The sequence below is a fragment of the Triticum dicoccoides genome, chromosome 5A (genome assembly GCF_002162155.2).
Source record: "Triticum dicoccoides isolate Atlit2015 ecotype Zavitan chromosome 5A, WEW_v2.0, whole genome shotgun sequence".
NCBI lineage: Eukaryota > Viridiplantae > Streptophyta > Magnoliopsida > Poales > Poaceae > Triticum > Triticum dicoccoides.
This window is the reverse complement of record NC_041388.1, coordinates 155,001,316-155,073,404: the sequence shown is the minus strand read 5'-3', so window position 1 is coordinate 155,073,404 and position 72,089 is coordinate 155,001,316.

Genomic DNA, 72,089 nt, shown 5'->3' with positions numbered 1-72,089 from the left:
GAAAGAGCGTATCATATCACGGGGTTTGGATGCACCGGTGAAGTTTGCACCAACTCTCAATGTGAGAAAGGGCAATGCATGGTACCGAAGAGGCTAGCAATGATGGAAGGGTGATAGTGCGTATAATCCATGGACTCAACATTAGTCATAAAGAACTCACATACTTATTGCAAAAATATACAAGTCATCAAAAACCAAGCACTACATGCATGCTCCTAGGGGGTAGAATGGTAGGAAAAGGCCATCTCTTGTCCCCGACCGCCACTCATAAGGAAGACAATCAAATAACACCTCATGTTTCAGATTTGTTGCATAACGTTTACCATACGTGCATGCTACGGGACTTGCCAATTTCAACACAAGCATTTCTCAAATTCACAACTACTCAACTAGCACGACTTTGATATTATTACCTCCATATCTCAAAACAATAATCAAGCATCAAACTTCTCTTAGTATTCAAAACACTCATAAGAAAAAAATTATTAATCTTGAATACCTAGCATATTAGGATTATTTAAGAAAATTACCATGCTATTTAAGACTCTCAAAATAATCTAAGTGAAGCATGAGAGATCAATAGTTTCTATAAAACAAATCCACCACCGTATGATATAAGGGAAGCACATAGAGTATTCTAACAAATTCCAAATCATGTATGGCTCTCTCAAAAGGTGTGTACAGCCAGGATGATTGTGGTAATTAAAAAGCAAAGACTCAAATCATACAAGACGCTCCAAGGAAAACACATATCATGTGGTGAATAAAAATATAGCTCCAAGTAAAGTTACAGATAGAAGTAGACGAAAAGAGGGGATGCCTTCCGGGGCATCCCCAAGCTTTGGCTTTTAGGTGTCCTTAGATTATCTTGGGGGTGCCATGGGCATTCCCAAGCTTAGGCTCTTGCCACTCCTTTTTCCATAATCCATCAAATCTTTACCCAAAACTTGAAAACTTCACAACACAAAACTTAAAGTAGAAAATCTTGTGAGCTCCGTTAGCGAAAGAAAACAAAAGACCACTTCAAGGTACTGTAATGAAATCATTCTTTATTTATATTGGTCTTAAACCTACTGTATTCCAACTTCTCTATGGTTTATAAACTATTTTACTAGCCATAGATTCATCAAAATAAGCAAACACCACACGAAAAACAGAATCTGTCAAAAACAGAACAGTCTGTAGTAATCTGTAGCTAGCGCAAGATCTGGAACCCTAAAAATTCTAAAATAAATTTCTGGATGTGATAAATTTATCTATTAATCATATGCAAAATTATTTAACTAAATATCACTTTCCAAATAAAAATGGCAGCAGTTCTTGTGAGCGCTAAAGTTTCTGTTTTTTACAGCAAGATATTAAGACATTCCCCAAGTCTTCCCAGCGGTTCTACTTGGCACAAACACTAATTAAACACAAAAAACACAACCTAAAAAGAGGCTGGATAAATTATTTATTACTAAACAGGAGCAAAAAGCAAGGAATAAAAATAAAATTGGGTTGCCTCCCAACAAGCGCTATCGTTTAACGCCCCTAGCTAGGCATAAAAAGCAAGGATAGATCTAGGTATTGCCATCTTTGGTAGGCAATCCATAAGTGGCTCTCATAATAGATTCATAAGGTAATTTAATTTTCTTTCTAGGAAAGTGTTCCATGCCTTTCTGTCGGTGTCAAAACCGGCGGATCTCGGGTAGGGGGCCCCGAACCATGCGTCTAAGGCGGATGGTAACAGGAGGCAGGGGACACGATGTTTTACCCAGGTTCGGGCCCTCTTGATGGAGGTAAAACCCTACGTCCTGCTTGATTTATTCTTGATGATATGAGTATTACAAGAGTTGATCTACCACGAGATCGGAGAGGCTAAACCCTAGAAGCTAGCCTATGGTATGATTGTATGTTGTCCTACGGACTAAAACCCTCCGGTTTATATAGACACCGGAGGGGGCTAGGGTTACACAAGGTCGGTTACAAAGAAGGACATATCCATATCCGTACTGCCTAGCTTGCCTTCCACGCCAAGTAGAGTCCTATCCGGACACGGGACGAAGTATTCAATCTTGTATCTTCATAGTCCAACAGTCCGGCCAAAGGATATAGTCTGGCTGTCCAGAGACCCCCTAATCCAGGACTCTCTCACTTTCCTTAATGGAAATTGGAATCTAATATTTCCTTCCTTCATATCAATAATTGCACCAATTGTTCTAAGGAAAGGTCTACCAAGAATAATAGGACATGAAGGATTGCAATCTATGTCAAGAACAATAAAATCTACGGGTACATAATTCCTATTTGCAACAATAAGAACATCATTAATTCTTCCCATAGGTTTCTTAATAGTGGAATCCGCAAGATGCAAGTTTAGAGAGCAATCATCAAAATCACGGAAACCTAACAAATCGCACAAAGTCTTTGGAATCGTGGAAACACTAGCACCCAAATCACATAAAGCATAGAACTCATGATCTTTAATTTTAATTTTAATAGCTGGTTCCCACTCATCATAAAGTTTTCTAGGGATAGACACTTCCAATTCAAGTTTTTCTTCATAAGATTGCATCAAGGCATCAATGATATGTTTAGTGAATGCTTTATTTTGACTATAAGCATGAGGAGAATTTAGCACGGATTGCAACAAGGAAATACAATCAATCAAAGAGCAATTTTCATAATTAAATTCCTTGAAATCCAAAATAGTGGGTTTAGCAACATCTAGGGTTTTAATTTCTTCAATCCCACTTTCATCAATTTTAGCATCAAGATCTAAAAACTCCGAATTCTTGGTACGCCTTCTAGGTAAAGGTGGATCATATTCAGTCCCATCATTATTAAGATTCATATTGCAAAACAAAGATTTAATAGGGGACACATCAATAACTTTTAGATCTTCATCTTTACTTTCATATGAACAAGAAGAACATGCTCTTATAAAGGCATCTTTCTTAGCACGCATCCTAGCGGTTCTTTCTTTGCCCTCATCAATGGAAATTCTCATGGCTTTGAGAGACTCATTGATATCATGCTTAGGTGGAATAGATCTAAGTTTCAAAGAATCAACATCAAGAGAAATTCTATCAACGATCCTAGCCAACTCATCAATCTTAAGGAATTTTTCTTCAATCAAAGCACTGAAATTCTTTTGCGAAGTAATAAATTCTTTAATATTAGATTCAAAATCAGAGGGCGTCTTATTATAATTTCCATAAGAATTTTTGTAGGAATTACCATAATTATTAGAGCGATTACTAGGATAAGGCCTAGGATTAAAATTTCCTCTATACGCGTTGTTATCAAAATTGTTCCTACCAACAAAATTCACATACATGGATTCATTATTATTCTCAATCGAAGTAGACAAGGGCATATCATTAGGATCAGAAGAAATACTTTTACTAGCAAATAATTTCATAAGTTCATCCATCTTTCCACTCAAAACATTAATTTCTTCTCGCACGCACCTTTTTATTAGTAGATCTTTTAGTATGCCATTGAGAATAATTAGCCATAATATTATCTAGGATTTTAGTAGCTTCTCCTAAAGTGATTTCCATAAAAGTGCCTCCCGCGGCCGAATCTAAAAGATTTCTAGAAGCAAAATTCAATCCGACATAAAAATTTTGTATAAGCGTCCACAAATTCAAACCATGAGTAGGGCAATTATGTATCATTAATTTCATCCTCTCCCAAGCTTGTGCAACATGTTCATGATCAATTTTATTAAAATTCATAATATCGTTTCTAAGGGAGATGATCTTAGCGGGAGGAAAATACTTAGAGATAAAAGCATCTTTGCACTTATACCATGAATCAATACTATTTTTAGGCAAAGACGAGAACCAAGCTTTAGCACGATCTCTAAGCGAAAAAGGAAATAGCTTCAATTTAACAATATCGTTATCCACATCTTTCTTCTTTTGCATATCACAGAAATCAATGAAGCTATTTAGATGGGTAGCGGCATCTTCACTAGGAAGGACGGAAAACAGATCTTTCATGTCAAGATTCAGCAAGGCAGCATTAATTTCACAAGATTCAGCATCGGTAAGAGGAGCAATCAGAGTGCTAATAAAATCATTGTTGTTGGTATTGGTAAAGTCACACAATTTAGTGTTATCTTGAGCCATCGTGACAAGCAAGCAATCCAACACACAAGCAAACAAAAAGCAAGCGGGCAAAAAAGAGGCAAAAAGAGAAAGAGAGGGAGGATAGAGAGAGGGCGAATAAAACGGCAAGGGTGAAGTGGGGGAGAGGAAAACAAGAGTCAAATGGTAAATAATGTAATGCGGGAGATAAGGATTGTGATGGGTACTTGGTATATTGACTTTTGCGTAGACTCTTCGGCAACGGCGCCAGAAATCCTTCTTGCTACCTCTTGAGCACTGTGTTGGTTTTTCCCCAAAGAGGAAGGGATGATGCAGCAAAGTAGCGTAAGTATTTCCCTCAGTTTTTTAGAACCAAGGTATCAATCCAGTAGGAGGCTATGCGCGAGTCCCTCGCACTTGCACAAAACAAATAAATCCTCGCAACCAACGCGATAAGGGGTTGTCAATCCCTACACGGCCACTTACGAGAGTGAGATCTAATAGATATGATAAGATAATATTTTTGGTATTTTTATGATAAAGATGCAAAGTAAAATAAAAGGAATGGAAATAACTATGTATTGGAAGATTAATATGATGAAGATAGACCCGGGGGCCATAGGTTTCACTAGTGGCTTCTCTCAAGAGCATAAGTATTTTACGGTGGGTGAACGAATTACTGTTGAGCAATTGACAGAATTGAGCATAGTTATGAGAATAGCTAGGTATGATCATGTATATAGGCATCACGTCCGATACAAGTAGACCGACTCCTGCCTGCATCTACTACTATTACTCCACTCATCGACCGCTATCCAGCATGCATCTAGAGTATTAAGTTCATGAAAATAGAGTAACGCCTTAAGCAAGATGACATGATGTAGAGGGATAAACTCATGCAATATGATGAAAACCCCATCTTGTTATCCTCGATGGCAATAATACAATACGTGCCTTGCTGCCCCTATTGTCACTGGGAAAGGACACCGCAAGATTGAACCCAAAGATAAGCACTTTTCCCATTGCAAGAAAGATCAATCTAGTAGGCCAAACCAAACTGAAAATTCAAAGAGACTTGCAAAGATAACCAATCATACATAAAAGAATTCAGAGAAGATTCAAATATTGTTCATAGATAGACTTGATCATAAACCCACAATTCATCGGTCTCAACAAACACACCGCAAAAAAAGATAACATCGAATAGATCTCCACAAGAGAGGGGGAGAACATTGTATTGAGATCCAAAAAGAGAGAAGAAGCCATCTAGCTAATAACTATGGACCCGTAGGTCTGAGGTGAACTACTCACACTTCATCGGAGGGGCTATGGTGATGATGTAGAAGCCCTCCGTGATGGATACCCCCTCCGATGGAGCTCCGGAACAGGCCCCAAGATGGGATCTCATGGATACAGAAAGTTGCGGCGGTGGAATTAGGATTTTGGCTCCGTCTCTGATCGTTTGGGGGTACGTAGGTATATATAGGAGGAAGGAGTACATCGGTGGAGCAACAGGGGGCTCACGAGGGTGGAGGGCGCGCCTGGGGGGGTAGGCACGCCCCCTACCTCGTGGCCTCCTCCTTTGTTTCTTGATGTAGGGTCCAAGTCTCCTGGATCATGTTAAGTGAGAAAATCACGTTCCCGAAGGTTTCATTCCATTTGGACTCCATTTGATATTCCTTTTCTCCGAAACCCTAAAATAGGCGAAAACAACAATTCTGGGCTGGGCCTCCGGTTAATAGGTTAGTCCCAAAAATGATATAGAAGTGGATAATAAAGCCCAATAATGTCCAAAACAGTAGATAATATAGCATGGAGCAATCAAAAATTATTGATATGTTGGAGACGTATCAGTGGAGAGCAATCCTCCCACTCGGGGGCTTAGCTGTAGTCCTGTACTCACCTTAGTTTCCAAAAACCTTCCGAGTGGAGAGCAATACTCCCACTCAGAGGCTTAGCTGCAGTCCCATACTCGCCTAAGTTTAAAAAATCCTATCGAGTGGAGAGAAATCCTCCCACTCGGAGGATTAGCTGCAGTCCTGTACTCGCCTAAGTTTAAAAAATTCTACTGAGTGGAGAGCAATCCTCCCACTCGGGGGCTTAGCTGCAGTACCGTACTCACCTAAGTTTCCAAAAACCTTTCGAGTGGAGAGCAATCCTCCCACTCAGAGGCTTAGCTGCAGTCCCGTACTCGCCTAAGTTTCCAAAAACCTACTGAGTGGAGAATGATCTTCCCACTCGGGGGCTTAGCTTCAGTCCCGTACTCGCCTAAGTTTCCTAAATCCTACCGAGTGGAGAGCAATCCTCCCACTCAGGGGCTTAGCTGCAATCTCGTACTCGCCTAAGTTAAAAATCATCCTGATCTGCAAGGACGACGAGGTGCAGGTCATGCATAGCACCAAGTGCTCTTGTCCATGACCCACTCGATGGAGCTGCGACACAAGTATAACGTCCTCTCCATCCCGATCCACAAGGACGACGAGGTGCAGGTCGTGCAGAGCACCAAGTGCTCTTGTCCATGACCCACTCGACGAAGTTGCGACACAAGTATAATGTCCGCTCCATCCCGATCCGCAAGGACGACGAGGTGTAGGTCATGCACAACACCTAGTGCTCTTGTCCATGACCCACTCGACGGAGCTGCGACACAAGTATAATGTCCGCTCCATCCCGATCCGCAAGGACGACAAGGTGCAGGTCATGGACGGCACGAAGTACCATTGTCCATGATCCACTCGATAGAGCTGCATCACAGAGTCAGTGACAATTCAGACTGAAGAATCAAGTTCCACTCAGAGTCCAGAGATTCAAAAACAACAAAGTTTAGATAAATCTCAAGGTTCAGAACCACAGATAAAAGTGCTCGGGAATTCGTCCCGAAGGAGTTTTAACGGTTACAAAATCACTAAGCATTTGGAAGCAAATTGAATTAAGACTTAAAGTTTGTTCACTCTTGTGGAGGAGGGCTGGCTGGCTCGACAAACTCGTCCAAGTCGATTCCGTCTGCAATGCGAGTGGCCACTTCAATGAAGGTTTCCATGAAGGACTGAAACTGGTGATGTTTGGTGTTGGAGACTTTGAGCACTGCCAGCTTCTCTTCCTTGGCCTCCTTACAGTGCACACGGACCAAGCATAGAGCCACATCAGCACCACATTAGGCAGAAGACTTCTTCCATTCTTGCACTCGGCCGGGAATCTCGTTGAGTTGAGTCATCAGAGACTCGAGGTCATTCTAGAAGCTCTCCTTCGGCTAGAGCACCGTGTCGACTCGGGAAACCGCCACCTTTAGTCGAGCCAGATAATCCACGATGTTGGCGAGACGAGATTCCAGTTGGAGCACATTCATGGCGGCTTCATCCTGAACGGGAGAGTTGATGGGATCCAAGTTCGTCTCGATATGTCCAGTCTCTTCTTCAAAGTTTTGACAAAACTCTACACAGCACAGCAAAATAATGGGTCGAAGAATTGTCTGGAGAACCAACAACTGTAAGGTGAAACCAGTCGACCAGGAGAAAATACCTTCCAGCATGAGGAACAACTTCTTGGCGAGTCCCCCCAGATAAGCCTCCAGCTCATTTCTCTTTCGAGAGAGATCCTCAATCTTGTCGTTCAGGGCTAGTTTTTCCTTGTTCAGACGGGTCACTTCTTTGTTAGCTTCGGCAAGAGAAGTCTTCAGATTGGCGTTGTCTTCCTCTAACTCCCCGACTGAAGCCAGCTTCTTGTCGGCAAGTGATGTTTTCTCCTGAGCCTCCTTCTGTGTTGCGGCAAGATCAAGGTCCTTTGTGCTAGGGCCTGCCTCATTTTCTCTAAAAAATAACAAACATCACTCGGTTCAAAAAGAAGGACGAGGAGACGACTCGAGAGACAGTCCAATCTCACAGTCGACAAGTTTTTACCTTCCATACCAGTTGTTTCATCCTTGGCCTTCTGCAAGTTCTGCTTGGCCAACTCCAAGTCAAGATTGAGCTGGATCTGCTTCCTCTCAAATTCAGAAAATTGGGATATGAGCTCACAGGATTTCTGAAGTGAGTAAGAAAGATATATCAGTTGACAGAGTCAAATATTATTTACTCCTGAGTGTTCACAAGAATTCTAAGACTACTGCAGAATCAAACATTCAACAGTAGTCTCGGCGACTACACCCAGTGGGTGCACTTGGCGTGCCCCCACTGGTACTCGACTTGGTCTGTCCAGTCGCTCAAAAAATAGGTCTTAGACCACGGCTGACTGCCCACAGTCGACCGTGGTCTCAGGGAATACACCCAGTGGGTGCACTTGGTGTGTCCCCACTAGTTTAAGAATTCACTCGATAGGATCCGTTCAAGACCAAGTGAAATTTTTATCAACAGAGATTTAAGACCCCTGCCAAATCAAACATTCGACAACGGTCTCGAGGGCTACACCTAGTGGGTGCACTCTGCATGCCCCCACTGATTCAAAAATTCACTCGACGTCGATTCAAGTGAAGAAGATTGTGAAATAAAAGAATGCACCTAGTGGGTGAACAGATGCGCATGAAGTTTCAAAAAGTGTGAAAACAATCATCCACGGACATCTTGCGAACAAGAAAGTAGCAGTTCTCAAGTATCAAGTTAGAAGGTCAGTCGGAAATCAATTAACCTGGACATTGGCTTGGAGAGCTGCACTGACGTCATAGGCAGCTTGGCTGGTCTCATGCACCATCTTCTTCCGCTCCATCATCAGAACTGCTTCGCATATAGCTTCCTTAGCAGCACTAGCCCGATCCTTCGGGACATGAGGGGTGACGAACAGCGGAGACAGTGGAACAGTCGCAACAACCTGAGGGTTTGAGGCATGAGGTTGAACAGATGGATCATGGTCTTGGGCAGTCGACATAGGATCGACAAAAATGACGGAGGCCTGACTGAGGTCTCCAGTCTGTTGGACCACTAGTTCAGGCACTGATGTTGTTTGAGTTGTCTTACCGGTCGGTGCTTTCCTGGCCAATCTCCTACCTCTCCTTCCCATAGGCCTCAGTGGCACTTCTTCATCATCGTATGGAAGTTCAATCACATGTTGTGGCGCTGCAAAAGTTTTGACCGCAATTTATCAGTCGACCTGCAAAGCAATTAACAAAGTGGAGGCAAGATAGCAGAGTCACACATGCTCTGGAGGTGGCCGCATCTGCCATTTCTGTGTCATCCTCATTCCTCTAAATGTCCACTGAGCTCCTAGAAGTAGCAGCATTGCAAGTTCCCGAATTCACTCGGTCAAGCAAGAAAGCGAGTCGGCATCTGCTTAAGAAATCCTTGTATCAAAGGAGAAAACAAAACACTTACCCGGAGGCGACAGGGACGTCGATCTTGATCCTGGGCAGAGTCTTCCGAGGCTTAGGAGCCGCAATCTTGGGCTGCTTCGACGCCTTCTCGGTCGGGACGGGAGAGGAAGTCCGAGTGCCCTTCGAGGTCTGCGTAACTGCCTTGCCGTGAATACTCGCAGGGTCATGGGTTTGCTTGGAGCGTCTTTCAGTACGAGGCGGAGAGTCGACCTCCTCACCGTCGCTTGAATCCTCACTCTCCTCCTCATCCTCATCATCGGATCTCCAATCACCACTTTCGCCCCCACTCGCCTCTCCCTCCAGGTCCTACTCTCCATTGGGAATTGAGTACATATTGATGTAGACCTACAAGGCACAGAAATCGAGGCACCCTTGCCTAATCCGTCCCAATTACTGCGGCGCACTCCGTCCCACGCGCTTCCCAAAATTTCCAATCCCGTGAGATCCGGAGACGACAGCACAGTCAACCACGCCAAAGATTTCATTCACTTCAACACTCGAGACATCTCAGAATGAGTTCACTCGACAAATTCTGAATGGATCAAGCCGACTGAAAATAAGGTTGAAGTTTCAAAGTGGTTCGCCTTTCCAAGAAAAGTGCTCCTGAAGCATAAAAATTGAGTCAGAAATATCTCCAACCTTTTCTTCCTTCAGACCTCAATCCATTCGGGGGCTAATAACGATGACATGTACCTATGGTAGAGTAATAGGCCTAACCTAGACACCCTCCCCAAGGACACTACTCAAAGATCAACAGCATCCAAGGCACAGTAATGCCCACCGACTAGAATCTCCTCAGAGTGCAATACACTCGACCAGCAACTCCACTCGGATAACCCAATTCCATTCGACCAATATATCACCATTCGACCATACAAGAAACCACTCGGAAGACAGAAGACCTAAAGTCACTCAGGATGGAAATGGGCAGGCGTTCACTCTATAGTGTTAATGATCATTTATATGACTCTATTGTTGGCGTTACAAGTAACGCCTCGCCTTTATGTACATTGAACCATGTATAACTGAGGGCGGGAGGGGTTTGGTGCACTCTATATAAGCCACCCCCTCCTCAGGTACAAGGGTTCGCACCCCTATAAATTCATGCATAATCCAGTCGACCGCCTCAGGGCACCGAGACGTAGGGTTGTTACTTCCTCCGTGAAGGGCCTGAACTCGTAAATCTTGCATGCACAACCTCATTTTAGCTAGGATCTTGCCTCCTCTTACGTACCCCCTCATCTACTATCAGACTTACAACCACGACACCCGGCCCAGAAATTCTACTGGTCCATGATGACAAGATGTTGTAAATAGAAGCCGAGCACGATCAGAATCTGTTAGGTCCACTTGAAACTTCTTTTTATGCTGCTCAACACTTGCAGCCGTAAGAAATTTGTTGTCAAAAAACTTAATCCTCATGGACAATAGTGCCCTCACATTCAACATGAAGAATGTGACAAAGCTAGTGTTTGCATTATTGGATGCATATCCTTCCAACGTTACTGTCTCCAAACGAATGTCATGAGAGCTGAGAAAATCCTGGTGCTTCTTGAACCATCGATTGGTTATACCTTCTCGTCCATGTGTTAGTGCCTAAATAGAGATGAAGATTGAAAACAGTTAATGTCTAAAAATGATTATGTTGAAAGAGTGATAGCTGAACGATTAATTATAGTACATTATATATGGGCTTTCAATCATCACCTTTATATACAAATTCTTCAGACATGGAAAGCATTGCAGCAAGCCAATTATCATGTTTAGATCAAAACACCACATACTGATATGTAAGGTCTTGACAGAATCCACCACCACTGATAAGATGGACAAGCTCTTCATTGAGCATAGAACATAATATTAGTACCAAAAGTGTACTCCAAGATGATACTTTAACTTATGCGCACAAATGAAAAAAGCAGATTACAAAAGTTTACATGAATAATATATAGTACCTCAATAAGTGTGGAGCCAATATCTCCAATTTAGGCGCAGAGACGACTGTTATTTGCAAAGGTACTGTAACAGAATCAAGGAGCAACCTTTGAAGTGAAGGGGCATCTTTGATGATGAGATCATGCCCAAAAAACAAATTCCCATGCTTAGAAGGTGGGGCGACTTTATTTTGAGACACCGGATACGAATTTCCATTCCAAAAACAAGCAGCAAGCGCTCCAGGGCAGAGCAGCTGGAGTGGATGATGATGTGTAGTGCGGCCTCCGACAGATCAACCACCACAAGCGCAAGTTTTTTTAGTAGTGGGAGTCGAAGCATTTGTACTAGATTTTCTGCTAGATGGCACCGAGCGAAGGTGGCGGTGTGGAGAGAGTAGGAAAACCACGAGATGGACATCGGTGGTGAGGGCACAGATACATCGGTTCGTGGTATGTTACATACATAGTCATGGTAGAACTCAAGCTGCTGGAGTTTATTGAATTAACGGGATGTCAGCCAGGCGGCCATCGTGTAGGGTATGTCCAGCAGGTAGCATGCTGGGATGAAGATGCGTTGAATGGAGCCCTCGTGGGAGGAGATGATGGCTCCGGGGAGTTCAGAATCATCATCAACAAATAGCTGACGGCATTCGAGATTAAGAGGCGCGGTGGGCCACAGAGTATGCCACCGAGATGCGAGGACTTGTGTGCGGCAGCCATCCTTGGTGGGGAGAAGGGAGATGATCTCCCCAAGGATGCCATCCGGGAGATCGTTCATGCGGTCCGCCATAGATTCTACTGGTTCCTCGGGTCCAGGGGGCGCTTCTGGCCGCACAGTCGGGTCCAAGATATACATCCGGCGGCGACGCTAGTTGGAGCCTCATTTGTGTCCATACCAATCTGAAAGAAAAAATGGCATAACATGTAGGACATTCAAAATCAATTCTCAAGATCAGGAAGAAAAAAGGCACAAACATATATGTAGGACATTCAAAATCAATTCCCAAGATCTGTCCATGAATTATTAGCACGCAAGCTAACCCTAGTCGGATTATTAGCAAAAATCATTTGTACAGAACAAACAATTAATCACTAACTCTATACGGATAGCATTCAAACAATCAATACACTACGTGCATCTAAAGGATCTTAATTACTCTGATTTCATGGACTGAGAGAACATAACCATAGGATTTGTATTCCAGAAAAATTATAGAGGGGCGGGGGATTAACCAGAGAAAACACATGATATGTTTGCCGCACAAATGGGTATATAGATGACTAACCGGTTTTCCGTCGGAGTCACAGTTGTTGCCGGAGTTGTTGTCGACCTCCGGCTATGGCTGGGGGGGCACGACGGCACCGATGAAGTCAAGGTCGTGCTGCTTCCCGCGCGAGACCTCAGTGAAGGCGACGGCAACCTCTGTGCCCAGCTTCACGCGTTGCGCGGGTGCTTCACCAACCCCAGCGTTGCCACTCCCTCTGATGGTGCACTTTGGAGGCATCCTCATACACTCCAGAGTCTAAACGTTGGCGACCGCTATGGACCGGGGGTGCGGCCGCCTATTATGGCCAGCGGCTTGGGCGCGCAATTAATACGGACCAGTGGGAGTGAGGCAGGTTGCGGTCAAAAGCTATCTCGCCTCCTAGTGAGCATGCGCGGCAGACTTCTGCCATTCCTACCATCATTTCACACAGCTACTTGCATGCCTCCCGTCAATATGCACATCTGCACGCACGCCTCCCGGTATGCCTGCACGGCGGACTGCTCACGTGTGATCAACTCAATAAAATGATCAACTCACGCCTGCTCGCACGCCTACTCGCACGGTACACGGGGCGTGTGGCAGTACATATATTTTTTGGTTTATTTTATGCCGCTTTACTGCTTAACTGAAGCATGGCACAGTCTAACGCACATGGTCCGAATAAATAATCCGTATGAGATATTGGTTGCCAGTTTTTAATAATCTCCCGTTTGTAAGAAGATTATATCAAAACGGGTCTCGTTGATGAAAAAAATACAATATCACATTCTACTGGTGTCCATATATGACACCACGATAAGTTTCATGAATTTCAACTAAGTTTTGGATTTACTGAGTTTTAAAATATATATTCTCAATATTTTGAAATCTCTTGCATAGGTATAAATGCACCCAGGAACACATATGATTTTGCAACCCAGTTTACTGCAAATGTAGCTCAAATTTGATTTTTGCACATTAAATCCCCAGGAAATCAACCAATGTATAAAAACGGTCGAATGATGTCTGTTTTTTTTAAATTAACACGACACTCTGCATTTCGTCACATGTTCACTACAGAAAAAGTTTGACATGCCTTAGAGTGGATGTGGTGGTGCGGGATGTGTGTGTCTGTCTGTGTGGGAGCTGGGTGGGTGGGGTCCGGCGGTACACTACGAGTCATGAATCTCCATCTGGGATTATTGATCATTTTTTGAGTCATATATGCCACATTAAAGTCATGAACTAGTTGTTTAAACCATTACACAACCCTTTCATACATAATGTTTGGGCCACCTGCATGCATTTGGTGGTTGCCGGTGTCAAAACCGGCGGATCTCAGGTAGGGGGTCCCGAACTGTGCGTCTAAGGCAGATGGTAACAGGAGGCAGGGGACACAATGTTTACCCAGGTTCGGGCCCTCTTGATGGAGGTAAAATCCTACGTCCTGCTTGATTTTTCTTGATGATATGAGTATTACAAGAGTTGATCTACCACGAGATCAGAGAGGCTAAACCCTGGAAGCTAGCCTACGGTATGATTGTATCTTGTCCTACGGACTAAAACCCTCCGGTTTATATAGACACCAGAGGGGACTAGGGTTACACAAGGTCGGTTACAAAGGAGGAGATATACATATCCGTATTGCCTAGCTTGCCTTCCATGCCAAGTAAAGTCCCATCTGGACACGAGACGAAGTCTTCAATCTTGTATCTTCATAGTCCAACTGTTCGGCCAAAGGATATAGTCTGGCTGTCTGGAGACCCCCTAATCCAGGACTCCCTCAGTAGCCCCCAAACCAGGCTTCAGTAACGTCAAGTCCGGCACGCAGTATTGTCTTCGGCATTGCAAGGCGGGTTCTTCTCAAATTTTGAATGTTTGTTAAGTAGTGTCCGGACCCATAAATGTTGGACTTATTGGCTTCTGCGCCCAATAAGGGCTATCTTACATGCATCGAATGAATACGAGGAGCCAGGGCATTTTTACATTCACCCCCTAGCCAGATAAATAAATTGTCTATTAAAGGGATGGGGATTCTTAGATCCAATCCATACCATCCTCCCATGGCGAGAATCCATCGGAGCGCGCTTCGGAAAAATCCATTCCAACATGGCCGACCACCACAGCTCCTCCTCTGGCCCCGTAGCCCTAAGCCTGGTGATTGGGAGAGATGTTCCGTCCTACATAGTCGATTAGTCGAACTGCAGACCCAGGGATTTCTCCCTCCAGCGTATATGGTTCCCGTCCGAGTCGGGCTTGCCACCTACAATGGTGGGGAGCAAGCGGAGAGCTTCCCCAGCCCCTCTATGGGGGAGCGGGTGTGCCTTGTTCCTTACTTATTAAGGGGACTCGGATTTCCAATTCATCCGTTTCTCCGCGGGCTCCTGGAGTTTTACGACCTCCAACTGCATAATTTCACCCCTGCTTCCATATTACACATCGCCGGCTATGTTGCCCTATGCAAGTTACTCCTGGGCTGCGAGGCTCATTTCAAGCTGTGGAAGAGGTTATTTTGCCTCGTCCCTTGCACACAGAAGGGGTCACTTTATCAAGTGGGTGGAGCCGAAATATGGCGCATCGCCGAAACCGGATACCTGCCCGGTACTCCGAAGAAGACGTCCGAAGACTGGCCTTCGGAATGGTTTTATATGGAGGATGTCCCCCTTTCGGACCCTGTTCGGCGGGGTCTTCCTGAGTTCAACAATGCTCCTATGAAGAAACACCAAAGCTGGCGCCCACAGAGCCCCCAGGAGGAAGTCAACGGAGAAGTCCTTTACCTAATGAACCGGATTAAAGCGCTGGCTCAACCAGGATTGACAGTAATCGAAGTTATGTCAATATGCATAATGCGGGGAGTGCAGCCACTTCAATATCGAGGGCACCCCCTATGGTGTTTTAATGGGGAAGATGATGCCACCCGTTGCGGGCGTAAGGGACCGGACTCCGCTGCTGTTTAGCAAAAAAAATCCGAGTTGTTCAAGGGAGAGGAAGAGGAGTTCATCCGCATCAAGCCACGGGATGGATTCTCCATGTACAACCCTCCAAGCTGGGTGAGTTATATCTCCTTACTCCCATTCTTCCCACATTTTTTGTCGTAGGTACTTACCTTGCCACTTTACGGCAGGAACTGCGAAAAGCTGTAAGGGAGGTCAACAGCCCATCTCCACAACCAGAGGACCCTGACCGGGTCCTCGGTCCCGGACTCGAAGAAGATCCGGACATATTCGTGGAGCTGATAGACAGGAAGTTCTATCAATTGAGCTGTGATGACGCCATGGTGGCCATTACGGCTGACTATCCTGGACTGCTCCCTGCGTCGCACATAAGAAAAACCAAAATCCCAACTCCAAAAACTAGGATCCCCTTTTAGAAACTTCACCTACCATATACCTATGGTGTTTTACAGGGAAGGCATTCAGGACGCCGTGCCGAACCCGCAGCAACTCGCCAACAAGAGGCACCGAGGCCGGGTAGGCCAAAAAGGAAGGCGGTCAGGATGGAGACGCCAGCGCAGAGGTATGACAAAAAAACCCGCTCCGTGGTTGTCGTCTTTCTCAAAATGTAATGACGTCCATGTTTCTTTAATAGAAAAAACGCTCACCGGAATATGCCCGGAGAGGCTGCCGATCACGCTTCCACCAGTCGGGCTCCAGGGCCGGACATAGAGGCGGAAGCCGACATGGGGCGGACGCCGGATACTCCTCCTACAGAGGATGCGGATAGACTGTCCGCTACAAATTCAGAAGTGGAGAGCGCCATGAATCATAGGCGTAGCCGGGCCGTACTCCGTGACACTTGCTTCTCAACAGAGGCATTTGATGCCTTCAATTCTGGAGACGCATTCCTCCGTGCTGCTCAAAATGGTCTAGCCAGAGCCACGGACCAGTATGTAAGGGATGTACGGGTAAGTAAATCTGACGATTATATTTATCAGTAGCCCCTGAGACTTGAAACAGTTGACGCAACTGATTTAAGGATCAATATTTGTGCAGGTTCTTACGGAGAAGAATTCCCAACTGGAAGCCGATGTTGCCGCATTGATGGAGTCCAAAAAGGGTCCCCCTGGTAACTCTTTTGTCTATTGCAAAGAATATCAGTACCAGGTAGTATGCGGCGTATATGCACACCTAACAATAGATGTTGCAGGTGGCCCCAGAGTTAATCCAGAGGCCGTGGAGGTGGATACGACACGTGATGATCGATAGCGAAATGCTAGTGAGCGCATGCTGACGCGAGTCAGGCAGGAGAAAAATGATCTCCAAGATGCCAATATCCGGCTGGGCGTGGAACTGAAGGATGTCCGAGCCCAGCTTGCGGACTTCATGAAGGAGAATAAACGGCTTCAGCGTGACATTTTTAGTAAGTGCTTGAATGAACTATTTTAAAGGAGTTCGGTGAAGAAGCCTGCTAACAGCGTTATATCTGCAGGTATGCTGACGGGTCGTCCCGCGGAGGAGATGCCCGGGTCCTCGGGTGATCTTCTGCCAGAGCTCTCACAACTGCACGAACAAGTTCGGCAGGTAATGCAGAGTATTGCCCAAGCCTTGTGGCCATCCGCATCCCCGCCAGGAGGCATGGGGGAGCTTATAGAGAAGCTGAAGGGAGAACGGCGGTGCTTCCGGTTATGGAAGATATCAGCCTGCCAACAAGGTGCACGGGAAGCCTGGGCTATGGTGAAGACACGATACACCAAGGCTGACCCAAACCACATGGCCGAGGTCGGACCTGTGGGCCCCGATTGGAAAGAGATCCCTGTCAGTTTAGTGTATGATCAAGTAGAGTTAGACGCAAAGTATTCCCAACAGGATTGTAGGCTAGACAGCCTGTTGGATGGTATAGAAGAAGAATTTAATCAGTCTTAGTGACTGTGTACTTCAAGTGACATATGTAATGTCCCTAGCCGGATTGTAAATCATTTGTCATGGCGGACCTTTTCGCTTTGACCTCTGGACCCGATAGTCTGGAGTGTATCCGAATACCCACTCGGTTATGTAAAAACCGGGGTATGCATGGAAACCAGGCGTAGGGGTCATAAGTTCTTGAACAGACAAGTATCCAACTAGCTATGTTATATTACATGGGTAGTAAGAAACATCTTCCAGGGAGAATAGTTCCGTTAAGGGTTCCTTTCCCTGGGTACGCATGCCCTAATATGCATGTCCGAACTGCGAGACATAGGCTAAAAACATTTGGGGGCGTGTAGAGATTTAAATGAAAGTCATCTTTTATTCACCGACCGAATATTCCCTTAAGAACGCTAGCTTTCGGCTTCACCCAGTCTGAGGTACACATCCGGCTGACCCGGCAGTAACAATCGCAGAGGTGCTCCCCTTATGCCCTAGCCGAATTAACGGGAACGTAGGGCATAAACACAAGAGCCGGGCAACCCAGCTTTGCCAAAACTTAAGTCATATCAATGCATATAAGGGCGAAAAAAGGGTACATGCGGAAGAATAACACATGTGTGGGGCATGAAGCCCGAAAAAATAATTAGATTAAGCTTCTGTATAGGAAGCCCACGGGTATATTGAGCATGGTTAGCGCGTCGAGATTGTGTAACCAAGACACAGGTTTAGCCCTTTAGGGCTTTGAAGAGAAAAGAGAGAAAGAAAGAGGAAAATAACAGATGTGCAAAAATTCATGGAGGTATGGAGACGAACATAGAGTTTGGCGCTATGCGTAGAATCTTCGGAGTCTGGCTGCGTTCCATGGGTTTGGCTCAAGTCGATTATTCGATGCATCCCGCAGACGGTATGCTCCACCTTCCCATTTGGGATTGATCTTGTTCTTTTTCTTCTCCAGCAGGCGTAGAACTAGTTCACCAACATTATAGGTTTTGGCCCGCACTTCTCTGCTTTGATACCTTCGAGCCTGTTGTTGATAGAATGCGGAACGGGCTTTTGCCACGTCGCGCTCCTCCTCCAGGGCATCCAAACTGTCCTGCCGATCGAGCTCGGCCTCTCTTTCTTCGTACATGCGCACTCGAGGTGAGTCATGAAATATGTCGCAAGGCAGCACCGCCTCAGCGCCGTACACCATAAAAACGATGTGTATCCGGTAGTGCGATTCGGCGTGGTCCGCAACCCCCATAGTACGGAGTCGAGCTCCTCTACCCAATGGGTATCTCATTCCTTTAAGGACCGGACTAATATGGGTTTAATACCACTCATGATAAGACCATTCGCTCATTCGACTTGACTATTAGTTTGCGGATGATAGACAGAAGCATAATCGAGCTTGACGCCAATGTTGTTGCACTAAAGTTTCACCTCGTCGGCTGTAAAGTTCGTGCCGTTGTCAGTGATGATGCTGTGGGGAACGCCATAACAGTGTACAACCCCGGATATGAAGTCTATCACCGGTCCAGATTCAGCCGTTTTGACAGGTTTGGCTTCTATCCATTTGGTGAATTTGTCCACCATGACCAGTAAGTATTTTCTCTTATGGGTTCCCCCTTTGAGGGGTCCAACCATATTGAGCCCCCAGACCGCAAAGGGCCAAGTAATGGGGATGGTTTGGAGGGTGGTAGGTGGCATGTGGCTTTGGTTTGCAAAAAGTTGGCAACCAACACAATGTTGAACCAGATGTTGTGCATCTGCCCGGGCCGTCGGCCAACAAAACCTGTACGGAAGGCCTTACTTACAAGGGCCCGGGCTGCTACGTGGTGGCCGCTGAGTCTGGCATGGATTTCTGCCAACAGCTTCCGCCCTTCCTCTTCGGAGATGCACCTTTGAAGGACTTTGGTTCTGCTTTTCTTATAAAGCTCTCCCTCATGGACCTTGTAGGCTTTAGATCGCCGCACTATGCAGCGAGCCTCATTTTGGTCCTCAGGTAATTCCTGTCTAGTTAGGTAGGCCAGGAATGGTTCTGTCCATGGGCCGATGACGGCCATTATCACGTGGGCTGAAGGTGTTATCTCGGTGGCAGAGCCTCTTATTGTGTCAGAGTATTCGGTATCTGGGGTTGTGGCCGGGTCTGGACTAATTTTGCTGGTGTCCCCTTCCCATACCACGGATGGTTTAAACAGTCTTTCCAGGAAGATGTTTGGTGGGGCAGGGTTGCGTTTAGCACCGATACGAGCTAGGATGTCCGCTGCCTAGTTGTTTTCCCGAGCCACGTGGTGGAATTCCAGCCCCTCGAACCGGGCTGACATTTTGAGGACGGTGTTGCGATATGCCGCCAATTTTGGATCCTCGGCATCAAAGTCTCCATTTATTTGGGATATTGCAAGGTTCGAGTCCCCACGCACCTCTAGGCGTTGGATGCCCATGGAGACTACCATCCGGAGGCCGTGTAGGAGGGCCTCATATTCGGCTGCGTTATTGGAGTCCGTATATAGTATTTGGAGCACGTATTGCACCGTGTCTCCGGTGGGGGACGCCAGGACGACGCCAGCCCCTAGACTAGCCAACATTTTAGAGCCATTGAAGTGCATGATCCAATTGGAGTATGCGCCGTACTCTTTAGGGAGTTCGGCTTCTGTCCATTCGGCTACGAAATCGGCCAGTAATTGCGACTTAATGGCTCGTCATGGCTTATATGTTATGTAGAATGGGAGGAGCTCAATGGCCCATTTGGCAATCCGGCTCATGGCATCACGATTGTTTATTATGTCATTGAGTGGTACTTCGGATGCCACCGTGATCGAACACTCTTGAAAGTAGTGTCGTAATTTCTGGGATGCCATAAATATTGCGTATGCTATCTTTTGGTAATGTGGGTACCGTGATTTGCATGGAGTGAGGACGATGGATACATAATATACCGGCTTTTGAAGCGGGAATTTATGTCCGTCCGTCTCTTGTTCGACGACGAGCACTGCGCTTACAACTTGGTGAGTTGCTGCTATATATAATAGCATTGGTTCGCCAACAGTTGGCGTGGCCAGGATTGGGTTGGCGGCCAGGATGGCTTTGATTTCTTCCAGCCCGGTCGTGGCTGCGTCCGTCCACTCGAAGTGTTCGGTGCGCCTGAGAAGGCGATAAAGGGGAAGTGCCTTTTCTCCTAATCGGGAGATAAAGCGGCTTAAAGCCGCCACGCATCCAGTCAATTTCTGGATTTGCTTGAGGTCAGTTGGGATAGCCAACTGAGTCAGACCTCGGATTTTAGCCGGATTTGCTTCAATTCCTCTACTGGAGACGATGAAGCCCAGGAGCTTTCCGGCGGGAACGCCGAAGACGCATTTTTCTAGATTGAGCTTAATGTCGTATGTTCAGAGATTGGTGAACGTGAGCCTCAAGTCGTCTATTAAAGAGTCAACATGTCTGGTTTTAATGACCACATCGTCTACGTATGCCTCCACAGTCTTGCCGATCTGCTTTTCCAGACATGTCTGGATCATGCGCTGATATGTTGCACCGGCGTTTTTGAGCCCAAAGGGCATTATGGTAAAGCAGAGGGGGACATATGGTGTTATAAATGTTGTTGCGGCTTGATCAGACTCCGCCATCTTAATCTGGTGGTAATTAGAGTATGCGTCGAGGAAGCACAATGATTCGTGTCCTGCGGTAGCGTCTATGATTTGATCGATGCGAGGGAGTGGGAAGGGATCCTTTGGGCAAGCCTTGTTAAGGTCTTTGAAGTCGACACATAGGCGCCAGGATTTGTCCTTCTTTGGTACCATCACCAGGTTTGCTAGCCAATCCGGATGTTTTATTTCTTTAATGAATCCGGCTTCCAGTAGCTTGGCTAGCTCCTCTTCCATGGCTTGTCGCTTAGATTCAGAAAAACGTCGAAGAGTCTGCTTGACCGGCTTGAATCCTTTTAGAATATTAAGGCTATGCTCGGCCAATCTGCATGGGATTCCTGGCATGTCTGAAGGATGCCAGGCGAATATGTCCCAATTCTCGCGCAGAAACTCCCGTAGTGCGGCGTCTACAGCGGGGTCTAACTGTGCCCCAATGGATGTTGTTTTTGTAGGGTCCGTTGGATGGACTTGGAATTTAACTATTTCGTCTGCTGGTTTAAAGGAGGTGGACTTGGGTCCTTTGTCTAGTATCACGTCGTCCCTGTCCACCGTGGAGCGCAGCGCGGTTAACTCCTCCGCCACAAGGGCTTCGGATAATGCCTCGAGGGCTAGTGCGGCTGTTTTGTTCTCGACGCGGAGTGCTATGTCCGGATCACTAGCTAGAGTAATAATTCCCTAGGGTCCGGGCATTTTGAGCTTCATGTACCCGTAATGGGGTATGTCTTGAAAAATCGTGAATGCCTCCCTCCCTAGAAGGGCATGGTATCCGCTACTAAACGGGGCCACTTGGAATGTAATTTCTTTGGACCTGTAATTCTCTAGAGTGCCGAATACCACATCAAGTGTGATTTTCCCAGCGCAACGTACCTCCCGACTAGGGATGATTGCTCGGAAGGTCATACTGCTTTGTTCAATACGGTTGCTATCTATGTCCATTTTTTGGAGAGTTTCCTCATGGATGAGGTTTAATCCGCTGCCGCCATCCATGAGCACCTTAGTGAGCCGAAAGCCGTCCACAATTGGACTGAGGACCAAAGCGGCTGGCGCTCGGGCTGTTCGGAATTTAGGTTCGTCACTGGTATTGAAGGTGGTAGCCATGTCGCTCCATGGATTTATTGTTGCCACGTGGCAGACTTCGGTAAGGTCGCGGAGTGCTCGCTTACGCCTATTATTTGAGGCAAAGGTCTCGAAGACCATTAATACTGTGTTGTTATCCGTGGGGAGGTGCTCTGAGGTATTTTGGGTGAGAAGATCCTCACCACTTTTGGCCACCTGCCGGAGTACCCAACATGCATGCTTTAAGGCTGTGTGTTGATATGGTATCCGTTGTACTATGTATTTGGCAGGGCCCGTTGAGCCATCCCTCCAATACGGTTCCACGCCCTGTAGTGGGCTTTTGCTTCTTTGTAATTGAGTCGGGCGACTTATAAGAGTGCTCCCTTTTAGTTCGGACTGGGGGTTCTGTCAGAGACGGATTATCCCAAAATTGTGTTTGGGTTTTCCACGCATTTTCCATCGCACAGTATTTTCGTACTATGTCTGCCAAGTCAGGGAAGTGTGCTACGTCACGGTGACTTATGGCGTTGAGGACTCCCTTGTCCGTGCAATTGTTGCAAAAGAACGAAATTGCATCTTCCTCCCGACAGTCCTTGACCTTGTTCATTACAAGGAGGAATCTAGCCCAATAGTGATGTACTGTCTCTTGGGGCGCTTGCCTAATGTGGTAAAGATAGTTTGTATCTGGGTGGGTGGGTGGATTTAAGTCCAGACCCAATCTGTGATACCGGGGCCGGGGAGTTTCCGATCTTGGAAGTTCAGGCTCCGGGATATTGCCCTGCGGGTTCGGTATGCGGCCTGATTCTGGATTCAGGGTTAGGGCGGTGTCCTCCCGCAAGCGCATATCCTGTTCGGAGAGCTCGGGAATCCGGACATAGTTCTTCCTCAGGATAGAGGGAGAATCGCCGCATTGCTCCTCCATCACCGCTATTTGATGGGTGACCGGCGGAGAGTTAATCTCCCTTTCGTCGGGTTCAAGCCCGATCCGATCGTAGTCCGTAGTGACTCCCAGAGAGGCAATGCGATCCAAGAGCTCGTTCAAAGAGGAGAGCTCCATTGGATCCATCTGCTCAGCAAATTTTGAGCATATGTGGAGGCTATTTTTGATGACTCGAGAGGTCATCATCGGCGCAACGGCCGAGCGGGCGGTCATGACGAAGCTGCCTAGTCGGAGAGTTTGGCCTACAGCCAGGGCTCCCCAGAGGTGATGTTGTCCTTGACAACGAGGCGAGCCATCTTCTTTACGATGACGACACAGTGGAACTCTTAACGAAAGCACCAATGTCGGTGTCAAAACCGGCGGATCTCGGGTAGGGGGTCCCGAACTGTGCGTCTAAGGCGGATGGTAATAGGAGGCAGGGGACATGATTTTTACCCAGGTTCGGGCCCTCTTGATGGAGGTAAAACCCTACGTCCTACTTGATTGTTCTTGATGATATGAGTATTACAAGAGTTGATCTACCACGAGATCAGAGAGGCTAAACCCTAGAAGCTAGCCTATGGTATGATTGTATCTTGTCCTACGGACTAAAACCCTCCGGTTTATATAGACACCGGAGGGGGCTAGGGTTACACAAGGTCGGTTACAAAGGAGGAGATATACATATCCGTATTGCCTAGCTTGCCTTCCACGCCAAGTAAAGTCCCATCTGGACACGAGACAAAGTCTTCAATCTTGTATCTTCATAGTCCAACAGTCCGGCCAAAGGATATAGTCCGGCTGTCCGGAGACCCCCTAATCCAGGACTCCCTCAGTGGTCCTCTCAGACACTCTCTCTCGTGCGGTTATCAGTGACATGCCCATTCGTTAGCTCGCAAAGGTTTTTAGTTTCCACCGACAACGAGAGGCATTAATTTGACCAAAAGGTATATTCATCTTGGCATGTGTGTGGTGTGTATCATGGTGGGATTCCATATCAAAGTTTGAGCACCTGCGTACACACTCCCACCGGCTTGAAGTGAGGGGGCTACACGCATCATGGTGTAGTGCATTTCCGGTTTGTGAAGCATGTGCCACGTCAAAGTTGTGCATTGCGTATTCAAACATCACATAACACACGGGAGCATGCACGCGGTGGTTTTGTCCTATGACATCACTCGCATGTGCCTCTCTCCATGGGCCCACGAGGTCATCGTCGACCAGTTGAACGTACAACAATAGAGAGGCTAATTTGACCAACAAGGATGGTTCTTTTTTGGTTTGTGTTACGTATATGCGCGGTATAGGAGTATGTACATGTCAAAGAGGGGGAACATGAATACTCTATATATATGCGTGTCATAACCTCACTCCATGTGGGGACTTTTTGGTTCCTGAGGCAGGTTCCACATCGAAGTTGCACATTATATTGGTATTCAAATATCACACAATACCATGCAGGTGGTGGTTGCCCTATATATTGGAAGTCACTCGCGTGTGGCGCTTCCATCCATGGGCATGCGAGGTTGTCCTCCATCACTTTGACCCAATAAGAGAGAGGTTAATTTGATCATCAAAGAATGATTCTTTTTTAGTTTGTGCTATACAGTAGAATTACATATATAGCACATGTCGAATGGGGGCGTACATATAGCACATGCCACACGTCATGAACCTCGCGCTCTCTGTGGGGACTTTTTGGTTTCTTATATATGTGGTGCCACATCAAAATTGTGCATTGTGTATTCAAACATCACACAAACAACTCTTTGGGCCACATGCATGCAGACGGTGGTACGTAGTCCTATAAAGGATGATCACTCGCGTGCGACCTATGCTTCGCTTCTGTGTTGGGCCCGCAAGTTCGTCATCCATCACTTTGACCCATCGAAAGAGAGGTACACGTTTGACGAGCAAGGAGGATTAATTCTTTTAGGGTTGTGTTACTAGGTGTGTATATATAGTACGTGTCGAGGGCGGTGACCAGCTTGTTCCATCACTTTCACTGACAGCGCGAGAGAGGTTAACTATTTGACTTAGGAGGGGATTTTTTTTTTTTGTCTTTCTATAGATCATGATGTGAGATTACATATATATAGTAGTGCATCTGTACACACGAATCCATCCTGCTGGATCGAAGGGGGGAGCACACAAAACGTCATGAACGACCTCTTGGTCTGTGTGGGGACCTCTGCAATTTTCTACGCATGCACCACAACAATGTTGTGCATTGGGTCGGGTATTCAACACATATGCAAACAGTCCATCAATATGTTCAGGACACACCCATGCAATAATGGTTGTCTTCGGACACACTCTCACTCGCTTGCTTATGGGCGACAAGTCTATATATATTCGTGGGCCCGCGTGGACGTCCATCATTTCGACCAACAACGAGAAAGGTTACCAAGGTGGATATATTATTCTTCTTTGCTTCAAGTTACCGTATAGTAGGTCGACCCATTCCAAGCATAATTAAGTTTGAGCGCATGCTACGCGTCATGAACCCTCGCCGGTGTGGGGATTTACGGTTCCAAAGCATCACTGGTACAACACGTGCTATACAAACGGTTTTTAACCCCTTTCCACGACGGCGTTTGGAACCATTGACAAGTGAGTGTGGGTGATAGGGGGTCCTTCCCACACGACCCAGAAATCATCGGGGATAGGCCCTCCTGGGACACCAAATGAGCTCGTGTGCGATTGGGCGAGGCATCGAAACCCAATCATTTTTGTAGGTATGTACATCCCACGCGGTGAATCCCAGAAAATCATTTCTGTTCGTATGTATATCACACATAGTTCTTTGTGTGGAAACATTTGTGCAAGGTGGCCTAACGCAAACAGTTCGCTGCCGGAAGCCGTGTGTGATTTTTCCTGATAGAACATGCCTACTTTCTAGAAACTGTGTGGGTGGTTTGATTTCATCGCCCACGGTGCTGTCCGAGTAACTGTCTGCAATAGAAAACCCCAATAAGAAGGGTAATTAGCCTATTATTGATAATCCATATCAAATTGATATTTCTTATAAAACACGCCAGATATTTCATATCCGTATAAAAGCAACTAGGCTTTCATAATCTAATTACATCAAATAGCTTCGGCACTCAGTTACGCCATTACACAACAGCACCAAGTTCCACGTGCAACATGAAAAACCTTTGGAAAGTAGCATCATACACAGTAAATAGGAAAATGAATCTCATTTGGGAAACTGCAGAAGCGGAAGGCAAATATTGAGCCTTCAGTGATGTTGAATGTCCTTGCAACTTTAGGCCAGTGGCTATGGATAATTGCCCGCCCAACTTTCGTCCTCTTCAGCAAGACTTCAATATTGTACCATGGGTGTTGAATGAATACCTTCCTCGCCTCTTGACCATGTAGGTGGTTTGAGAGGTAATCATCGGTGAACTGCTTTTTAAAGTAATGAAAACAAAGATATGCGTAAATCGCTGTTATAAATTTTGTAATGGCGCAAGGCGTAAAAACAAGGTAAAATAGTTAGTACCATCATATAGTTGACTGATGTCTTCTTCATTGTGCAAACAAAGATCTTGCTGTTATTCGTCGCAAGTTTCTTCATCCTAACAATCTTTCTGAGTTTCTTGACTTGACTGATATTCATGTACATCTAATTTGCCCATATGCAAAATGGGTCGAACAGTGGCTCTAAGCCTCTGACAGTGGGACCTACATGTGCAAGACCAAATTGTAAGAAACCTAAATATTAGAATGATTCCTGCAACTACACAATAAAGTGCTATTAGCCAAAGGACCATGCTTGAACAAACCTCGATGGTAAACCACAGTGTCTCCCATTGTTTCCCTACAACACACATAAGGAAGATCTTGATCAGGTTAATTGAGAGTTGCCATACTATCAGTACAATATGTATTGATTACAGCCAAATTCGATTGGTGTCACATTCATAATAATACAAAATTGAACCCACGGCAAATGAAAATCAAATTACAGAACTAAACCAAACAGTTAAATAGACAGCAGACCAAATGAACCAAAATAGTGAGCACGGCATTGTAGAATAGAAACATGTACTAGAATATAAGACAGTTAAAAAACAAAGAATGCTTGAGAATAGTACTACGAAATGAAGCAATTGTGGGACCAAAGTGTTAACTTAACATTACATTTCAGAGGACCAAACTGTTAACTGAACATCAGATTGCATATTAACATTACAAAGGACAAATCGCTAGAAGGCATTGGCGGTGGCCTCGAGAAAATAGCATGAACTGTATTTTAAAGTAGACAACCGCGTGGAGGTGTCGACGGTGGCCTCGAAGACGAAGTGCTCCTCCAAGATCTGGCGGTCGGCATGTTGGAGATATGCCCTAGAGGCAATCATGTATGATGATGTTTCCTATGTGTTTATGAATAAAGATAGTCCTTGGACATTATCAATGATGTGTATCAGCATGTACGTGACTTGTTTGTGGGACTATGCATTGTATGATGAACATCCTAAAAGGTCCCTAGTCGAAAGGGCTATGTGGATGCGCAGCCGACTAGAGTAGCATATGACACGGTAGATGGCTTGGTCTCACTAGCCATGGAACATTGGATGCTAACCGGATAATATGGACTCAAAAGGATCTAGTCATATTCGACGTAGTCGGATCCGAGTTGAGATAAGGTCAGAGTGGGACAGACCCAACTATGAGATGCATCAATATGTCATCTGTGAGTCTCTAGTACAACATATGTTCTATGTCCTAAGGCCTGAGCTGGCACATGTACTTGGGATGGTGACAGACTTGCTTTGGGCCAACCAAACGCTACTCCGTGACTGGATAGTTACAAAGGTGGGTTTCGGGCTTGTCCAGACCCATGTGACGAGACATGGTTGAGCAAGATGGGATTTGCCCCTCCGATCAGGAGAGATATACTCTGGGCCCCTCCTGTGATGCGACCAAGATAAGCATGGCCATGCGATTGGGATTATGAGATAAGCCGGTTTGTGGTCGACATCACTGGAACGAGAAAGAGGTCGGGCTAGCACAAGGATGACAGACTCGCCTTGAGACCGATAATATATATCGTGTGGCAAAAGGAATGGAAGTATGATGTACAGGTTCGCCTAACCAGCTTCATAGTCTGCTTGGTGTTCGGCATGCCTTGCTAGGGGCCGCTACCAACTGTGCAGTTCGGAGGTGATCCGAACTGCGACCAAGCCGGCTTGAACCTAAGGGATTGCGCGCTTAAGGGAAGGAACCTACGAGGTTGTTGGTCGGATGTGATCCGAGCTATGTTCGGATTCTGGCTGAGTAGACTTATGGGCTTTAGGGTCTGTGCGAGGCCCAAGTGTTGAGCCCACGACGGACGCCTATATAAAGTGGGGGTGCGGCACACTCATCAGATTGATTGCTTCGGCATTGTCACTAGGGTCTGCATGTGTTACGAATAGCCACCTCCACTCGACCGCCGACTGTGTGATTGGACCTGGTAGTCCGCCGCACGGTGTTCCTCCTGCACGCGCGGATATCATTAGAGGCGGTGCACTTGTGTCGCTCCGACGAACCTGTACGAGGGAACTGACGACCGGCTATTCAAGGGAGATCGGACGAGGAGGAGACGCACTGCCCCAACTCTTCTTCCGTTGCACGGCACTATGCATCTAGTTGTAACGATCTATGGTCCATCTCCCGTAGCATGTTCTTGGTTGTTCTGCGCGTAGGAAAATTTTAATTTGCAGTCGACGCACCCTACCGTAGAACCCAATAGTGGTATCAGAGCCTCTGCTATAGGATTTGGTTTCGGATTGTATGCATATTAGATATGTGGAGGCGGCAGATGATATCTATTGTCGTTGATGAGATCGGCTGTGTGCACGGTTGATGAGATCAACTGCACATGGGGATCGATGTGGCTATGTTTTCTGATGATAGGAGTCGATGATGTCGTGACATAACCTACCCCTACCGGTTGATATCCGCCATCGGGGTTAACAGTGAAACGTAAATCCAAATCGGACTCACGATGATTGATAAGATCGGTCAGATCGGAAAATTCGGCGTGATCGGAGTTCAGATGTGATCTGTGATTTCCGAAATCGTGTGTGTAGCGCCTTGTATTTTGTACACGATCACTCAAACCGGTAGAATGCGATTCTATGCATAACTTTGTTTTGCAGGTTTGATGTGAATAGTATTGCTCATGTGTCTGTGATGCATGTGTGTAAATTATACATGGCCTACGTGTCATGTTTGTCAGCCGGCAGGAGCCAAAGTGTTGTTATTATATTGTATAACGACCTACGTGTCTACTTGTGACTCTATGTAAAATTCATTACTAGTCATAGTAGTTAGATAATAAAGATCGGGTTTGGTGGCTTGGCGTCCTGCCGTAACAAACAAGATGGAGTTCCTAGATGGTCATCAGAGTCGGAGTCGGCCTAGAAGAACATACATGAAGGAGCCATACTATTTCACAATATATGTTTATTTGTGATTGTTATGCTTCTTGTTTCATATGCATGTTAGAATGATAGAAAGATCCCTCGTTAATATCAAGAAATTTGCCATTCCCGATGTTGCACCTTTGCACGTCAAGTACGTCTGGTAGTGGGCTCATAAAATTGGGGTGTTGCTAGGTATCCTTGAACTGAAGGGTTCGTGTCGGACACGGACATGCACTGCATCAGGTTAACTTGACAAGGCTATCAAAACGGTTTTGGGCCTTGTGGCAAAGAAGGTTGGGGGCCGGGGTATGAGATATCTTCCCAACCAACAGGAGTCATATAGAGATACGATTAGCAAGGAGTTTCTTACCGGATAGGCATGTTGTCTAGCAGTGATGCTAAAGCTCACTAGTCGCATGTGCTAGTCGGATCCTGAATCACTGAGAGTTTGCAGAGGGATGCCAACTTCAGTGGGAGTATTTATATTTAAGGCTTGAATTACTCTACATAAACACATTGCTTAGTGATTGCATATTTTCTGTTGTAGATCAATGGCACCACCTGCTCAACCCAACTTTGCATTGGAATCAATTCTGGAAAAGGATAAACTGAATGGAACAAACTTTACCACCTGGTATAGAAATCTAAGAATTTTTCTCAAGCATGATAAAAAGGAACATGTTCTAGAGGATCCACTTCCAGAGGAACCTGCCGATAATGCTAATACCACAACTAAGAATGCCTACCGGAAACTTGTTGATGAATCGACAGAGATTAGTTGTCTGATGCCGGCTTGTATGGAGCCCAATTTGCAACAGCATTTCGAAAATGTTGAGGCTTATGATATGATCGAAAGTCTCAAGAGCATGTTTCAGACACAGACTAGGACCAAAAGTTTCAATGTCTGGCGATCCTTGATGGATTGCAAGTTGAAGGAAGGTGATCCACTGAGCCCACATGTGATCAAGATGATCGGATATGTGCAAGCTTTGGATGGTTTGGGCTTCCCGCTCTTGGATGAGCTGGCTACTGATGCAGTTCTGGGTTCTCTTCCGCCCAGCTATGGGACATTCATCTCAAACTATCATATGCATGGCATGGATAAGAAGCTCACTGAATTGCATGGGATGCTCAAAGTGGCAGAACAGGATATTAAGAAAGGCACACATCAAGTGTTGATGGTGCAGAAATCGGCTAAGTTCAGGAAGAGTTGGTCCAAGAAAAAGGCTAAGGCAAAGGGCACAGAGACGGTAACCTCTGCCGCAGTGCCGAAGTATGGACCGGACTCTAAGACCATTTACTATCATTTCAAGGAGACCGGTCACTGGAAGAGGAACTGTAGCAAGTGCCTTGCGGAGCATGGCAAGAAGGCCGGAAATGCTGCTTCAGGCAAAGGTACACTTGTTGCATATGTTATAGACATTTACCTTGCTGACATACCTAGTAGCTCTTGGGTATTTGATACCGGATCGGTTGTTCATATTTGCAACTCGATGCAGGGGCTGGTAAGAACTAGGCGTGTGGCACAAGGGGAGATTGACATCAGGGTTGGCAACAAAGCAAGAGTTGTTGTGTTGGAGGTCAGCACGATGCAGCTCTAGCTTCCTTCTGGATTTATTTTGGAATTGAATAATTGTTATTACATTCCTGCACTTAGTCGAAACATTATTTCTGCCTCATTCTTGATGAGTCAGGGTTATGAATTCAATTTAAAGGACAATGGTTGTTCGTTTTATTTGAATGGTATGTTCCACGGCTATGCACCCATTGTTGATGGGCTATTTATATTGAATCTAGAATAGGAACCAGTCGATAACGTGAATGTCAAGAGGCATAAGCTTAATAAGATAAACCTGACATACTTCGGGCATTGCCGGCTTGGACACATTAGTCTGAAACACATGAAGAAGCTCCATGATGATGGGATCCTAACTTCGTCTAACTTTGATTCATTCGAGACATGCGAATCATGCTTGCTCGGCAAGATGACTAAGTCTCCTTTCACAAAGAGTTACGAGAGGGCTTCCGAGCTATTGGAACTTATACATAGTGATGTGTGTGGTCCAATGAGCACAACTGCTAGAGGTGGCTATCAGTACTTCGTGACTTTTACCGGCGACTTGAGTAGATATGGATATATCTATTTGATGAGGCACAAGTCGGAAACTGTTGAAAAGTTCAAGGAGTTTGAGAACGAGGTTGAGAATCAGCTCGGCAAGACTATAAAATTTCTATGATCAGATCATGGAGGTGAGTACATGAGCCAGGAGTTTGATGATCATCTGAAAAGCCGAGGTATAGTACCTCATCTCACACCCTCGGGTACGCCACAGAGAAATGGCATGTCGGAACGAAGGAATATGACCTTGTTGCACATAGTCCGGTTAATGATGAGCAAATCGGATTTACCCTTGTCATTCTGGGGATATGCTCTAGAAACTGCAGCTTTCACACTTAACAGGGTACCATCAAAATCTGTAGATAAGACACCACATGAGATGTGGACCGAGAAGAGTCCCAGTTTGTCTTTTCTAAAGATTTGGGGTTGTGAAGCATTTGTCAAGCGACTTATGTCAGACAAGCTTACACCCAAGTCGGATAAATGCATATTTGTGGGATATTCGAGGGAAACCTTGGGATATAGCTTCTACAACTGGGAAGAGAACAAACTATTTGTTGCTCAGAATGGGATTTTCCTTGAGAAAGAGTTTCTCGGTCGGGAGGCCAGTGGGAGGACAGTCCGACTCGAAGAAATTTGAGTACCACTCGGGGACGGCTCGACAAGTGATGAGATCATACCGGAGTCTGTCAGGGAACCCGTAGTGGAAGCGGCACCGGAACCACGGAGGTCGGAAAGATTGCGCAGAGTGCGTGATGTATTGTTACTAGAGAGTGACGATCCAGACACGTATGTGGACGCAATGGTGATCTCAGATTCCGAGGGATGGCTGGAGGACATGAGATCTGAGTTAAAATCCATGGATGAAAATCAAGTCTGGGACTTGGTTGATCCGTCGCCTGGCGTGAAGGCCATTGGCTCCAAATGGGTCTTTAAGAAGAAAACCGATGTGGATGGAAATGTTCATATCCACAAACCTCAGCTTGTCGCTAAAGGATATGGACAAGTTCAAGGAATTGACTACGATGAGACCTACTCGCCGGTGGCGAAGCTAAAGTCGGTGAGGATTGTACTAGCTATAGTTGCATATTTCGGTTACGATATATGGCGGATGGATGTCAAAACTGCTTTCCTTCATGAAAATTTAACCGAGGACGTCTATATGATATAGCCCGAGGGTTTTTTCGATCCTACTAGCACTAGTAACGTATGCAAGCTCAAGAGATCCATTTATGGGTTAAGGCAAGCATCTCAGAGTTGGAACATTCATTTTGATGAGGTTGTCACTAGTCTCGGTTTCATCAAAAGCGATGAGGATGCTTGTTTATACAAGCAGTTAAGTGGGAGCTCGTTTGTGTTTTTGATCTTGTATGTGGATGACATACTACTGATTGTAAATGATGTTTTGATGCTGAACTCGGTCTAGGAATCATTGAATGGCAAGTTTTCAATGAAGGACATTGGTGAGGTATTTTACATTTTAGGCATCAAGATCTATAGAGATAGATCAAGGAGGATGCTCGGCTTGAGCCAAAGCACGTACATAGATAAAGTGTTGAAGCGGTTCAAAATGAGTGAGGCCAAGAAAGGGTTCTTGCCTGTCTCACATGGTATAAGGCTAAGTGAGACTCTGAGTCCTTCGACATCTGATGAGTGAAGCAGGATGAGTCGGATTCCGTAAGCCTCAGCAATTGGATCCATCATGTGTGCCATGATATGTACACGGCCTAATGTTGCTTTTGCAATAAGCCTAACAAGTAGATACCAGGCCAACCCAGGTGAGAGTCACTGGGCAGCGATAAAGACTATTTTGAAGTACCTGAAAGGGACTAAAGAGATGTTCCTTGTTTATGGAGGTGAGGAAGAGCTCGTCGTAAGAGGTTACGCCGATGCTAGTTTCCAAACCGACAGAGATGATTGTCGATCACAGTCCGGATTCGTGTATGTCATGAACGGAGGAGCAGTGAGCTGGATGAGTTCCAAGCAAGATACGGTGGCCGATTCTACCACAGAAGCTGAATACATTGCGGCTTGTGAAGCTGCAAAGGAAGGTGTTTGGATCCGGAACTTTCTGGATGATCTTGGTATTTTCCCAGCCTCGGTAAAACCGTTGGACCTTTATTGTGATAATTTTGGTGCCATCGCACAAGCCAAGGAGCCAAGGGATCACCACAAGACCAGACACATAGATCGGAAATATCACCTGATATGATAGATTGTAAAGAATGGTGATGTTGAGTTATGCAAAATTCACACGGGCGCAAATGTTGCAGATCCATTGACTAAACCGCTTCCACAATCCAAGCAAGAGGGCACATTAGAGCTATGGGCATTCTATGTCTATTTGATTGAATCTGGTGCAAGTGGGAGACTATTGGAGATATGCCCTAGAGGCAATCATGTATGATGATATTTCCTATGTGTTTATGAATAAAGATAGTCCTTGGACATTATCAATGATGTGTATCAGCAAGTACGTGACTACCAGGGAGCGAATCCGCTTTTCCTGGCTCCCGAGCTATTGTTTGTTGTCCCTAAACCGCCGTCGGGTCGTCCCTTTATATACAGAGGTTGACGCCCGTCGGTTTACAGAATCCTGAGGCCGGCTCATAAACATGTCCGGCTTGGTCTCTACTCTTTCTATCTTACATCACAAGTTTACATATCAATGTCGGTCTATTTCTATAGGCCTTAATCCGCCTTTGGGCCCTGGGCCTTCATAAAGCGCCACCGTCTTTGTATTCATGGGCTTCAAATATAATAACTCATTATGGGGATAACCCATTCCTTTCCTAGCCGGTTTATGCCCAGTAGTAATATCCCCAACATTAGGCCCCAGATTGACTTGAACTGGTTCATGTCAATCTTCAATACTTCGGAAAATTTCTTCTTCAGCACCTTCACATAAGTCTCATAAACCACCATGACATCATCTTCCAGGATCATGATAAACTGCCATGACGTCAGCTGTTTATTAAAATCGAAGATACCCTTCATTAATGATCCTCCAACAATCGAGGCAACAACTTTACTGCATATCCATTTTTTGGGCTCCTCGATTTCCACACCTGTCGCTTATTAAGGGAGTCCTGGATTAGGGGGTCTCCGGACAGTCGGACTATATCCTTTGGCCGAACTGTTGGACTATGAAGATACAAGATTGAATACTTCGTCCCGTGTCTGGATGGGACTCTCCTTGGCATGGAAGGCAAGCTTGGCAATACGGATATGTAGATCTCCTCCCTTGTAACCGACTCTGTGTAACCCTAGCCCCCTCCGGTGTCTATATAAACTGGAGGGTTTAGTCCGTAGGACAACAACAATCATACCATAGGCTAGCTTCTAGGGTTTAGCCTCTACGATCTCGTGGTAGATCAACTCTTGTAATACTCATATCATCAAGATCAATCAAGAAGGACGTGGGGTATTACCTCCATCGGGAGGGCCCGAACCTAGGTAAACATCGTGTCCCCTGCCTCATGTTACCATCCGCCTTAGACGCACAGTTCGGGACCCCCTACCCAAGATCCGCCGGTTTTGACACCGACATTGGTGCTTTCATTGAGAGTTCCACTGTGCCGTCACCGTAAGGCTTCATGGCTCCTTCGATCATCAGTAACGATGCGGTCCAGGGTGAGGTTTTCCTCCCCGGATAGATCTTCGTATTCGGCGGCTTCGCACTGCGGGCCAACTTGCTTGGCCATCTGGAGCAGATCGAGAGCTACGCCGCTGGCCATCAAGTCAGGTTCGGAAACTTAAGCTACATTGCCGACATCCGTGGAGACTTGATCTTCGACGGATTCGAGCCCTTGTCACGTGCGCCGCACAATCACGACGAGCATGACGTAACTCTGCCGTCGGACAGTGTTCGGGAGATTACACCTGCAACTACTTCGGCCCTCAATCCGGAACAAATTGCACTGTCCGGGGATGGGGGGATAGACCCCGCCATGGAGGCCGCACTTTCAGTGGCAATAGAGCCAGATACTGACTTCACCCCTTACGAGAGCCGTGTTGCCGAACTACTGGATTTGTCTCTGGCCACGGACTCCGAGCCACCTGCGTCCATGCCTATCGAATCCGATTAGGCGCCGATCATGGAGTTCACCTCAGCGGATATCTTTCAGCACTCACCTTTCGGCGACGTGCTAAATTCATTAAGTTCTCTCTCCTTGTCAGGAGAACCTTGGCCGAACTATGTCCGGCCAGAATGGGATATGGACGATGAAGAAATTCGCTCCCCACCCACCACCCACTTAGTAGCCACTGTCGACTATTTAACCGACATGCTCGACTTCGACTCCGAAGACATCGACGGTATGGACGACGATGCAGGAGACGAACAGGAACCACCGCCCACAGGGCGCTGGACTGCCACCTCATCATATGATATATATATATATATATATGGTGGACACCCCCAAAGAAGGCAATGGCCACGAGACAGCGGAGGATGACCCCTCCAAGAAGCAACCCAAGCATCGACGTCAGAGGCGCCGCTCTAAGTCCCGCCGTAGCAAAAGTAGTGATACCGGCACAAGAGACAATAACACTCCGGATAGTGCCGAAGACGACAACAATCCCCTCCAGCACGATTTAGAGCGGGAGGGTGAACAAGCTAGCCCTCCAGAGAGGGCAGCAGATGGAGAATCGGAGGAGGACAATTACATGCCTCTCTCCGAAGACGAGGTCAGCCTTGGAGATGAATAAACTATCGTGCCTGAGGATCCCGGCGAGCAGGAGCGCTTCAAGCGCCGGCTTATGGCCACAGCAAATAGCTTGAAGAAAAAGCAACAACAGCTTCGAGCTGATCAAGATTTGCTAGCAGACAGATGGACCGAAGTCCTTGCGTCTGAGGAATACGAACTCGAGCGCCCCTCCAAGAGTTACCCAAAGTGTAGGTTGCTACCTCACCTCGAGGAGGAAGCATTGAAACCTACATCACCAGTGTACGATGCGGCTGACCGGCCACCTCGTGGCCAAGCTAGAGAGGCGTTTCAGCCTGAAGTTCACCCCGCCGCCACTAAACAAAAATACCAAGGCCCGGGCAACACGCGGGACCTACGAGACATATTGGAAAGCAGGGCAAAACATGAGAGGTCGATATACGAGTCACGGGGACGCGCGCCAACACGGGACGATGACCGTCCCGCCAGATACACTAAAAGTAAATCCGGTCGGGCCAAATATAGCAGACAAGACTCATATGAACTGCGTCGTGATATAGCCCGGCACAGAGGCGCTGCACACCCCCTATGCTTCACGAATGAAGTTATGGATCACGAATTCCCGGAGGGTTTTAAACCCGTAAATATCGAATCGTATGATGGTACAACAGATCCCGCTGTATGGATTGAGGATTTCCTCCTCCACATCCACATGGCTCGCGGTGATGATCTGCATGCCATCAAGTACCTCCCACTAAAACTCAAAGGACCAGCTCGGCATTGGCTGAATAGCTGGCCAGCAGACTCCATCGACAGTTGGGAGGATTTGGAAGATGCATTCCTTGACAACTTCCAGGGACTTATGTGCGACCACCAGATGCTGATGACTTGAGCCATACAACTCAGCAGCCAGGGGAATCAGCCAGGAAATTCTGGACACTGTTCCTAACTAAGAAAAACCAAATTGTTGACTGTCCGGAGGTAGAGGCCTTAGCGGCATTCAAGCATAACATCCGTGACGAGTGGCTCGCCCGGCACCTCGGCCAGGAGAAGCCGAAGTCTATGGCAGCCCTCACGACACTCATGATCCGCTTTTGTGCGGGCGAGGATAGCTGGCTGGCTCGCAGCAACAACACATCAAGGAATCCGGGCACTTCGGATACTAAAGATGCCAACGGCAGACCACGTCGCAACAGACAAAAGCGCCGCAACAACGGCGATAACACTGATGATACGGCAGTCAATGCCGGATTCAGAGGCTCTAGATCCGGTCAGCAGAAAAATCCATTCAAAAGAAGTACTCCGGGCTCATCCAGTTTGGATCGCATACTTGATCGCTCATGTCAAATCCACGGCACCCCCGATAAGCCAGCCAATCACACCAACAGAGAATGCTGGGTGTTCAAGCAGGCCGGCAAGTTGAATGTCACAAACAAGGACAAGGGGCTGCATAGTGATGACGAGGAGGAGCCCCGGCCACCGAACACGGGAGGACAGAAGAGGTTCCCCCCACAAGTGAAGACGGTGAACATGATATACGCAACCCACATTCCCAAAAGGGAACGGAAGCGTGCACTAAGGGACGTCTATGCGATAGAGCCCGTCGCCCCAAAGTTCAACCCATGGTCCTCTTGTCCGATAACCTTCGATCGCAGGGACCACCCCACTAGTATCCCTCATGGCAGATCCGCCACATTGGTCCTAGACCCCATCATCGACGGATTTCACCTCACTCGAGTCCTTATGGACGGCGGCGGCGGCCTGAACCTGCTCTATCAGGATATAGTGCGCAAAATGGGTATAGATCCCTCGAGGATCATACCCACCAAAACCACCTTTAAGGGCGTCATCCCAGGCGTAGAGGCTCGTTGCATGGGCTCAATCACACTGGAAGTGGTCTTCGGATCTCTGGACAACTTCCGAAGTGAGGAGTTAATCTTCGATATCGTCCCGTTCCACAGTGGCTATCACGCACTGCTCGGGCGAACCGCATTTGCAAAATTCAATGCGGTACCGCATTACGCATACTTCAAGCTCAAGATACCAGGACCTAGGGGGTCATAACAGGCAATGGAAACACAGAACGCTAAGAGCGCACTGCGGCCCTTGCAGCAGAAGCACAAAGCAGCCTTTTAAGGCAAACCGCCAATTCGGCGATACAGCCCTCGGACACCGTCAAGCGAGTCCGGAGTAACCTGCAATAGGATCGCCTGGCACGTTCAGAGCTCGCCTATCAATTCGGCCCCCATCCTAGTCCCAGTTAAGCGACGAAATACGTGCCACGTGTACATAATTACGCACTGAAAATACCATGGGCATAGGCGGGGGCACGATCAGGGCACGTCCCGCAATGTGGCTTAACCGCCCTAGGGGCTGCATACCTTTATCATTTTTTCTCTTTCAGGACCCTACTCTCTGGAAGCCCTTTCCGGCAGTACGATTGCCAGACACATTACGGGAAGGAACAACCAAGGAGGCAAGAAGCTAAGACGTACAAGGGAACCCCCAGGTGGTCTCTAATAACAAACGATATACCCGCTTCTTACTACCCATACGCAGCTTGCCCTTGGGCAGGACATGTCAAATAGTCCTATTTTTTGCTTATTGCATTACTTGTACCAGTACGCTTCGACGTATTATTTAAATAACAATGCATAGCATTCACTCTATTATTGCATTATCCATCTCTTTTTTCTTATATGTTCATTTACGACAACTTGCACTCGTACATTCTGGTATGGTCAGTACGCCAGGGGCTTTCGTTTACCCCATAATACGGCGTGAGAAGTCCGAACACTTTCGACAGTGCGGCACCCCGAACTTATAGCATTATATGCATCAGCTCTAAATCATGTCTTGGGTCAATAGTTGGGTTTACCCGGCTCCCATGTTTTGGTACCTTACGTTCCGCTATATCGGCTAAGGTAGCACTGGGAGACCTACTGCGATTGTGTCCTAGTTCTTCCGGACAAGCACCTCAGTAGAGAAAGCCGAAAACTGATCGTCATGATAAGGCGAGAGCTAGTCACTGTTCGAGAGGTCTCAAGTCCTTAAAGACTTTTTCCACTTTAGGCGAGGAGTCGGCCTTGCCCGACTTAGGCGTATATAGCGCCCCAAATTCGGCCTTCTGAATACTAGGGGCTTCGCCAAAATTTAAAATTGTAGACTTCTATGGCTAAGTCAGAGTGATAAAGCCTTATAGTCTGATTGCCTGGTTCGTTGTGCTGAATACCTCCCTCGAAGGACCCAAAATTGGGATAAAGAGTGTTCAGGTTTATCCCAAACACCCCAGTACTAGCTACATGGGGGCAGAAGCCGACGACTGGCCAACTCTCAGATTTTATAAACAGCCGCACAGAAGGTAATATTTTAAATTCAAAAGGCGTTGCATAGCGCAAATGAACTCGTTTCACATTACAGGATCACATGAGCATGTTCATTCAAAAATTACATCTTTAGCACATTCCTCCGCCACAAGGCGGGCACCCTTCAGGACACTGTCATAATACATTTCGGGGCAGCGATGCTCCTTGCCCTCCGACGGCCCCTCCTTCACCAGCTTTACGGCGTCCAGCTTCACCCAGTGCACCTTCGCCCGGGCAAAAGCCCTACGCGCACCCTCGATGCAGACGGACCGCTTTATGACATCAAGCCGTGGGCAGGCATCCACAAGCCGCCTCACCAAACCGAAGTAGCTTCTAGGCAGGGGATCGCCAGGCCACATCCGGACTATAAGACCCTTCATGGCCTGCTCGGCCGCCTTGTGAAGCTCGACCAGTTGCTTCAGCTAGTCGCCCAAGGGCATTGGGTGTTCGGTCCCAGTATATTGAGACCAGAACAACTTTTCCATTGAGCTCCCCTCCTCAGCTCGGTAAAACTCCGTGGCATCCAGCACACTGCGGGGAAGATCTGCGAACGCTCCTAGAGAGCTCCGAACTAGGGTAAGTAAAAGGAAAGTTTCCTTCACATGCTTGCTTTACATAATGAATGCCTTATCCGCTGCTATCTTCTTCACCGCATCAATCTCTTGGAGGGCCTTGTGGGCTTCAGCCTTGGCGCTCTGTGCGCTTTCGAGCGCCTTTACAAGCTCGGACTCTCGCGTCTTAGAGTCAAGCTCCAAGGACTCGTGTTTTTTGGCGAGAGCTTCGAGCTCTTGCTGCACCTTGCCTACCCGGGCTTCTTGTTTTTCCCGTTCAATGCGCTCCTTGGCCGCTTTGTCTTCAGCCTCGGATAGCGCCTTCTTTAGGGTCGCCACCTCGGTTGTGGCCCCTGGCAAATTCATGATGATCCTATTATTTTACAACCAAATTTCTTTTTAATATATAGACAAGGTATTGCTTACCTTTGCTCTCCTCGAGCTGCCTCTTGGTAAGGCCGAGCTCGTCCTTGGACTGCTCAAGGTCCTGCTTCAGTGCAGCGACCTCCACAGTACGTGCGGCAGTGGCCAGCAGTGAAGCCTACATATGCACATAGACATATTCTGATTAGACTCCTGAGTCATTATTTGATCCTCTATTCGGCCTTTCTTCGCGAACGCCAAACAGAGCATCAGGGGCTACTGTCTATGCGGTAATATTTTCCCTATATTTTGATTGCTTACCTGAAAGCCTGTTAGGAGGCTGGCACAAGCTTCGGTTAGTCCATTTTTGGCGGACTGAACTTTCTCGATCACCGCACTCATGATAGTGCGGTGCTCTTCGTCGATGGAAGCGCCGTGAAGTGCTTCCAGCAAGTTGTCTGGTGCCTCTGGATGGACAGAGGCCACCGGCACGGGCGGCTTGCCCCCCTTAACGGGAGGTTGCCTGCCGGAGTCTGGAACCACCGAAGGTTCCGGCGCAGTGTTCGGCTGGGGCCGAACTTGGAGCCCGTGGGAATCTTGCTCCCTTTGCGCCCAGGGTCCGGAAGGTCGCCCCGAGGCGCCCCCAGGACTACCCCCCCTCGGCTCGGTGCCTTTTGAGACAACACCTCGATGTTATCCGTAGGGCAAGGGGTGGAGGCGGTCGGAAGTGAATCGCTATTCATATCCGACGAGTCCAAAGAACTATCCGACGAAGATACGTCGATACGGGCTCGGGACGGACTGCATAATCATATTCGGTGTAAGTTGAAGCAGTGCAATAAAACATACCATGAATTACTACGGTATCCGGATACTTACGACTTCGCCAGGGGCTTGTCCCTGGGTAACCACTCGTCGTTGATGTGGGCGGCTGCCGTGGAGCAGCCCGGAAAGAGGGTCCTTCCTTTCTTGGACCCTTCGGCCTCCCCGGTTGGGGCGGCCTTCCTTTTCTTGTCTCCCCGGCTAGGGGGGGGGGGACTTTCCTCTTCCTCCTCCTCGTTTTCGTGGGAGGAGGGCGCTTCGGAGTTATCGGACGATGAGTCCGATATAACCTTGCACCAGAGACCCTTTCGGGTCCCCGTGGCCTTCTTCGTGGCCTTCTTCACCGGCACCTCATAAGGCGCCGGAACCAGCATCTACGTTAGGAGAGCATCTGCAGGATCTTCAGGCAGGGGGGCTGGGCAATCGATCTGCTCCGCTGCCTCTACCCAGTCCTGTTAATGGCATGGAAGCTTAGATCCCACACATCATTAAACTGGGGCAAATAAATATCCTGCCAGATATAAAAACTTACTAGATTGGCATGGCACTTTGAACTGAGTCCACAGTCTTCGGTAAGGGGAGGAGGTACCTCGGCGCCCTTGAACAGCACCTTCTAGACGTCCTTGTGCATCGTGTCGAAGAGCTCTCACAGCATCTGGTGCTTGGCCGGGTCGAACTCCCACAAATTGAATACCCGTCGTTGACACGGGAGGATCCGGCAGAAGAGCATGACCTGGACCACGTTGACGAGCTTGATTTTCTTGCTCATCATGTTCTTGATGCAGGTGTGGAGTCCGGTCAGCTCTAAATGGGAACCCCAGGACAGGCCCTTCTCTTTCCAGGAGGTGAGCCGTGTGGGGATTCCGGATCGAAATTCGGGGGTCGCCACCCAGTTGGTGTCGCGCGGCTCGGTGATGTAGAACCACCCCGATTGCCACCCCTTTATGGTCTCCACATAGGAGCCTTCGGGCCAGGTGATGTTAGGCATTTTGCCCACCATGGCGCCTCCGCACTCTGCTTGCTGGCCGACCACCACCTTCGGTTTAACATTGAAGGTCTTCAGCCACAGGCCGAAGTGGGGCCTGATGCGGAGGAACCGCCATGGCCGCATCACACTTACTGACTGGCTCTTCCTCTACCCAGTTAGTAAACTTATCAACCTCCACCAGCAGGTGGGTCTTCTTGTCCTTGGACCTCTTAAAGGGTCCAACCATATCCAGCCCCCAAGTTGCAAACGGCCAAGTGATTGGAATCATCCTTAATTCTTGAGCCGGAACATGAGCGCGGCGTGCAAACTTCTGACAACCGTCACACCTCTTTACCAAATCCTCAGCATCAGCACGAGTCGTCAACCAATAGAAACAGTGACAAAAGGCCTTAGCTACCAAGGATACTTAACCGGCGTGGTGACCACAATCTCCTTCATGGATCTCGCACAAAATCTCACAGCCCTCTTGAGGAGACACACAACGCTGAAACACCCCCGTTACGCTGCAATGATGCAACTCCCCATTGATAATGGTCATTGACTTGGATTGACGTATTATCTGCCGGGCCAAAGTTTCATCGTCTGGTAACTCGCCCCGGTTCATGTAAGCCATGTATGGGACTATCCAATCCGGGATAACGTGAAGAGCCACCACCAATTGAGCCTCCGGGTCAGGAACAGCCAAATCCTCATCTGTAGGTATCTTGATGGATGGATTATGTAGCACATCCAAGAAGACATTTGGCGGCACTGGTTTACGTTGAGAGCCTAAACGACTTAAAGCGTCCGCCGCTTCATTTTTTTGCCGGTCTATATGGTCAACCTGATAACCCTTGAAATGGTGTAGGATCGAAGTATGTCTAGAGGGGGGTGATTAGACTACTTGACCAAATAAAAACTTAACCTTTTCCCAATTTTAGTTCTTGGCAGATTTTAGCTATTTTAGGACAAGTCAAGTAATCATCACACAATTCAAGCAAGCATGCAAAGAGTATATTGGCAGCGGAAAGTAAAGCATGCAACTTGCAAGAATATAAAGGGAAGGGTTTGGAGAATTCAAACGCTATTGGAGACACGGATGTTTTTCCCGTGGTTCGGATAGGTGGTGCTATCCTACATCCACGTTGATGGAGACTTCAACCCACGAAGGGTAACGGTTGCGCGAGTCCACACAGGGCTCCACCCAAGGGCAACGGTTGCGCGAGTCCACGAAGGGTCCACGAAGAAGTAACCACCCACAAAGGGTCCACGAAGAAGCAACCTTGTCTATCCCACCATGGCCATCGCCACGAAGGACTTGCCTCACTAGCGGTAGATCTTCACGAAGTAGGCGATCTCCTTGCCCTTACAAACTCCTTGGTTCACTCCACAATCTTGTCAGAGGCTCCCAAGTGACACCTAGCCAATCTAGGAGACACCACTCTCCAAGAAGTAACAAATGGTGTGTAGGTAATGAACTCCTTGCTCTTGTGCTTCAAATGATAGTCTCCCCAACACTCAACTCTCTCTCATAGGATTTGGATTTGGTGGAAAAAAGATTTGAGTGGAAAGCAACTTGGGAACGCTAGAGATCAAGATTCATATGGTAGGAATGGAATGTCTTGATCTCAACACATGAGTAGGTGGTTCTCTCTCAGAACAAATGAGTTGGAATGATGTGTGTGTTCTGATGGCTCTCTCACTCAATGAAGAGGGGGTGGAGGGGTATATATAGCCTCCACACAAAATCCAACCGTTACACACAATTTACCAATCTCGGTGGGACCGAATCAGAAAACTCGGTCTGATCGAAATAGTAAACCTAGTGACCGTTAGGAATTTCGGTGGGACTGACATGCAACTCGGTAGGACCGATTCGGTTAGGGTTTGGGCATAACGTAATCTCGGTGAGACCGATTACACAAACTCGGTGAGACCGAATTTGGTAATTAGCTAACCAGAGAGTTGGTCAGGCAAACTCGGTGGGACCGATTTGCTCTTTCGGTGAGACCGAGTGGAACTCGGTGAGACCGAAAAGTTACAAAGGGGAAACACTGAGTTTACATTGCAATCTCAGTGGGACCGATTCGCTCTTTCGGTGGGACCGAAAAGTTACGAAAGGGAAACAGAGAGTTTGCAACCCCATCTCGGTGGGACCGAGATCCTTATCGGTAGAACCGAATTGCTAGGGTTTGGCAATGGCTAATGACAAGTGAAACTCCGTGGCGCCGTATAGGAAGAATCGGTAGGACCGAGTTTGGCTTAGAGTTTAGGTCATATGTGGATATGGGAAAGTAGTTGAGGGTTTTTGGAGCATATCACTAAGCACATGAAGCAAGAGGCTCATTAAGCAACACCTCATCCCTCCTTAATAGTATTGGCTTTTCCTATGGACTCAATGTGATCTTGGATCACTAAAATATAAAATGAAGAGTCTTGAGCTTTTGAGCTTGGGCCAATCCATTTTCCTTAGCATTTTGAGGGTTCCACTTTCACATCCATGCCATGCCAATCATTGAGCTTTCCTGAAATAATTATCTTGGAATAGTATTAGCTCAATGAGCTATATGTTGTTATGAATTACCAAAACCACCTAGGGATAGTTGCACTTTCAATCTCCCCCTTTTTGGTAATTGATGACAACATATAGATCAAAGCTTCGACAAAACATAATAAGCATGAAATATATCGTCGCTTTGAGAAGTATGTGATAAGTAAGAGCTCCCCCTAAATTTGTGCATATTTAAAATTTGCTTTGGACTGCAAATGCACAAAGAGTTAGAGTCATGGGTTACTCTTCCATGTCACATACATCTTGGTGGAGCGCTCAAAATGATAAGATTGAAATACATGCACTCATCACCAAGAATAGTGAATGATCACAAGCGATAGATAGAATGATAATATTTAAGCAAGCATTAAGCAAATATTAAGTGTAGCTTATGATCAAACACATGATCATCAATGTCTCACAAGCATAAGGACGTAGTATCAAGCACTCAAAAGCAGAAAAGGTTCGAAAAACCACCAAATAAAGCAAGAGAGAAAAGCAACACTCTCTCTTGAAGCCTATGATCTATACATCTTCTCCCCCTTTGGCAACAAGTTACCAAAAAGTTCCTAGAAAATGCATAGTGCTAAATCGACGCTCAGGCTTGATCTTCAGGTGGTGGTGGAGTCCGGATCACTCCAAGGGCGAAGGCTTCTGTAGATGTTGAAGTAGTCGCTGGAGTTTGAGCTGAGGTAGACGCTGGAGCTGAGGCCGTAGCTGGTGCTGAAGTAGTGGCTCTGGTGTCAGCAACTGGCAGTGCAGACGACCTCGGACCTCGTGGCACTCTAGAAAATTCTTGAGTCGTGGTCCTGCCTCTCCTCTCATTCATGTCCTCCTGGAGCTGCTCCACTGCAGACTGTACTTCTGTTACCTTGACATCCAAGTCATAGAACTTCTGTTCCATGATCCTCTCTTTTCTCTGCTGATTTTTAGTGAGGTTTGCCAAACTTTGCTCAATTCTCAGTGTGGATGCAATCAAGTAACTGAGCTGCTCTTGCTTGGTCTTCAAGAAATAGTCAGATGCCTCCTCTTGAGTAGGCATCCTGGCAGCTTTTTCCTTCTTCGCCTTCTCCTTATTTGCAAATGCTTGTGCAGACGATGGCTCGTTCTCAGTCATAACAACTTCATTGTCCTCGAAATCTAGACGGATGGGCAGGTGTTCCTTATCCAACAAATATACGCCCATGCCCATCTTGGAGTTGATGAGCTCCTGAATCTGAGGGGCATATCCACAGCTCCTCTTCTGATCTGCCGCAGTTCTTTTGATCGTTTCCACTATAAGGCTCATAACTTTGAATTTTTGAGGCACGTCAAAAACATGAAGAAAATTGATCGCGTGACCTCTGATCATCTTGTGATCTCCAGATTTGGGCAGAAGGGTGTGCCTAAGGATCCAGTTGATCGTAGGCAATCCTGAGAGCAGATAATGCACTGAGCCAAACTTGAATGTGTCAAGAGCTTCATTGGGAATTTCCTTGTACATATTTGACATGGAGTTATGGTCCATCTTCTTCTTGGCATAGATATCCAAGTCCTCATCTTGCTCTTCTGGGGCATTGATGATCTGTGCCCACTCAGCCACTGTAGATTGGTACCTTGTACCCTCTGACATCCATGTAATCCTCCCATCTGGATAAAAGTGTGTCGTGGAGTAGAACTGCATGATAAGTTCCTCATTCCACTTTGTGAGCTTCTGCCCAACAAAGTCAGCTACTCCACAAGCACTAAAGCTGTCAAATACTCCAGGATAGTGCTCCTCATTCTCCTTGATATATGTCCAGTCAACCCATCTCATGTCACAAACGATTGGCTTCTTGTCAAGCAAAACAGTCTCATAGAAATCTTGTTGCTCCTTGGTGTGAAATCTGTAATCCACGGTAGTCCTTCTCCTAGAAGCATATGGATCTGCTTCTCTCCATTTCCTGAGCCCTGAGTCTCTCCTGAGCTTCATATCCTCAGCCACAGGATGAGCATCGTTGTGGTCTGGGATCTTGGGCTTGAGCTTCCGAAGGACATTCTCTTCCTCATCCTCAGCAACAGTCTCAAGCACTGGGGCCTTGTTCTTCTCAGCTGCAGGAATGCTCCGTGTGTTCCTCTTGGGCTTTGGCTTAGATGCAGCCTTAGGTGCTTCCTTGGGCTTGGATGCAGCTCCCCCTGACCTTATGGCATCTCCCATAAGTTTGGGTGCCTTGGGCGCTGGTGCAGCTGCCTCTTCTTCCTCCTCCTCTTCTACCATGATGGAGGCTCTCCCAAGCACTTTGGCTACAGTCTTCTTCACCCTCTCTTTCCTTTTCTTGCTCTCAGCAGCAATGGGCTCAATGGGAGCAGGTGAGGCTTCTTAGTTGAAGCTCTAGCCTTTGACATGGGTTGCCTGCCTGCTGGCCTCTTGATTTTCAGGCCTGGCTTTGAGCCTTGAGCTGGCTCAACTCTCTTGGAGGTGGCCTCTTCCTCTGCCACATAGTCCTCATCTTCAGAATCAGACGTTCTCTTCTTCCTTTAACGTGTGGCAGCCTTAGGCAGATTGCTGGGGGTGCTCCTATTACCATCATCAGAAGAACTTGAGGGGCTAGTGCCCTCACTCATCACAACTTGCTGCTCTGAGGGGTTCTGGCTGTCACTCTGGTCTGACATGCTGTAAACTGACTGCTAACCCTGTGAATAGATTATAGAAGAGATAGAGTGGATGAGCATCACAAAATGCAGAGATTTTTGCAAAAAGAATGATCCAAAAACTTAGTTTTAGTTTCCCACTGAAATCATCTCGGATCTACCGATTTTCAAACTCGGTGATACCGAAGCAGTTTTGGAACCTAAACTAGTGAACTCGGTAGGACCGAGTCACAGTTCGGTGGCACCGAGACTGCTAGGGTTTCACTGAATTCAAAAATCGGTCACACCGATAGTAATTCTCGGTCAGACCGAGTCTCACTTGTGCAATGGCATAAGCCAAATCGGTGGGACCGAGTTTTTCAACTTGGTGGGTCCGAGATGGTTTCGGCGGAAACCTAAACCTAGAATTTTTCGAATTAAACCTAATCTACGAGCGTTTTGACTGGATAGAAGTGTTTCAATCGTGGCAAGAATCATGATGATCACAATGTGCTAGGAATCAGATTGAGGAATAGCACAAAGATCAAGTCCATACCCTAGTTTGGCGTGGACTTGCTACGGCGGCAACGGCGGGGCAGAAATCCGTTGACGGCGGCGGAGACCAGCGACTTGAGGCTGCTGGCGGCGAGGAGGACGATCCGGAGACCCAGGAGGCAGAGTGAGCTATGCGCGGGCGAAGAGGTTTCGGAGAAATTTCCAAAATTCTGCCCGTGACTATATATAGCCCGACCCTGTCGGTGTGACCGAGTGGAACAACTCGGTGGCACCGAGATTCATAACTGTGTGCAGTTACTGAAACTCGGTGAGACCGAAAGGTTCAAATCGGTTGCACCGAGATTGAAAACTTAGATCAACTTAATGATCTCGGTAGGACCGAAAGTGGAGTATCGGTCAGACCGAGAATCATAAAGAGGTTTTGGAAGTTTAAGTCTATGGCGAATCGGGGACTCCGAGCACTCCTCACACAGAGTGGTTCGAATCTGACTTGATCAAATTTTGTGATGCAGCATGAATAAAGTTTGAGACGAGAAAAGCATAGATAGCTAGAGGAGGTTTTTAGGCATTCTTGTCCATCCACTTGGCAAAAGAAGATAAAGCCGAACAATCAAAGCAACAAGTGGATGTCCTTGAATGAGTAAAATATGCAATCAGCATGCTCACACAATAAGATAGCAAATGAAATATGTGGCAAAGCATGCACAACCAATTCTAGCATCTATCAAGCAATTTGCGATGACTAGGTCATCTATATATGAGTATATTGACTTAGGAGTCAAGTGAGAACACTTGATCGTAGGTCATACTCATCATTTAAGCTCAAGTGGGGTTACCACTTTTACATAAAGCATTGTTGTGTTCACATCTTTAGAGTTGCTTTAGCTCAAGTCTTAGAGTAAAGCTCCCCCTAGATGTGATATCCCCCCTAAGAGGGATGAACTAACCTTGGGTTTTGTCGATGATGACTTCATGTAGATATTGAAGATGTGGATGCTCAATGTTGATGTAGATCTCTTGGAGCTATCCATTTGAGTGAATTGCACTTTCAATACCTACATGGGTTAGTCCCACAAGGAACAAACAAGGATATCCATAGACATAGAGTGATGCACACGAGAGATGATGTCCATGAAAACTTTAGGTTACCTTGTCCCTTGTCTTACCAACAAGAGGGTTAGTGACTCCTTGAACTAGTGCAAGATGTGAAAGTTGATTGCACTTGTTCTTGCCAAAATGATAAGAGTGAAGTATGTTGGCGGAGTCACCCTGAAGAACTCTCTAGTTCTTCTTCTTTTGGATCCACATCATCTTGATGGGAATCCTTGGAGTTGTAGTCGTACTTGATGAAGTCGAACTTGAGGTAGTCTTGGGAATCCACTTGACTAAGGTCTTAGGAGCTTCTTCAAATGCATCAATTTCCTCTTGAAGCTTGTCCTTGCCTTTTTGCTCGTAGTCTTGTGGTGGAAGATCATCTTGAGCTTGTGTCCCCTTGAAAGAAGTATACTTCTCTTGTTGAGGGACAAACTTTGTCTTGGGGTATTGATCTTCTTCCCATTCAACTCCATTGGCATTGAACTTTCATACAAAACCAACACCTTGATTCTTCCGGTGCATTCCTTGCTTGCGCACAATTTCCTCGAATTGCTTACTCCCGGCAAGGCTTTTGTACACTCCTTTCTCTATAATTCCCTTCAATAAGCTATTTTCTTGCTCAAGTGTAACTTGGCTAAGAGAATCATTAGTGGAATCAGGAGAACTACTAGAAGCAACAATATTGGATTTAGCATGATCATTGTTACTACTAGAGGAAGAATCTTTCTTGTTAGACTTGACTTGAGGCATGTAAGTGGATAAGAGTAAACGCTTGGCAATGTAAGAAGAACTTTTCTTGCGGAGATCATCATTTATTGCCTTTAAGAACTCATGCTCTTGCTCAAGATTGAGCTTTTCAAAGCGTAGCTTCTCATGAGCTCTTAAAAGTTCTCGATGATCTTCGAAGATAGTGTCATGAGCTAACTTAAGAGTTTTTAGTTCTTTAGTTAGATCCTCAATCTTCTCCTTATCATTGTCATTCGTTTTATCTTGATTAGCATGATTAATTGGTCTTTCATCATAGTATTCATCACTAGAGTTGTCACCAAGCAAATCATCACCTAACAAGTCATCTTCATCACTATCAAAATCAACATACTCGGGGTGTGTTACCTTAGGACCTTTGGCCATGAAGCATCTTCCAATTCCTTCATTTGGTGAGTCAAATATGTCGTAGGAGTTGGTTGACACAAGTGCTAGACCGGCAACACCTTCATCTTGAGTATCTTCGGAGTCGGAGTGATAACTTCTCTCGGAGTGGCTGTCGGAGTCGGAGTCAGATACCCATTCACCAACATGAGCTTGATGTATTCGTCTTGTGTAGCTCCTTGATGATTTTTCCTTCCTTTCCGAATCCTTGCTTCTCCGTGAGTGTCTTCGTTCATAACGATCATCTCTACTCCTTCTCTCTCTTGGTGGTGATCCTTTGCTTCTTCTTTTTGGAGAATCTTCTCTTCTCTTGTAGGGAGCCGTACACTCATTGGAATAGTGTCCGGGTCTTCCACAATTGTAACAGTTTCGCTCTCGACTAGAAGATCTTTTGTCATTGTAGGACCTTGACTTGGAGCTTCTATCTTTGCTTCTACTCTTATAGAACTTGTTGAAGTTCTTCACCATTAAGCTCAATTCTTCATTGAAGTCTTGTTTCTCACTTGATGATGTAGGAGCTTCACATGAGGCTTTATAGGCACCACTTGACTTGTTGTGAAGTTCCTCTTTATCCTTAAGTGACATCTCATGAGCAACAATTCTTCCAATCACTTCTGTTGGCTTGAGATCTTTGTAATTGGGCATCATTTGGATCAATGTGCACACGGTATCATATTTTCCGTCCAAGGCTCTTAGGATCTTCTTGATGATGAATCTATCGGTCATCTCTTCACTTCCTAAGCCGGCAATCTCATTTGTGATGAGAGCAAGCCTAGAGTACATTTCAGCGACACCTTCACCATCCTTCATCTTGAACTTGTCAAGTTGTCTTTGAAGCACATCCAACTTGGATTCCTTGACGGAGTCGGTACCTTCGTGCATATCAATCAAAGTGTCCCAAATTTCCTTTGCATTCTCAAGGCGGCTGATTTTGTTGAATTCTTTGGGGCATAATCCGTTGAAGAGAATATCACAAGCTTGAGCATTGTATTGCAACATCTTCAACTCATCCGCGGTAGCTTCACGGTTTAGTTCTTTCCCATCAAAGAAGTCACCTTGCAAACCAACACACACAATAGCCCAAACAGCAGGGTTATGTCCAAGAATATGCATTTTCATTTTATGCTTCCAACTAGCAAAATTAGTACCATCAAATTAAGGACCTCTACGGTGATAATTTCCCTCGCTAGACGCCATACTCTCCTAGGTTGTGAAACCAAGGCTATGACCACCAAAAGCTATGTAGATCAAGCAAATGGAGACCAAAGCTCTGATACCACTTGTAGGATCGAAGTATGTCTAGAGGGGGGGTGATTAGACTACTTGACCAAATAAAAACTTAACCTTTTCCCAATTTTAGTTCTTGGCAGATTTTAGCTATTTTAGGACAAGTCAAGTAATCATCACACAATTCAAGCAAGCATGCAAAGAGTATATTGGCAGCGGAAAGTAAAGCATGCAACTTGCAAGAATATAAAGGGAAGGGTTTGGAGAATTCAAACGCTATTGGAGACACGGATGTTTTTCCCGTGGTTCGGATAGGTGGTGCTATCCTACATCCACGCTGATGGAGACTTCAACCCACGAAGGGTAACGGTTGCGCGAGTCCACACAGGGCTCCACCCAAGGGCAATGGTTGCGCGAGTCCACGAAGGGCTCCACCCACGAAGGGTCCATGAAGAAGCAACCACCCACAAAGGGTCCACGAAGAAGCAACCTTGTCTATCCCACCATGGCCATCGCCCACGAAGGACTTGCCTCACTAGCGGTAGATCTTCACGAAGTAGGCGATCTCCTTGCCCTTACAAACTCCTTGGTTCACTCCACAATCTTGTCGGAGGCTCCCAAGTGACACCTAGCCAATCTAGGAGACACCACTCTCCAAGAAGTAACAAATGGTGTGTAGGTAATGAACTCCTTGCTCTTGTGCTTCAAATGATAGTCTCCCCAACACTCAACTCTCTCTCATAGGATTTGGATTTGGTGGAAAAAAGATTTGAGTGGAAAGCAACTTGGGAACGCTAGAGATCAAGATTCATATGGTAGGAATGGAATGTCTTGATCTCAACACATGAGTAGGTGGTTCTCTCTCAGAACAAATGAGTTGGAATGATGTGTGTGTTCTGATGGCTCTCTCACTCAATGAAGAGGGGGTGGAGGGGTATATATAGCCTCCACACAAAATCCAACCGTTACACACAATTTACCAATCTCGATGGGACCGAATCAGAAAACTCGGTCTGACCGAAATAGTAAACCTAGTGACCGTTAGGAATTTCGGTGGGACTGACATGCAACTCGGTAGGACCGATTCGGTTAGGGTTTGGGCATAACGTAATCTCGGTGAGACCGATTACACAAACTCGGTGAGACCGAATTTGGTAATTAGCTAACTAGAGAGTTGGTCAGGCAAACTCAGTGGGACCGATTTGCTCTTTCGGTGAGACCTAGTGGAACTCGGTGAGACCGAAAAGTTACAAAGAGGAAACACTGAGTTTACATTGCAATCTCGGTGGGACCGATTCGCTCTTTCGGTGGGACCGAAAAGTTACGAAAGGGAAACAGAGAGTTTGCAACCCCATCTCGGTGGGACCGAGATCCTTATCGGTAGAACCGAATTGCTAGGGTTTGGCAGTGGCTAATGACAAGTGAAACTCCGTGGCGCCGGATAGGAAGAATCGGTAGGACCGAGTTTGGCTTAGAGTTTAGGTCATATGTGGATATGGGAAAGTAGTTGAGGGTTTTTGGAGCATATCACTAAGCACATGAAGCAAGAGGCTCATTAAGCAACACCTCATCCCTCCTTAATAGTATTGGCTTTTCCTATGGACTCAATGTGATCTTGGATCACTAAAATATAAAATGAAGAGTCTTGAGCTTTTGAGCTTGGGCCAATCCATTTTCCTTAGCATTTTGAGGGTTCCACTTTCACATCCATGCCATGCCAATCATTGAGCTTTCCTGAAATAATTATCTTGGAATAGTATTAGCTCAATGAGCTATATGTTGTTATGAATTACCAAAACCACCTAGGGATAGTTGCACTTTCAAATGGCCAGCCACTATGTCCACCTCTCGTCGATACGCCGCCATGAGTGGATCCTTGGAATCTCAAGTGCCAGACACCTGTTGAGCCACCAGGTCCGAGTCACCAAAGCATTTAACCCGGCTTAAATTCATCTCCTTAGCCATCCGAAGACCATGGAGTAAGGCCTCATATTCAGATGCATTATTAGTGCAAGGGAACATTAAACGGAGAACATAACAAAACTTATCACCTCATGGGGAAGTTAATATGACTCCAGCCCCCAAGCCTTCCAATTGTCTGGACCCATCAAAATGAATAGTCCAATAAGTGTTATCTGGCTTTTCCTTCGGTGCCTGCAACTCTCTCCAATCATTGATGAAGTCCACAAGTGCTTGGGATTTGATTGCTGTGCGAGGCATATATTTTAACCCGTGAGGTCCAAGCTCAATAGCTCATTTGGCAATCCGGCCAGTTGCTTCTCTATTTTGGATGATATCCCCCGAGGGGGCAGAACTGACCACAGTGATAGGATGACCCAGAAAATAGTGCTTGAGCTTCCGGCTCGCCATGAAAACTCCATATACCAGCTTCTACCAATGTGGGTACCTCTGCTTAGACTCAATAAGCACCTCACTGGTATAATAACCCGGCCGTTGAACCGGATACTCCTTTCCAGCCTCTTTGCGCTCCACCACAATAGCCACGCTAACAGCCCGGACATTAGCAGCCACATATAACAACAAGGGCTCTTTATCAACGGGAGCAGCAAGGACAAGAAGCTCAGCTAGCTGCCACTTTAGAATCTCAAAGGTTTCATTGGCGGCCTCACTCCAAACAAAGTTATCCGTCTTTTTCAACATCTGATATAAGGGGATGGCCTTCTCCCCAAGGCAACTGATAAACCGGCTCAAAGCTGCAATCCGACCTGCCAGGCGTTGAACATCATTGATACATTTCGGTTTAGCCAAAGAGCTTATGGCCTTGATTTTCTCCGGATTAGCTTCAATGCCCCTGTTAGACACCAGAAAACCCAAGAGCTTTCCTGCTGGTACACCAAAGACACACTTGGCCGGATTAAGCATCATTTTATAAACCTGGAGGTTATCAAAGGTCTCCTTCAAGTCATCTATCAATGTCTCCTCCTTTCTGGATTTCACCACAATATCATCCACATAAGCATGAACAATGTGGCCGATCTGATTATGAAGGCAATTCTGCACACAGCGCTGATAAGTCGTCTGGGCACTCTTGAGCCCAAAAGGCGTAGATACATAGCAGAAGGCTCCAAAAGGAGTTATAAAAGTTGTCTTCTCTTGGTCCTTAACTGCCATCTTGATCTGATAGTAACCAGAGTATGCATCCAAAAAACTCAAACGCTCACAATCCGCCGTAGCATCAATGATTTGATCAATATGAAGGAGAGCAAAAGGATCTGCCAGACAAGCCTTGTTCAAATCTGTGTAGTCCACACACATACACCAAGTGCCATTCTTCTTAAGTACCAGCACCGGATTAGCCAACCACTCAGGATGAAATACTTCAATGATAAACCCAGCCGCCAAGAGCCTGGCTACCTCCTCACCAATGGCCTTACGTCTTTCTTCATTGAACCGGCGAAGAAATTGCTTAATTGGTTTAAACTTGGGGACAATATTGAGAGTGTGCTCAGTGAGTTCCCTCGGTACACCTGGCATGTCAGAGGGTTTCCATGCAAAGATGTCCCGGTTCTCACGGATGAACTCGATGAGCACGTTTTCCTACTTCGGATCCAAATTAGCACTGATACTAAACTGTTGAGACGAATTGCCAGGAACAAAATCAACTAGCTTAGTCTCATCAGCCGTAAACTTTAAGGCCGGATCATGCTCTGTAGTTGGTTTCTTCAACGAAGTCATATCTGCCGGATCAACATTGTCCTTGTAGAACTTCAACTCATCTGTTGCACAAACTGACTCAGGATAAGCCGCATCACCTTCTTCACATTCCAAAGCGATCTTACGGCTTCCATGTACCATGATGGTTCCCTTGTGACCCGACATCTTGAGCTGCAGATAAACATAACAGGGCCTTGCCATGAACTTGGCATAAGTCGGCCGTCCAAACAGGGCATGATATGAGCTCTTGATCTTTAATACTTTCAAAGGTCAATGTTTCTGATCTCGAGTCATGCTCATATCCAAAAGCCACCTCCAGAGCTATGTTCCCAACAGGATACGCTGATTTACCAGGCACCACACCATGAAAAATGGTGTTTGATGGTTTAAGACTCTTATCTGTTAACCCCATGCGACGGAAGGTTTCATAATAAAGGATATTGATACTACTTCCTCCATCCATGAATACCTTGGTGAACTTGTATCCTCCAACCAGAGGTGCCACCACTAATGCCAGATGACCCGGGTTATCCACCCGAGGTGGATGATCCTCTCGACTCCACACAATGGGCTGTTCAGACCAGCACAAGTAATGGGGCACCACCGGATCAACGGTGTCGGCGTTATGGGAACGGGGGTCCCCAGACTTGCCTGCCTGTGGCCCGTGGCGTGGCTAAGCCAGCAGGCCGTACGGCCCATCTATATCAACAAGGCATCCAAGACCCTCGCGAGGGGCCAAGCCTTTCGAGGTGGATGGCACGAGACCTCCTCTAGAGTGGCCTAGTCGGGCAGGCTCACGAGGAGCGGAGATATCAAGGCGAGGCGAACCTCACGAGGCTCTCGTGACGTGAGCCGTGACGATCGACACCAGGCGGGCGCCAGGCGGGCGCTAGTGTGCGCAGCATCCTTGTTTCCTCTTTGGTGTTAAGGAGGCCAGCGCAGGCGAGGAGTACTGAGGCATCAGGCAAAGGTTGCCATATTGGTGCAACAAGACCAAGACCAGAAGGACGGCAAGACGGATGTCATCGTGGAGCCCAAGACAGCGTCACCATCAGAGCCTTTCGCAGGCGAAGACCACCTTTATCAGGATGGCTTGTACTAGCTGCCCCCCTTCAAATTTGCCCGCCGTTGTTGGCTCCCTTCCCTCTCAATATTTGGGAAGAGGACCAGGGCCTATATAAGTAGAGCTAGCCACCGCAGTAGGGGAGGGGCAGTTCAGGGAGCAGTTCATCCAGCACTCACCCACACAAGTTAGCCAAGCACAAAAACACCTCAACCTGAGGAGGCTGTTCTTCCCCTTGTATTGTTCATCATCAGCCCAAGAGGCAATCCACCACGACCACACTTGAGTAGGGTATTACACCACAACGGTGGCCCAAACCAGTATAAATCTTGTGTCTTTCTGTGTTGCGAGCTCGTCGAGTTCGTCCGTGAGATCTTAGCGAGCTAGGGCGTAGATCGGTGGGAGGAAAAGACTTCGCGCGCACGCCAGTGTTCGAACCTTAAGGGTTTGCCAGAACCCCACATCGGACATTTGGCGCGCCAGGTAGGGGTGCGCCGTAGCTTCCCTTTCATCAGTTCGTCGCTCCGTCGCTCCATCGTCTCCATGGCGGACGCTCGTCGTGCTCGAGTTGAGTGTCGGGCTGCCCTCACCGCCCGTGTTGCTCAGACAGCCCCCATCGGCGAGCATCCTTGTCATTCTCCGTCTCCTGCCGCCAACGCTGCCACCGGCCCGGTGGGGAACGAGCAGCAAGCGTCTTCGCTGCATCCTTCGGTACGGCAGGATGGCCGCACCGTCACTCCATTGCTGACCCCGGCCGGTTCTTCGTCCCATGCGCGCCGCGCTCCCATGGAGGCATGGGTCGCACTCCTCACCGCAAACGAACTCCTGCACTACCGCCCAGTCGATGTCCTCTACGAGGAGTGGCTCGACCGCGTCGCCGAGCTCGTCCGCGCCATGGGGGGCTCCCCGGCGCCGTCCCTCTCTCTGCCTCACCCTCAGCCGGACGCGGGTGACGAGGCCCGAGGCATGCCTCCACCACCCTAGCCCAAAGACGGTGCCTTCGCACCGAGGCGCATGGCCCCGCGGTGTGATCCGCCACGCCCGGTGCCCGCGCGCGAAGAGAGAAGCTGCCAAGAAATCCCTCAACCGCAAGGAGCTGCACCCACGCTTCCCGCGCCTCCTTGTCAAGACCGCGCGCCGCCTACGGCGGCACCGCACGGACCTCATCAAGACCAAGCTCCACCTCCGAAGCAGGCCCCAATAACCACGGTCGGCTGCCGCGCCTTCACCCCCGAGCTGCGCAGCGTCGCCTGGCGAGGCAAGTTCAAACCGGATCTCCCTCCTCGCTACGACGGCACCGCCGACCCCGCAGAGTTCCTGCAGCCCTACGAGCTAAGCATCGAAGCAGCCAACAGCAACCAGAAAGTCATGGCAAACTGGTTTCCCATGGCTCTCAAGGAGGGGGCCCGCTCCTGGCTCCTGAACCTGTAGCACGGCTCGATCTCCTCCTGGGACGAGATGCGCGACCGCTTCATCGCCAACTTCTGGGGCACTCGCGACCGGCCGCCGGCCGCGGGCGACCTGCGCCGCATCAAGCAACAGCCAAGGGAGACCCTCCAGAAGTACATCCAGCGCTTCAACAACACCCGCCTCAAGATCCCCAAGGTCATGGATGAGGCCATCATCTCCGCATTCTCCGACGGCGTCCGTGACGTCAAGATGAAGGAAGAGCTCGCTATCCATGAGGAGCTCTGCACATCTCAACAGTTGTTCAACCTGGCAACCAAGTGCGCAAGAGCTGAGGAGGGGTGCCTCTCTCTCCTTGAGCTGCCAGCTGCGGGCACAGAGGAAAAGAAAGCCAAGGCCTAGGACGTGAAGCGCAAGGAAGCAGCGGTGCTAGCAGCGGAGCCCGACACCAAACGGGGCAGAGATCAGCCCAAGTCATCCAAGAATACCCGACCTTTCTGCGCCTTCCACAACCTAAACACCCACAACACCAGCGACTGCCATGAGCTCAGAGCCATACGAGAAGGACGCTACGGACGACGCCCCGAGCGCAGCGAACGGGGCTACGACCATGGAGGAGGACGTTGAGGCGGATGCTGGGATGACCGTGGCCTGCGCCAGGAATGGCGCGACAGGCCTCGTGAGGACCGCTGGCAGGACCATCCTTGTGACGGGGCCTGGAGGGAGCAGCCCCGTGAGGATCGCCCCCAAAGCAACGCCAGTCTTCCCCCGCTATCGCCACCAAGAAAGAACGACGATCATCATCAGGACGAGGGGGCTGGGGGCTTCCAGGAGCCGCGTGCAATCGCCTGCATCTTGGGCATTGCCCAGGCCCCAGCCTCTCAGTGCATCTTCAAACGGTTCGCTCGCGAGGTGAACGTGGTGCTCCCCAAGCTTGAGGTCGTGTGCCCACTCAAGTGGTCCCAGTGCGCCATCACTTTCAACTCGGCAGATCAGCTCAAGTGCGCGGCCACCGCCGGCATCCTCCCGATGTTGTGTACCCCAGTCATCAGCAATGTGCAGGTTACAAAGACCCTCATCGACGGCTGTGTAGGGCTCAACATCCTGTCCGTCGACACATTCGACAACCTCCAAGTGCCATATGAGCAGCTCCAGCCTACCAAACCTTTCTCAGGAGTGACCGACGGCTCCACCACACCAATAGGGCAGGTCTGCCTGCCTGTCACCTTCGGCACGCGTGACAACTACCGCACCGAGCTCATCGACTTTGACGTCACGCACATCCGTCTGCCGTACAACGCCATCCTCGGGTATCCGGCCCTGGCCAAGTTCATGGCGGTCACCCACCACGGCTACAACGTCCTCAAGATGCCTGGAAGTGGCGGGGTCATCACGGTCCCATGAGAAGAAAGGGATGCGGTGTGCTCCCTCGAACGCACCTTCCAAGCTGCAGCAATCGACGACCCCGACAGCAGAAGTGAGGGCCCTCCGGAGGCCATCCCCAAGAAGAAGCAGTTGCGCCGCCTAGGACCTCAGGAGGATGGCGTCGCGGCGGGAGCCTCATCAGGATCAGCGTCCGTCCCAGGGCCGCCTCCCTCCATCGCATAGGAAGGCGCGCCCAGTGCCCTCCTCGGGCAGGGCTCGGGGGCTCTCTTCTAGATGGCCTCAGGCCTTGCCAACCTCACGAGGGAGGCGCTCGGGCACCACTTGGAGGCATGCTACACGGCACGTTTTCCTCAGGAGAACATAGGGCAAGGGGTGCCCACCACTCAGGAATTCATCGAGAAGACCACACAGGAACTGCAAGACGCAAGAGTCATGCGCGGCGACAGCCGCTCACAGGGTGTAGCTCACTACCCAGGCGAGGGTGCTGAGCTGCGTGTCTGCATCGACGTCCCGGGGCCCAACAGGGCCGCGTCTCAGGAGCGCTTCTGGCCTTCGCATGTGGGCCGTTGTGAGGGCCCGCCACATAGCTACGTTCGCATGCCCCTCGGCTTGCCGAGCATGGCGTCGGCCTATCAGCGCAACATGCGGCGTGACTTGGCGTCTCGAGAGGCCAGGTACCGCACTGTCCTGGAGGCAACGGAGACGGTCTTCAGGGAGCCTCCTGAGCCCCCAGAGCCTCCCAAGGCTCAGGGCTCCGGGGGCTCATGAGGAGTCATTTCTTCGACGCACGCCTTCAGCTGCACCAACTCTGCTTCGTCTACAGAACCAGGTGACATCTTCCAAGCTCGTTTAAGCTGGGAGCGCCCCTTGGGCTGCATTATTCCCAGGCCGCGTGGATCCGTCCCTACGGCATGTATCCATTTTGCTCATGTCTTTAGCTTACCTTGCTGGGGGCGCCCCTCAGGCTGCATCATCCCCAAGCCGCTCGGGCCAGACCCAATGGCATGTATCTTCCAGCATTTATCCAAGCTGATTTGCCTTCCCTGCTTAACCTGCCTACGGTTATCGCCTGCTCGATTGCCACCTGCCGCGGGTACATTCACAGCGTGCAATTCGCTTGCGCGTTAAAAGGGGGGCTCCTGAGCATCGCGACTCAGGAGCTCTTACTGGCTCTCCAGCCCTCACCCCCTGGCCTTGACCACAGCATCACGACCTGGCATATCAGCGACGGCTGTAGCTTGCCTGGGGACCGGGACCTGTCGGCGTAGAGCAAAAAGCTATTGCGAGGGAAGAAAGGGGGACCGAGCCTTAACAGGACGCGCGTTCACCAAATTTTCATAGTAGGGAAGATAAGCACAAAAGACATTACAGACCCTTATATGCCCCCACGGGGCGCTTCATGATTCTTCACAGGGAATGAAAGCTAACACTAAGAAGGGCCCTATCTACACCCTCCTGTGGCAGACACCATCATCAACAGTGGGCCACGGGAGGCCGGCGCCAACCCCATCCAGATTAGCGGCAGCGACGGCCAGACGCGGCGGCACTGCTTCGAGCACGGCGAGAGCTCGGGGGCACGTAGCTGTCGTCGCTCGTCTCCGGAGTCTCGTAAAGCTCAGGAGAGTTGTTGGACTCCCAAGGGCTGCTACTGCTGGAGTGGCCGCGAGCTGAACGCGCGTCAGCCTCACGCTCCTCTCCGGAGCAGCACTCCAGGTGGCGGCCCTCGGCATCGAAGACCTTGAAGAAGAGCATGGAGACGTCATCGTACTCAAGGTGGATCGCGAGGGCGCCCTCACACGGCAGACCCGCGCAATCTCGCCCCAGCCACGAGTCATGAAGATCTTGCCGGTGGGGACCGCTTCGATCTCTGCTCCAGTCGCCGGAGCACCGCAGTCGGCGTGCTGTAACCAGAGCTCGAGAGGCCCCCTCGGCGGCATCACGTAGGAGAAGAACCGTGGGAAGCGGATCCAAGAGCTTGGGGCCATCGGCGCCCACAGCACCAGATCGCGCGAGGAGTCTGTGGCATGGATTCCGGGGGCGACGGCGCGCGTCGCCGCGGCGCGGCGACCCCGGGCACAGCGCGGGCGACGTTGATCGTCGCTCCGCCCTCCTGAGCCCTTGGCTTGGACATACAAGGGTAGTGGATACCCTGGGGGAGGCCTCGTCACCACCTGCATCGCCGCTTCGTCATGGCGGTGGATCGACCTTTTCTTCAGCGAAAGTGGCTCCGGGTCATCTCGGGGGGCCTTCCCCTTTTCTTCGGCGGAGAACCTTCTGATAGGCTCCATTGATGTTAGCAGTGGAGCAAGGAGGAAGAAGCAAGCGAGCAAGGAAGAGATGGGCAACGGGGGCTCAGGCCCCTCCCCATTTATAGCAAGAGAAGGCCAACCGACACCTCCCACGATCGCAGGTAATGATGGTTTTCCTTGCATGTTGCAAGGACTTGTCAAGTCGTGCAATTGCCGAGGCAGCATGGGGAAGTGGAGACGCCCATGTCCAATCAACCGCCATGTGTCAACCGAGGCCGCAGGCTTTTGGGGGCCCGTGGTGCTCCGTACTTGACCCTTGGCTTTGCCCCGAAGCCAAGCCCGAGCGCACCTTGGGCCCAGGGGCTACTGTCGGCGTTCTCGGAACGGGGGTCCCCAGACTTTCCTGCTTGCGGCCCGCGGCGTGGCTAAGCCAGCAGGCCATACGGCTCATCTTCATCAACAAGGCATCCAAGACCCTCGCGAGGGGCCAAGCCTCGCGAGGCATACGGCATGAGACCTCCTCTGGAGTGGCCTAGTCGGGAAGGCTCACAAGGAGCGGAGATATCAAGGCGAGGCGAACCTCACGAGGCTCTCGTGACGTGAGCCATGACGATCGACACCAGGCGGGCGCCAGGTGGGCGCCAGTGCGTAGCGTCCTTGTTTCCTCTTTGGTGCTAAGGAGGCCAGCGCAGGCGAGGAGTATCGAGGCATCAGGCCAAGGTTGCCATATCGGTGCAACAAGACCAAGAACAGAAGGACGGCAAGACGGATGTCATCATGGAGCCCAAGACAGCATCACCACCAGAGCCTTTCGCAGGTGAAGACCACCTTTGTCAGGATGGCTTGTACTAGCTGTCCCCCTTCAAATTTGCCCACTGTTGTTGGCTCCCTTCCCGCTCAATATTTGGGAAGAGGACCAGGGCCTATATAAGTAGAGCTAACCACCGCAGTAGGGGAGGGGGCAGTTCAGGGAGCAGTTCATTCAGCACTCACCCACACAAGTTAGCCAAGCACAAGAACACCTCAACCTGAGGAGGCTGTTCTTCCCCTTGTATTGTTCATCATCAGCCCAAGAGGCAATCCACCACCACCACACTGGAGTAGGGTATTACACCACAACGGTGGCCCGAACCAGTATAAATCTTGTGTCTTTCTGTGTTGCGAGTTCGTCGAGTTCGTTCGCGAGATCTTAGCGAGCTAGGGCGTAGATCGGTGGGAGGAAAAGACTTCGCGCGCACCCTAGTGTTCGAACCTTAAGGGTTTGCCAGAACCCCACATCTGACAAACGGAGTTCACTACCCTTTTATGAAGCTTCTGATTGCGCTTGCATAGACTTGTGGTGAAGACATGGTACTGCCCACTATTCAATTGCTTCGGGTTGCTCTGGTAACCCGACTGCTGCTGTTGCTGCTGACTCCCTTGATGATTATAACCACCTTGGTTGCCCTAATTGCCTAGATTGCCACGTCCTCTCTGATTACCGTGAAAACCTGAACCGGAACTGCCTCCACCGTAACCCGGCCCATGAGATCCGGGGCCCGAACCGCCGCCCGGTCCATGATCATACCAAAAAAATCTAAATTTTTGAATTCCTGCATAATATAACAATCCTTCCAGAGGTACGTGGCTGGCTTATCCCGTGACCCATGCTTCAGGCAAGGCTGGTTTAACAAGTGAGACAGGCGCTCTGGATTGGGACTTGGTACTCCACCACGCAGGGGCGGTTTACCCTTACGACGCTAGCCTTTGTCCTGCGCGTTGGTATTCGCCACAAAATCTAAACTGATATCCGCTTTACGCTTACCGCTGTTTCCGTGACCCGCCGGGTTATGCTGCTGCCCTTTGGTGCTGCCGCTCTTCTTTCCCTTTCCTGTCTTGTCGTTGTCAGACTCGGGGTCCTTGGTACTATCAGAGTCGGCATACTTCACCAGAGCTGCCATAAGTGTTCCCATGTCATTGCAATGACGTTTGATCCGTCCCAACTTCAAATTTAGAGGTGCAAACCGGCAATTGCCTTCCAATGTTAAAACTGTTGTATTAGCGTTGATGTGGTCTGATGAATGCAAAATCTCCGAAACTCGGCACACCCAACGGGTTGTTGAATCTCCTTCCTCCTAGACACAGGCAGCTAAGTCCACAATTGACATGGGCTGCTTGCACATATCCTTGAAATTCTGGATAAAGTGGGCCCTTAACTCGGCCCACGACCCAATGGAGTTACCCGGCAGGTTTTTCAACCATGTGCGAGTTGTTCCCTCCAACATCATGGTAAAGTATTTGGCACATGCCGCATCATCCACATCCAGCATCTCCATTGCCACCTCATAGCTTTCAACCCATGACTCGGGGGATAAATCGGCAGTGTAGTTCGGCACCTTACGCGGGCCTTTGAAATCCTTGGGAAGCCGTACATTGCGCAGCGCTGGGACGAGACACTGTACCCCCAAAGAACTGGAGGTAACCCCTGGTTCCACCGACGTTGTTGGACGAACCGGAGTAAGTTGGCGGGCTTCATGCTGCACCGCTAACTCGGCCTCTTGACGTGCCCTAGCGTGATCCACCACATCCTGAGCATCACCCCTTCCACCCGCCGGGTTATGGCCACGGGGCGAATTACGATTCCACGCACTGCTTGATATGGTTGGTTCATCCATATGCCTGCTATAACTTCGGCTCGGGAGGGGAGTAGAATGGATCCTTTCGCGGCTATATGAATAGGCCTGCTGCTGATTCAAGGCCGTCTGAAGTAGCTCCCTAGCCCATTGTGTCTCAACTGCCACTGGGGACTCGCCATCGATCGGGAGACCTGCCAATCGTGAAGCGGCGGCAACGATGTTATCCAACGGGTTAGAGTAATGACCTGGAGGCGTTGAAATGTGCCGTGATGGGGCATCGTTCTGACGAGGCTGAGGGGGCGGATCCATCGCGCGCGGCTGAACCGGTGCCCCTGTTCTAGGTGCCTCCGCCTGGTTTACCATTGGCTGGTTGCTGGTGCCTGCTCCTGGCGTGTTAAAGAGGTTTCTTCCCTCGTAAACCGGCGGCAGGTGAGATCGGTACCTTCTCCTCATGACATCATCTGACGCACTTTGGTCCAGCATATGCCGATAGGCATGTGCCTCTAACTCGGCCTGTTCGGCGGCCATCCTAGTGTTCTCCGCTGCCAGATCCACCTTAGCTTGACCTATCTGATCTTTTACCTTTGCAATCTCCGTGTTATGCTGATCCTGGTTTGCCACGTCAACCTCTGCTGCTAGCAACGTTGCCAAAGTGTCGAACAAATCGGACAAAACCTAAGCCGGTGGTGGTGCAGAGCCCCCTGCTCCTGCTGGTGTTGCCACTGCTGAACCAGAAATCACCGCTGCAGCGGTAGAATAATGTTGCACCGATTGTGTACCGGCCATGAAGATCGCAACTCGGCTCGGCGGTTCAAGGAGGTCCAGAATATTGTTGCCATCGGAACCACCGCTAACCCGGCCATCATGCAGCTGATACAGCGACTCAGTTTCTCTGGTTGAAGACTCGTCATTAGAGTAAATGACGGTTTTGCCACTAGATACCGATCTATCCTCAGATTCCGCTCCATGGATGACTCCCATGAAGGCACGCTTCACAGCATGCTGAATGCGGGCAGGTCTTGCACGCTGAGCCGTCTCGATGATGTCGGTGCAGACGTCCAGCTCAGGGCCCGCTTCACCGATTTTGCCAATGAAGATGTGTATTCCGCCAAAGGGGACCCAGTACCTGTACTCGATCGAGCCGGCCTCGGGGCCCTAGCCTGCATCGTCGATGTAGAGTTTGCCGCGGCGACTCTTGGTCATCCGGCACACAGCGTATCCCTTGAGTCCTTCGAAGCTGCCCTTCAAGAACTCGAAACCATCTTGCGACAGCCCCACGGTGGGTGCCAACTGTCGTGGAATTGTCACGGCAGATGTCCTCGTGAAAGGACTTAGTCGTGGAGCCATCGCAATGGGTTAGCTAAAAGGGGTTAAAGAGGACAAGGGACGCAAGGAATTATACTGGTTCGGCCCCTTGCAGTGAAGGTAAAAGCCTACGTCCAGTTGTGATGGAATTGCTTAGGTTCCGATGACCAGGGAGCGAATCCGCTTTTCCTGGCTCTCGAGCTATTGTTTGTTGTCCCTAAACCGTCGTCGGGTCGTCCCTTTATATACAGAGGTTGACGCCCGTCGGTTTACAGAATCCCGAGGCTGGCTCATAAACGTGTCCGGCTCGGTCTCTACTCTTTCTATCTTACATCACAAGTTTACATATCAATGTCGGTTTATGTCTATGGGCCTTAATCCGCCTTTGGGCCCTGGGCCCTCTCCTAGCCGGTTTATGCCCAGTAGTAATATCCCCAACTGATATACTCTGGGCCCCTCATGTGATCCGACCAAGATAAGCATGGCCATGCGATTAGGATTATGAGATAATCCGGTTTGTGGTCAACATCATTGGAACGAGAAAGAGGTCGGGCTAGCACAAGGATGACAGACTCACCTTGAGCCCGACAACATATATTGTGTGGCAAAAGGAATGGAAGTATGATGTACCAACTTCATAGTCTGCTTGGTGTTCGGCATGCCTTGATAGGGGCCGCTACCAACCGTGCAGTTCGGAGGTGATCCGAACTGCGACCAAGTCGGCTTGAACCTAAGGGGTCGCGCTTAAGGGAAGGAACCTACGAGGTCGGATCCGAGGACACTAGTTGGATGTGATGCGAATAGGGTCTTATGTTCAGATTCTGGCTGAGTGGACTTATGGGCTTTAGGGTCGTGCAAGGCCCAAGTGTTAAGCCCATGGCGGACGCCTATATAAAGTGGGGTGTGGCACACTCATCAGATTGATCACTTTGGAGCTGTCATGTAACACCCTCGATGCGAATATAGCTCCCACGTGTCGAGGCACGACTTAGAGACATAATCGCATTGAAGGCATATGTTGCAAATTAGGCAATCTTCACAACATCCCATGTAATGTAAATAATAAAGGGGAGATAACATAGTTGGCTTACACTCGCCACGTCAATAAGGTACATAAATAACATTACATCATCCAAACACTCATGGCCCGACTATGGCGCCAAAATAAAAGAGAACCGAACATGCGACAACGGTCCCGTTCACCCCCAACTGGGCACCACTACTGATCATCGGGAAAGGAAACATAGTAACGTTGAGAGTCTTTGTCGAACTCCCACTTGAGCTCAAACGCGTCTTTTGGAGCGGAATCATCAGGCCCTGCATCTGGTGTAATAGTAATCTATGAGCCACAGGGACTCAGCAATCTCGCACCCTCGCGATCAAGACTATTTAAGCTTGTAGGTAAGGCAAGGTAAATATATGTGGAGCTGCAGCAAGCGACTAGCATATATGGTGGCTAACTTATTCGTAAAAGAGAGCGAGAAGAGGAGGCAAAGCGCGAGCGAGAAACTAGAGAGCAACCTGCGCAAACATTACTCCAACACCGTGTCCGCTTCCCGGACTCCGCCGAGAAGAGGCCATCACGATAACACACTCAGTTGATTCATTTTAATTAAGTTAAGGTTCAAGTTATCTACAACCGGACATTAACAAATTCCCATCTGCCCATAACCGCGGGAACGGATTTCGAAAGTTCAAATCCCTGCAGGGGAGTCCCAACTTAGCCCATGACAAGCTCTCACGGTCAACGAAGGAATAGACCTCCTCCCAAGACATTCCGCTCAGACTCGGTATCTCGGTTCTTCAAGACACTTCGACAGGTTAAAACAAGACCAGCAACACCGCCCGAATGTGCCGAAAAATCCCGATAGGAGCTGCACATATCTCTTTCTCAGGGCACACTCAGATTGTCCAAACTTCCGGTAGGCCAGCCCAGAGTTGCCCCTGGTAGCCACCGGCGGCTGACAATTTGGACCAACACTCAGAGGAGCACTGGCCCGGGGGGGTTAAAATAATGATAACCCTTGAGTCTGCAGAACCCAAGGGAAAGAAAAGGCTAGGTGGCGAATGGTAAAACCAATGTTGGGCATTGCTGGAAAAGCTTTAATCAAGGCGAACTATCAAGGGGTTCCCATTATAACCCAACCGCGTAAGGAACGAAAAATCCGGGAACATAACACCGATATGACAGAAACTAGGGCGGCAAGAGTGGAACAAAACACTAGGAGAGAGGCTGAGCCTTCCACCCTTTACCAAGTATATAGATGCATTAAGATAACATAGCAATATAATGATATCCCAACAAGTAAATAAATGTTCCAACAAGGAACGGCCTTCAATCTTCACCTGCAACTAGCAACGCTATAAGAGGGGCTGAGCAAAGCGGTAACATAGCCAATCAACAGTTTGCTAGGACATGGTGGGTTAGAGGTTTGACATGGCAATTTGGGAGGCTTGAAAACAAGTGGTAGGCATCGTAGCAATGGCATAGCAAAAGAGCGAGCAAACTAGCATAGCAAAGATAGTAGTGATTTCGAGGGTATGATCATCTTGCCTGCACAGTTGTCAGAGTTGACTGGATCCTCAAAAGCAAACTCAACGGGCTGCTCGTTAGCGTACTCGTCTCCCGGCTCTACCCAAACAAGACAAACAAGCAACAAGGATACAATCAACCACGTGCAAGACCAAGCAATATGATGCAATGATGATATGCTATGCGGAATGCGATGCGGGATGCAAAATGCAAGATATGACAGGAAATGCATGAACCTGGCCTAAACTTGGAAAACCAAGTGTGCCACTGGAAAGATGAGATGAAATCGCTTGAAAACGATATAAAGAACGCTGGAATCGGAGTTACGGTTTGGAAATGGCAAGCGATTCAAAAATGACACCGGTCTTCGATTTACAGCAAGTAGCTATCTAAATGCAATGAGATGAACATGCTACAGCACCCAAACATGACAAAAAAATACATGGCAGGGATTTACATAAGATGCTTAACAAAAGTCTAGCACTTAGCTACGGCCAAATCATCCATTAACAGGTTCAAACAAGCATGGCAAAAATGCATATGACAAACAGATCTCAGACTTAGTGAAATTAACACTTGTCTGGAATTTCAGATCAGGTAGCACTCTTTGGAGCAACAAAACTACATGCTACAGGACCTGAACACGGCAAAGTAAAGCATGGCATGGAGCTACTCAAAGAGCTTAACAAAAGTCCCTTAATGACCTTGAGCCAAAAGGGATCAGAAAATACAATTGCAAGCATGTGAACATAGCAAAAACATAATCAGTTTTCAGACTTAGTGAAAAACTGACACATGCTGAAATATAACTCAAGTAGGCATGTTTACGAGCTTGATGCACTCACTACAGTGCAAGCCATGGAAATACAAGCATACACCCATCAAGAAGGCACAAAATTCAAGCTAGAAATGGCAAGAACAATAGCATAGCATGCACGGATCAACTACAACATCATCGGCAAAATTGCAAACAAGTTGACAATCTGCCCAGATTCACGAAGTAGCAAAAGTAGAGCTCGATTGACTCAAGCTAGGGTGCTCCATAATTGCAAACAAAGGCACGGATGGATAGAGCACTACAATATTAACAAAACATCCTTACTGATCATCCTCAAAAGAGGCACGGATCACTAGGAAACAACATGAACATATGGCATCATGAGATAAACAGGTCAAGGACTTAGTGGAAATGCTAAGTCCCTGAAAACAGAATTAGCAAGTGCACCACTTTGCAAGCTTGCACTAGTCACCACACACATCACAAAAATACATGGGTTGCACCTCTGGAAAGATGACAAAACCCTTAACAAAACACATGTAGAACTCATGGGCATATCATGCACACATTAATCATGGCAAAAATGACAAAAAGCTAAACGGAGTAGCAGATCTGACAATTAACTCAAGTAGCCCTCTTCTAACAGCATTTCGGGCATCAAGATGAACTCAAATGAAAATGACGCAATGGAATGAAATGATGTACTCTCTGAGATGAACATTTTAATATGCTATATGCATGAATCGGAGCTACGGATGCAAAGTTACGAGGCTATGAACATGGCAACTTGGATCTGGAATTTTGGGACTTAGGAAAAAAACACCCGCGGATCTAGGGTTTACTATTCACCCGATCCGGATCTGGCGCAAAACGAGGTCGGCCGGCCGGAGTTTTGCCGGAGGAGGGCGCGGGGCTCGCCGGAGGACTGGTCGGCGACGAGGGAGAGGAGGCCGGCCGAAGAGGAGGCGGCGGCGGCGAGCACGGAGGCCGGGGCGGCGCGGGCGGCGACCGGCCGGCGAGCTCGGGCGGCGGCTTGCGGTGGCGGCGGTGGCCGGACCGCGGAAGAAGGCGGCGGGGTTGGCGAGAGGAGGCGCGGCGCGGGCGGCTGGGCCGCGGGGGCTCTTCCCGGGCCGAGCGGGCCGGCGCGGGAGCGGGTGGCGGCGCGCCATGTGTCGGGCGAGGAGTGGCTGGCGGCGGCGGCGGGATTTGTCCGGCGCGGGGCGGACAAAGTCCGGTGCGGTGCGGTGGATTTTTAGGGTTTGGACGGGGGAGGATCCGGATTTTTCGAGAGGGGTCTATTTATAGCCATAGAGGGAGCTAGGAGAGTCTAAATGAGGTGCGGTTTTCGGCCACGCGATCCTGATCGAACGATCTAGATGATGGAGAAGACTTAGGTGGGTTTTGGGCCAAATTGGAGGGGTGTTGGGCTGCAACACACACGAGGCCTTTTCGGTCCCTCGGTTAACCGTTGGAGTATCAAACGAAGTCCAAATGATACGAAACTTGACAGGCGGTCTACCGGTAGGAAACCAAGGCCGCTTGGCAAGTATCGGTCCAATCCGGAAATGTTTAATCCCCACACACGAAAGAAAGGTAGAAATGACCACCGGAGGAGAACGAAACGCCGGAATGCACAACGGACAACGGGGAAAATGCTCGAATGCATGAGACGAACACGTATGCAAATGCAATGCACATGATGACATGATATGAGATGCATGACAACGACATCAACACATGGAGACAAAAACCCAAACCCGAGGAAATAAATATAACTTAACGCCGGAAACGGCAAGAGTTGGAGTACAAATTGGGAAAGTTACATCCGGGGTGTTACATGTCACTAGGGTTTGCATGTGTTGCGAATAGCCACCTCCAGTCAACCGCTGACTATGTGGTCATACCTACTAGTCCGCTGCACGGTGTTCCTCCTGCACGTGCGGATACCGTTAGAGGCGCGCACTTGCTGTTGGGAACGCAGTAATTTCAAAAAAAAATCCTACGCACACACAAGATCTATCATGGTGATGCATAGCAACGAGAGGGGAAGAGTGTTGTCCACGTACCCTTGTAGACCGTAAGCGAAAGCGTTATGACAATGCGGTTGATGTAGTCGTGCATGTTCATGATTCGACCGATCCTAGTACCGAAAGTATGGCACCTCCGCGATCTATGCACGTTCGGCTCGGTGACGTCCCATGAACTCTCGATCCAGCTGAGTGGCGAGGGAGAGCTTCATCAGCACGACGGTGTGATGATGGTGATCATGAAGCTACTGGCGCAGGGCTTCGCCTAAGCACTACGACGATATGATCGAGGTGGATTATGGTGGAGGGGGGCACCGCACACGGCTGGAAACAATCAACTTGTGTGTTCTAGGGTGCCCCTGCCCCCAAATATAAAGGAGCAAGGGGGAGGCCAGCCGGCCCTAGGGCGTGCCAAGGAGGGGAGGAGTCCTCCTCCTAGTAGAAGTAGGACTCCCTCTTTCCTAGTCCAATTAGGAGGGGAAGGGGAAGGAAGGGAGAGGGAAAGGAGAAGGAAAGGGGGGCGCCCCCCCTCCCTAGTCCAATTCGGACTCCCTATAGGGAGGGGGCACGGCTACCCCTTGTGGGCTACCTCCCCTCTTCCCTATGGCCCATGAAGGCCAAACTTTACCCGGGGGGTGCCGGTAACCCTCCGGCACCCTGGTTTTGTCCGAAATCACCCGGAACACTTCCAATGTCCGAATATAGCTGTCCAATATATCAATATTCATGTCTCGACCATTTCGAGACTCCTCGTCATGTCCGTGATCATATCCGGGACTCCGAACTACCTTCGGTACATCAAAACACATAAACTCATAATACCGATCGTTATCGAACGTTAAGCGTGCGGACCCTACGGGTTTGAGACCTATGTAGACATGAACGATACACGTCTCCGGTCAATAACCAATAGCGGAACCTGGATATTCATATTGGCTCCCACATATTCTACAAAGATCTTTATCGGTCAAACCGCATAACGATATACGTTGTTCCCTTTGTCATCGGTATGTTACTTGCCTGAGATTCGATCGTCGGTATCTCAATACCTAGTTCAATCTCGTTACCGGCAAGTCTCTTTACTCGTTCTGTAATGCATCATCCCGTAAATAACTCATTAGTCACATCGCTTGCAAGGCTTATAGTGATGTGCATTACCGAGAGGGCCCAAAGATACCTCTCTGATACTCGGAGTGACAAATCCTAATCTCGATCTATGCCAACTCAACAAACACCATCGGAGACACCTATAGAGCATCTTTATAGTCACCCAGTTATGTTGTGACGTTTGATAGCACACTAAGTGTTCCTCTGGTATTCGGGAGTTGCATGATCTCATAGTCATAGGAACATGTATAAGTTATGGAGAAAGCGATAGCCACAAACTAAACGATCATCCTGCTAAGCTAACAGATGGGTCAAGTCAATCACATCATTCTCTAATTATGTGATCCCGTTATCAAATGACAACTCATGTCTATGGTTAGGAAACATAACCATCATTGATTCAACAAGCTAGTCAAGTAGAGGCATACTAGTGACACTCTATTTGTCTATGTATTCACACATGTACTAAGTTTTCGGTTAATACAATTCTAGCATGAATAATAAACATTTATCATGATATAAGGAAATATAAATAAAAACTTC